This window comes from Cucumis melo, chromosome 7 (assembly GCF_025177605.1).
Source record: "Cucumis melo cultivar AY chromosome 7, USDA_Cmelo_AY_1.0, whole genome shotgun sequence".
Lineage (NCBI taxonomy): Eukaryota > Viridiplantae > Streptophyta > Magnoliopsida > Cucurbitales > Cucurbitaceae > Cucumis > Cucumis melo.
In genome coordinates, this window is record NC_066863.1 from 3,284,371 (window position 1) to 3,355,294 (window position 70,924).

Below are 70,924 nucleotides of genomic sequence, written 5' to 3' on the forward strand. Positions count from 1 at the left end.
TTTGATATTTGCATTAAGAAGTCTTTTTGGTGGACAATATTGTCCTTAATTCTACTAATTACTCATATCCCCCTTCGTTAGATTTGAAGCTGGGACGCCTACAATTGGAGAAGCAATTGGTTTGGGGAGCTGCTATTGATTATTTATCTAGGATCGAAATGCAAAAAATTCATAGTTACGAAGTGAGTTGATTGAAATTTGGTATATACCCTTTGTTTGAGAATTTTTGGGCGGTGAAAAATGCGTGAAGCAACTAAATCAGGGTATCAACTAAATAAATACCTTCATAGTAAGTTAGTAATAGAATTTTTTTCTTTAATCAAGGAATTTATGTATTATTTTTCTATCAACTAGGTTACCTGGAACACTGAAAATTCAGAATGATATGATAAATATGTTTACTAGTTTTAAGACTTTAGTCTAACGACGAGGAGGTGTTGTATGCTAACAAGAAGAATTGGCGAATTATCTATATGAAAACCTTCGTGCAGTCCCTAACATTCGAATATATGGCCCAACTCAATTTAGACTTTAGTGTATTTATAAATTATTTAATTAAGCAACGGTTTCATGGACTACATTTTTTCTACATAATTATCGATGTATACATTGTTGACACTTACCTGCCTTTGTTTTTTTTCAATACAAAGTCTCAAATTCCCTGGGATCAAAATTATAGTGACTCGTTGAACTAGTATATGAGATTTTAATTATTGCTTAATTAGCCATGTTATTTGGCAATTGCTAAGAGACATCCATAAACATAAGCAATATTTGATGGTTGAACAAATAGGTTAGATAGATGAAGTATTGATACATAAAATCATGTAGCTATAAATTTTATTGTTATTATTATTGGTTGGCCTAATAGTGTTAACATTAATGTGTTATTAAATATTTTGAAAAAAAAGTGAAAAAAAGAGACTAAACTAATAATCTACCCTATTATATATGGGTGTGTTCATAGTTTGTTGGAGCTTGTGCTTTCTAGAATAGAATCAGACCAAAATCGAAAATCAAATTGCATTATGTGGTTTGGTTTGGCTTCACAGTTTGCCTTTTATCAACATATGTTTTTTTTATATATATTTTTTAAATTTCTGAAAGTGATCGTGGCTATGAGAGAGTGAGAGTGGCATGGCATGGCGGTAGCGGTAAGAGTGAGAGATGTTGGAGTGGAGACAACCAGATTTAAGAGACTGAAAGTGGTGTGACCGTCGGAGGTGAGGTGAGGTGCGAGTGAGGGAGGGAGGTGATCATCGAAAAAGTTAGATGGAGAGAAAAAGAAAACATAAAGTTAAGTTGAATAAAATTGAATAGATAAAGGTAACAATATAGATTTATATTTTGTCATACCTAATAAAATCTTTAAAAATTGGTTGGTAATAAAAAAGGTTTGTCTTTGATTATTTGTGAAATTACCCTTCCCTATCCACGAAAACTCTCTCCATCTCTCTAATTTGCTACCCACTCCTCCGATTTGCCATTTGAGTTCGTCGAGTTCCTCTTCTTCATGTGAATTTGTAGCTATGGATGCTCTTCTTCCTTCTTTTCTTTTTTCGAACATCACCTTCTTCCATCATATATCCCAACCTTGGTTATGTTCGTTGGAAAATATTTATTTGACGAAACTAGCTGGTCATACATAGCTTGAAGAACAAAGAAAGGAAGTTGGTTCTGAAGCATTATTATTATTATTATGCATGTCCCTAATTATTTCTCGTTCTATAGATTCATAATAGCAAGAATAGACATTCTTTTGAATTATTGGAAAATGATCTGGGGAATTAAATAGTCATATACATAATCTGATATTGTAAAATCAATAAAACATCAGTTTGAGTACAAGAATCCTACCGTAAAAAAAAAACATAAAGTATCCCAATTCAATGAAATGTATAACTACCTCCCAGCTACTAGTTACTTTTTTACACTTGAAGTCACTTAGCCCTTGTGGAGCAAAGAGTTATTAAAGTCAATATTCGTCATACTACAATAAACAAAAAAGAAAGAAATAAAATTATAATATTTGTCATTAGTCATAAGTCTCGTAACATAGAGACATTATTGTAGTTGAACAAGTTTGGCCCTTGTCTTTGAATGAACAAAATACAGAGAAGGTAAGTGAGTAGACCCATAAATGATCCATTTTGAGTTTTTACAATCTATCTTTGTAGACAATATAGTAGATTGAAAATCTAGTTAATATGACAATTAGGTTTAAAATCCAAATGGAGTACATGTATCCAATGGTAAGTACAAAAGCAAGATTAGATTCGTAGATTGTTTTTTAAGGAAGTTCAAATAATGAATTGTGCATCAGTTTGAGATCTTTGCCTTATAAATATTCACTCATTAATGGAGATAGAGTGTTCTGTTCAGTTGGTGGTTGTGAAAAAAGAAGGGAAAAAGATTTGTGGTTTTCCTAATCCTAGATCATTCCTCAAGTCCTAATTAAGTCGTTCACGTGGTTTTCCAATCCAAGTACAATTTCATAAGGTGATGAACAAATTCTGCCCTTAATACTATTACTTTTAATTTTATTGTCTTTCTAGTTAAGGCCTCTCTTGCATTTTTCTTTTTTCTCACAAAGAGCAGATATAAAACTAGGAAACTTTTTTTACCCACCCATGTCCTGGAATTTCTACCGAATGCTAAAGATATATCCATAGCCCCAGCAAGCATGATAAGAAATCAAAAGCTTGATCGTACATTGAAGTTCTTAACAACTCTTAGTTAATGAAATATATACATCTAACAATCTGTCATTTTGATGCTCACTTTCTGACAACTATACCATGTTAAACTTTGGACCATTTGATTAGTTAATAGATAACATTATTTTTTTTTTTAACAAAAATCATTAATCTTACAATACAGCTTAAGAACTTTCTTGAAAAAGTTAGAGAAGAGGTTATATAAAAGAGAGTTACAGCTTTTATTTTTGGGTAAAAAGAGTAGGCAGGAGGTTGAAAAATGAGAAATGGGTAAAGAAGAGTTTATTGTGTTCTGTCAAAATTTGTTGGTCCAGAGGGTGGGGGTTAATTTGTTCCTTGGTTAAAGGAGATTACCAAATATTGAAAAGGAAAAACAAATAAATAAAATTTTGAAAATTTTATACATTAGATAATTAAGTGTGATTGAGAATCTACGTCAGCAAGCAGCAGCTATGGGTGGACCTTCTTTGTATTCCAACTTCGAGCCATTTCCACAATGCCTTGAACGCTCACATTTTTGCGACATAGATAGCTATTTAAAAAAGGGAGCTTAAGCGCTCTTTTACAATTTTTAAGCAATGCTTAGATATAGCCAATAAAGGTACTATAAATAATTTATGAATCTCTTGCTATCCTGGTATTAGAAATTTCTTCAAGATTCTATTGAATCTAATTTTAATTTTGCAACTATTTCCAAAGTAAACAATAATAACAATATTGTAACGTTTCAAAAGAATTTAGGTTTCTTTATTTATTTATTTTTTTTATATAGAAATGACCATGTACTTTTTTATATTTTCCCCATAAATATTAAACTAAAGTCATGAAATATGATAAGACTCAATTGTGATCAAATTATATGGTGGAAACTTATAACTAATTACGGAATACTTAAATAGGGAGAATTAAGAAATAAGAATGAGTTGTGATTTATTGTAAATTGTAGTTAAATAGATAAATGGTTGAATTTCGGGCACTAAAACGAAACATCGAATCGGCGCTCGATAGGACACATTTCCACACCTTTTGTTTTTTTCTCCACGTGGCTATAAAAATACAAAATAAATCATTTATGGAAAAAACATAGTTTGATGAAAAGTTCTGGAGAAATTATTTTAAATAACAGAATTTATTTTTTAAAATATTTATAAATAAAATATTTTAATGACATATAGTTATTTATGTTTAATAAGAAACCTCTCCGAGATAAATTTTTTTATACTTGATAGAAAAATATTTTATCTGTTTTATTATTTTTATTAATATAAAAATAGAGTTGTTTTAAAAATTAGAGTCGTTTTTAAATATATTAAATTTTTAGATTCTATTAAATAATGTCTATTAGTAAAATAGTATCACTATTTATAATAGTTTGTCTAAAAACTATTTTAAAAAAACAAGTGCATTAAGTATTCTTTTGCAAAAAATGTGTATGCACGTATACATTCTTTTAACTTTAATTATATATTATTTTTTTAATTCAAAATCTCTAATAACTTAGTTAAAAATTAAAAGGTTTCATTTCATTTCATTTCAAATTTCAAAAAACAACTTCCCTTCGCAGCTTCTCTCTCATTTCTAAATTTCTTCATCTTTCTTCTCAACGGCAACTATCTCCCTCCTCTTCCCCCTCTCTCCGCCTCCCCTTCTCTCTCGATCTCTTGTCTCCTTCGTCTTCCTCAGAATCTTCACTCTTCCTTTCTCTCAATTTCTATTCTCTAAAATGAAGCATCCACCCAAGAAACCCTATCTTGCTAAATACCCATCTCGCCGATCCACTGTCATTTTCTATTCCATGCGCTAACGGCGCCGGAATCAAGGGCGGAAGACCCCTCGGAAGCCTATGTCGTCTTCCAAAGAAAATGCTTCACCGTCAGATCCCAAATTCCCAACTCCATGGTTCCCGATTCCAAACCCTCGCCGACTAAGTTGAAGAGCCTGCTCCATCTTCTAACCCACTTAAGCGGAAGCTCAGTATGGAGACCGTTCCTGAGAATTCCATCCCTGGGTTGTCTGATTCTGTTGTTAAGGTAGTTTACGTGGTGTGATTATGGATGTTTTGGTATATTTTTTTCTTAATTTGTGTGGTGAAATGATATTTTCCTGTAATATGAAAAATTAATTTGGTCTTATGTTGAATCATCTCACAGATTAGAGAAGATGTAAAATCTGGTGTAGAAAATTTAACAGAGGAGTGTGTATCCACAATGGCAGCCGTTACTCGGCTTCTAATGAAGGTTTTTATCTTCCTCGTGCTAATATGCGCACCTGAGTGCACCCCTATCCCTGCAACCGTGTACTAAAAAAAAGTTGCAGTTGTCCAAAATGTCTATATATAATTTGTATGCCATCCTTTATATTTTTAATTTTGTAATTTCGTAGATTGGTTGAACTGACTTCAGTATGCGGTTGAAATCATAAACTCAAGATTAATCATCAAGTTTTGGACCTTGTTAAGTGAAATTAGTTCTATTACTAAAGCATGAAAAAAGATAAACTTTAATAAAGATTAGAAAATGTTCGACACTTTATAGTCTTGATTTGTGTCAAAGACTACTTAAAGCATGAAGTCTCTCATCATGATATTGTGAAAAATTGCATGCCTTTAGTAGTTCATGGTCTCCACTGTTCTTCCTTTTCATGGTTAACCTTTTAAAATGAATTGAATACAATTTTAAACACCATCTTTATAATCTCAGAATAATTATGCAGGGTTTATCAGAATAATATGTTTGTTTCTTCAGATATACTTAATATTTCATTGATTGCTCATTCATTTTGGTTTCCATTTTTAGTCGATTATGGTGGCTCACTTTGGAAACTTGTTACATAGCTACTGCCAAAAGCTTTAAATTGCCTTCCGGATGCACCTCAAAATCAGCTTCATTCTTTGTGTTTTCTAATTTCTAGCTCACTCAATTCAGCCATGGAAGTACGGAGGTAAGTAAAGTTCCCTTTTGGAATTCAAGTTCTTCTGTACTTCTTGTTGGAGTTTGAGAGGCATTTTTGTTGTTGTTCTTCTTCTTGCATAACTGTGGTTGTGGAATTTGGGTTTTAGGTAGTGAAAGAACTTGTATTATAGTTTTCTGTGGTAAAAGGAATTGGACCCACTTGCCATATGTTCACTCAATTTGATTTTTTACTGTAAGTTGAGTCAGTTGTGGTCATTTTGAAGGGGTTCAACTGCATCTGGGAAGTTGGGAAGGAGTCAAAAGGGATTTTTTAAGCCAAAACTGACTTCTCTCACTTTGCCAGAATTGACTTCTCTCACTTTCTTTCTCTGCACTTCTAACTTCCAAAGTTTTTGTGACTGTTGGTAGTTTCATCAAGTGTTTGTGTTTGCTACTTGGTTATGCTTCATAATTGCTTTAGATTCACAAAAATACTATAACCTGTAGCCCTGTAATTCTATCCATTTCAGGAGTTTGTGATCTTTTTGTGTGTAGGAACTAACACAAATTGAATATTTAAAAAGTGAAAAGAAGTTGGGTTTGTAGAAAATAAGTGCCATTTGGTTGAGTTATGACTACTTTTGAAGATGGTTTTATTTTAACTATGACTGCATTTGCTAGTTTGTTTTTTGGTACTTCATTCACCATCCATTTTCTCTCCATGGTTGAGTTTCTCCCCTCATTTATTTTTTATAACATTCATTAGATCACTCTTTAAATCATTCAATTACAAAGGAAAGGCTACTTCAATTCATCACCAGTAAACTATTTTTTTCCTTTAGTAACAATCACTCACATCATTGTCATTTCTCTATGTATTGTCTATAGACCAGGGCGATTTCTAGTTCTCTTCTAAGATTAAATAATTACCAGCTAATCATTTAGGAAGTATTGCAGTTAAATGGTTGTTGGGTTGTCAACTATACTATTTTTTATCTGTTTTCTGTGTGCGGTTGAAATTCTTCTGATGTCCCCCATCTCCTGTGATTCTTTTCTTCAAAATCAAATAGTAGAAGTATCTGTTGGTTCATTTGTTCCACTTGCTTTGTCCCCTGTCCAGGAGTAAACCTTTGTATATTGGAGAAACATGCTCACTGAGCACATTGAGATCAATTTCAACAAGCTTTACTACTAGTTTTGATAGGCTTACGAGTTTTGGAAACATAAGATTTGATCGAGAAGTTAGGAGTAAAGGTTTGGGATATCTTAAATGTTTGGGTGATAGAAACCCGGTATTTCTTCATTTGTGGAATGAAATACTTGTCATGTTGTGTGTGATTGCTACCTTGTTGGATCCTTTGTTCTGTTACACCTTGTTGGTTGATTAAGGCAAAAGATGTGTTGGATTTGACAACAAGATGAGAATAGTAGTTGTAATTGTTAGCTCAATCATAGACTTCCTCTACATAATTCTTATAGTCTGTCATTTTCATTTTAGATATTCCAAATTTTATAATGCAAAACCTGATGAAGCCGATGATGGTGTTTGCACAAGAGCTTGGAGATTCTTTTTATCTTACTTCACAATTGACGTTCTTTCAGTTCTTCCACTCCCCCAGGTATGAAACTTCAGCCTTTTGCTCGCTTAGATTCTATCAATCTTATTGTCAAATTTGTCCATTCCATTTGTAACCAAGGATTCATTTGTAGGACAAGAAAGATAATCATCATTTAGAATATATATGTGAGAGTGCACACACAAAAACAACTAATTATTCAAGCAGAAACATAAAAGCATAATTTACGGAGCATACTGTCCTAAGTTAAGTTTGTGCTATAACAAGATATCCACTCTTGATGTTAAAACACAAAGTCGTATTGTCTAATCCCTTTAGTAATCTACAAGAACTTCAAAGAAATAAGCTCTGGGTCATTATCAATTTTGTTTTCCATCCTAAAATATTCAATTATTCTCTTTGGGAAATTATTGGAGGATGACCATGATTGAGATCTCAAATCTTTACACCAACAGCTGTTTGAATGTCTTTTCTATCTTTTCTTTCTTCTTACCTGGGAGGGGTTAAAAATTTTCATTTCTTGTGGATTATTAGCCATGCAGGGTTTACAGAAAGATTTGAACTTTTCATTTGTGGTCGTGAGCTGGCCAATGCATTTTTCGAATTGATCGATCGTATTTATCAGGTAAGAGGTGATTATATCAATCATTAATGTTAGAAGGGTGCACAGATGATGAAACTTTTTAGCCAATTTCATGGCATTTGAAAGAGAGAAAGTACATTAGTATTGAACTCAAGTTAAACTGGATAGTCTATCACCTTTTGGAAGATAACTTTCCTGTACTTTGTTCCATCTTGTATAGACCCTTTCAGTCGAAAGGTTACCAAAGGAATCGTTTTTGTTATGTGTTATGTGCTTAACTCCATAACAATGTGCGTCGAAGCTCTACATGAGCATTCTATTCTTCTTGCTTGGTATACTTGTGCATTATTGGTTTATGTGCCATGTCAAGAAATAATAGTTTCTATTGGAACGTTTTAGTGTTCCGGTTCCATGATAATTGGAATGGTTGTAATGATCTTTTTCTTTTAAAACAAACAAAATTGACACAGAGGATGATTAGAAGACCAGATCAGGCAACACAATGAGAAGCATGGCTCAGCTGTTTCTTATGTATCTCGTTTCTTATGTAATGACTCTTTGGACTTCAATTGCCAAAAAGATGAGGATGATTCTTATGAAGTGACACTTGATGATGATTTTCTTACTGCTTTGGAATATGGAATGCCACCAGCTTTTGGACTGGTATGCTTGTCTTTTCTGTCTGTCCACTTTTATGCATCTCGTTTCGGATGGGATCCTTAATGCACCGCTAGTGAAACTCTAGATCGTTCCATTCTTTTGACATAATAAAATCACAGAAAAAGTAGATTAGAGAGTGGCCAATGAAAGTATCTTGAATAGATATTTCATAGCTGCTATGAAGTTTTTCCACATGCAAACATTTAAAAACCAGCTGCTGAAGTCTCCCATGTGAAAGCAACTAAGCAAGTAGTCTAAAATTTTGAAGTGCATACAAATTAACGAATTTGGGATGATATTTGATCTATAATTAAATTGTGGAACGTGTGATGGATGTTTCGTTGTACTTGGATGTTTAGTATCCCTTTTCCTCGCTGTAATAGATGGAAGAATTTAACTTTCAAGGAATTGGAATTGATAGATTATATGTAGACCCAAGATCGTAGCCTTTTTATTTATTTAGGGTGATGGTATTATTCTGATGCATGTGAAAAATACTCGTGTGTAGGCGGTGGTTTTAGTTCTCATTCCAAGCTTAAGAGGATATGGATTTAGATACCCATCAATTGATGATTTGTGGGGTATGTGGGAAAAGAACTAGGGGTTAAATAATTTGCAAAAGACCAATGTAAGCATCCAATTAGTGGATAGGTCCTATATGTTAGCCCCTTAGGCATAGTTGAGGATGTTCTTATTAAGGCAGGAGAACTTATTTTTCTCGCTGATTTTAACATCCTAGATATCCATAAATTTTTAGTTTAACCTCTTTAATAAAATTTGATAGAAAATCTTGTTTTCTTTTTGTAGGAATAAAGGAAAAAATGGAGTATAATCGAATTTGGAACCTTTGCAAGCAAGGGGAAGTTTTCTGTTCCCTATCTCTTTTTTCGATCCTTACAATCTTGCTTAAAATGCTTTGAAGACAAATTAAAGTTTTAAGTGGGGGGTAGGGTTGTAGCTTTGCATGTTCTATGTCCTTTGGGAAATTTTCATTTTGCCAAAAATGTTCAAATTTTAAACTTTTTCAATGTCTTTATTCTTAAAATAAATACCATGTCTAATTTGCTTTCTAGTTTACACAAGCATGTCTGCCTAACCCTTGAGCATGGAGCTCGGGTTTGTGATTGTGTTTGTCATTTGAATATCTTAAATATGTTGAAAATGCATTCTTTGATAGCTTAGAAATGCGTAGAAGACATGCTATTCATTTTCTAAATATTGTAAATACTGTACATACTTAATAATGTGTTGAAAACATGTGTTGTTGAAAACATGGCCTAACCAAAACCAGATCTGCCTAGCCCTTAGAGTCCAGCCGGTTAGGTCAAGTAGAATGCGTTGAGCTCCCTCAGTATCAGAGCTTGTGTGGGGAACTCTTCACTTTTGGCCTAACCAAAACCAGACCTTCCTAGCCTTTAAAACCCAACCGGTTAGGTGAAGTAGAATGCGTTGAGCTCCCTCAGTATCAGAGCTTGTGTGGGGAACTCTTCACTTTTCGCCTAACCAAAACCAGACCTGCCTAGCCCTTAGAGTCCAGCCAGTTAGGTCAAGTAGAATGCGTTGAGCTCCCTCAGTATCAGAGCTTGTGTGGGGAACTCTTCACTTTTGGCCTAACCAAAACCAGACCTGCCTAGCCCTTAGAGTCCAGCCGGTTAGGTCAAGTAGAATGCGTTGAGCTCCCTCAGTATCAGAGCTTGTGTGGGGAACTCTTCACTTTTGGCCTAACCAAAACCAGACCTTTCTAGCCTTTAAAACCCAACCAGTTAGGTGAAGTAGAATGCGTTGAGCTCCCTCAGTATCAGAGCTTGTGTGGGGAACTCTTCACTTTTCACCTAACCAAAACCAGACCTGCCTAGCCCTTAGAGTCCAGCCGGTTAGGTCAAGTAGAATGCGTTGAGCTCCCTCAGTATCAGAGCTTGTGTGGGGAACTCTTCACTTTTGGCCTAACCAAAACCAGACCTTCCTAGCCTTTAAAACCCAACCGGTTAGGTGAAGTAGAATGCGTTGAGCTCCCTCAGTATCAGAGCTTGTGTGGGGAACTCTTCACTTTTCGCCTAACCAAAACCAGACCTACCTAGCCCTTAAAGTCCAGCCGGTTAGGTCAAGTAGAATGCGTTGAGCTCCCTCAGTATCAGAGCTTGTGTGGGGAACTCTTCACTTTTGGCCTAACCAAAACCAGACCTTCCTAGCCTTTAAAACCCAACCGGTTAGGTGAAGTAGAATGCGTTGAGCTCCCTCAGTATCAGAGCTTGTGTGGGGAACTCTTCACTTTTCGCCTAACCAAAACCAGACCTACCTAGCCCTTAAAGTCCAGCCGGTTAGGTCAAGTAGAATGCGTTGAGCTCCCTCAGTATCAGAGCTTGTGTGGGGAACTCTTCACTTTTGGCCTAACCAAAACCAGACCTACCTAGCACATAAAGTCCAGCCGGTTAGGTCAAGTAGAATGCGTTGAGCTCCCTCAGTATCAGAGCTTGTGTGGGGAACTCTTCACTTTTGGCCTAACCAAAACCAGACCTTCCTAGCCTTTAAAACCCAACCAGTTAGGTGAAGTAGAATGCGTTGAGCTCCCTCAGTATCAGAGCTTGTGTGGGGAACTCTTCACTTTTCACCTAACCAAAACCAGACCTGCCTAGCCCTTAGAGTCCAGCCGGTTAGGTCAAGTAGAATGCGTTGAGCTCCCTCAGTATCAGAGCTTGTGTGGGGAACTCTTCACTTTTGGCCTAACCAAAACCAGACCTTCCTAGCCTTTAAAACCCAACCGGTTAGGTGAAGTAGAATGCGTTGAGCTCCCTCAGTATCAGAGCTTGTGTGGGGAACTCTTCACTTTTCGCCTAACCAAAACCAGACTTGCCTAGCCCTTAGAGTCCAGCCGGTTAGGTCAAGTAGAATGCGTTGAGCTCCCTCAGTATCAGAGCTTGTGTGGGGAACTCTTCACTTTTGGCCTAACCAAAACCAGACCTGCCTAGCCCTTAGATTCCAGCCAGTTAGGTCAAGTAGAATGCGTTGAGCTCCCTCAGTATCAGAGCTTGTGTGGGGAACTCTTCACTCTTGGCCTAACCAAAACCAGACCTACCCATCCCTTATCGTCCAACCGGTTAGGTCAAGTAGACACATACATATATGAGTCTAAATTCATACATATATCAAGTAAACTCAATGTGAATATGTGATTCTAAATTCATTTAATTTCGCTTTCAAATTTTTAAGAATGAAGTGACTTAATTGAATTCAATTTTGTTCGTTCCAATCGCATGATTAAGTTTGATTTCTAAAAGATGTAGGCTGGAAAAGGAGGTGAGCTAACATTGAATAGAAGAACCATAACAAGAGGGGCACTGGATTCATTGAGAAATGGGCGAGAGATTCCATGGCTCCCATTTCTTTAACTTTTGCAATCGATAGTAATGTCGATCTTGACAGGTAATGTTAATCTGTTTAAGTTGAGAGGTTTGGAATACTTCATGAAAATTTGTGAGTTGCTTTTAAAGGTCAAGTGATACGTAGGCTCGGTTGGAACACTTTTTAAGTTTGTTCGAGACTAAGTCTGTTGCACTTACATGCTTGGTCGGGTTGTGCCATTTTAGGTCCTCGGTGCTTTTTTCACTCTTTTTTGAACTTTTTAGTCGGTTATGAGTTACGAATTTACACTCAAGCAATGTTCAGAGGTTTTAAACTCTTTTTTATTTTGGTTTGGAACTAAGTTTGTTGAACTTGCACACTTGGCTGACATGTTGGGTGTTAGAGTGCTTTTATCGCACTTTTTGGAATTTTGGTCGGTTGTGATTTGCGAACTTATACTTAAGCATTGTTCGATCGTTTTGAAAGCTTACACACGTTTTGAACTCTTTTTAGGTTGGTCTGAAACAAAGTTTGTGGCACTAACACACTTGGTTGCCATTTTCGGTCTTGAAGTGCTTTTTTCACACTTTTTGAATTTTTTGGTAGGTTATGGTTTACGAAATTACACTTAAGTTTTGTTGGGTCATTTTGATAGTTCAAGTGATACTTAGACACGATTTGAACACCTTTTAGGTTTGTTTGAGACTCAGTTTGTTGCATCCACACACTTAATTGCCATTTTGGGTCTTGAAGTGCTTTTTTTACAATGTTTGAATTTTTTTGGTAGGTTATGAGTTACGAAATTATACTTGAGCATTGTTAGGCCATTTTTTAAGTTCGAATGGTACTTAGACATGTTTTGAACAGGTGTTAGGTTGTTTCGAACTAAGTTTGTTGCACATACAGACATGATTGCCATCGAAGGGCTTTTTCCACACTTTTTTGAACTTTTTGGCAAGTTACGAGTTACAAGCTTTTACACTTAAGCGTCATTGGGTCGTTTGAAAGCTAAGACGTGTTTCGAATGCCTTTTTGGTTGGTTTGAATCTAAGTTTGTTGCACTTACACACTTGGCATTCTAGGTCTTGAAGTGCTTTCTTTCAATCTTTTTTGAACTTTTTGGTACGTTGTGAGTTACGGACTTACAGTTAAGATTTGTTAGATCGTTTTGAAAGTTCAAGTGATACTTGGACATGTTTTGAATGCGTTTTAGGTTGGTTTGACACTAAGTTTGTTGCACTCACACACACGGTTGCCACTTTGGGTCTTAAAGTGCTTTTTTCACACTTTTTGAACTTTCCGCTAGGTTGTGAGCTATGAACTTACACTTAAGATGTCTTAGGTCGTTTTTTAAGGTCCAAGCGATACGTAGACATGTTTTCAACACCTTTTAGGTTTGTTTTAAACTTAGTTTGTTGAACTTACGCACTTTGTTGCCATTTTGGGTCTTGAAAGGCTCTTTTCTCACTTTTTTAACTTTTTGCTAGGTTATGAGTAACCAACTTACACTTAAGCTTTGTTAGATCGTTTCTAAAATTCAAGTGATAATTAGACTCGTTTTGAACACTTTTAAGGTTGGTTTGAGGGTAAGTTTGTTGTACTTACACATTTGGTTGCCATTTCTTTTGTGGTCTTTGAAGTGCTTTTTTCACGGTTCTTGACTTTTTGGTACGTTGGGAGTTGTAAACTTACACTTAAACTTTGTGAGGTTGCTTTTAAAGGTCAAGTGATACGTAGGCTCGGTTGGAACACTTTTTAAGTTTGTTCGAGACTAAGTCTGTTGCACTTACATGCTTGGTCGGGTTGTGCCATTTTAGGTCCTCGGTGCTTTTTTCACTCTTTTTTGAACTTTTTAGTCGGTTATGAGTTACGAATTTACACTCAAGCAATGTTCAGAGGTTTTAAACTCTTTTTTATTTTGGTTTGGAACTAAGTTTGTTGAACTTGCACACTTGGCTGACATGTTGGGTGTTAGAGTGCTTTTATCGCACTTTTTGGAATTTTGGTCGGTTGTGATTTGCGAACTTATACTTAAGCATTGTTCGATCGTTTTGAAAGCTTACACACGTTTTGAACTCTTTTTAGGTTGGTCTGAAACAAAGTTTGTGGCACTAACACACTTGGTTGCCATTTTCGGTCTTGAAGTGCTTTTTTCACACTTTTTGAATTTTTTGGTAGGTTATGGTTTACGAAATTACACTTAAGTTTTGTTGGGTCATTTTGATAGTTCAAGTGATACTTAGACACGATTTGAACACCTTTTAGGTTTGTTTGAGACTCAGTTTGTTGCATCCACACACTTAATTGCCATTTTGGGTCTTGAAGTGCTTTTTTTACAATGTTTGAATTTTTTTGGTAGGTTATGAGTTACGAAATTATACTTGAGCATTGTTAGGCCATTTTTTAAGTTCGAATGGTACTTAGACATGTTTTGAACAGGTGTTAGGTTGTTTCGAACTAAGTTTGTTGCACATACAGACATGATTGCCATCGAAGGGCTTTTTCCACACTTTTTTGAACTTTTTGGCAAGTTACGAGTTACAAGCTTTTACACTTAAGCGTCATTGGGTCGTTTGAAAGCTAAGACGTGTTTCGAATGCCTTTTTGGTTGGTTTGAATCTAAGTTTGTTGCACTTACACACTTGGCATTCTAGGTCTTGAAGTGCTTTCTTTCAATCTTTTTTGAACTTTTTGGTACGTTGTGAGTTACGGACTTACAGTTAAGATTTGTTAGATCGTTTTGAAAGTTCAAGTGATACTTGGACATGTTTTGAATGCGTTTTAGGTTGGTTTGACACTAAGTTTGTTGCACTCACACACACGGTTGCCACTTTGGGTCTTAAAGTGCTTTTTTCACACTTTTTGAACTTTCCGCTAGGTTGTGAGCTATGAACTTACACTTAAGATGTCTTAGGTCGTTTTTTAAGGTCCAAGCGATACGTAGACATGTTTTCAACACCTTTTAGGTTTGTTTTAAACTTAGTTTGTTGAACTTACGCACTTTGTTGCCATTTTGGGTCTTGAAAGGCTCTTTTCTCACCTTTTTAACTTTTTGCTAGGTTATGAGTAACCAACTTACACTTAAGCTTTGTTAGATCGTTTCTAAAATTCAAGTGATAATTAGACTCGTTTTGAACACTTTTAAGGTTGGTTTGAGGGTAAGTTTGTTGTACTTACACATTTGGTTGCCATTTCTTTTGTGGTCTTTGAAGTGCTTTTTTCACGGTTCTTGACTTTTTGGTACGTTGGGAGTTGTAAACTTACACTTAAACTTTGTGAGGTTGCTTTTAAAGGTCAAGTGATACGTAGGCTCGGTTGGAACACTTTTTAAGTTTGTTCGAGACTAAGTCTGTTGCACTTACATGCTTGGTCGGGTTGTGCCATTTTAGGTCCTCGGTGCTTTTTTCACTCTTTTTTGAACTTTTTAGTCGGTTATGAGTTACGAATTTACACTCAAGCAATGTTCAGAGGTTTTAAACTCTTTTTTATTTTGGTTTGGAACTAAGTTTGTTGAACTTGCACACTTGGCTGACATGTTGGGTGTTAGAGTGCTTTTATCGCACTTTTTGGAATTTTGGTCGGTTGTGATTTGCGAACTTATACTTAAGCATTGTTCGATCGTTTTGAAAGCTTACACACGTTTTGAACTCTTTTTAGGTTGGTCTGAAACAAAGTTTGTGGCACTAACACACTTGGTTGCCATTTTCGGTCTTGAAGTGCTTTTTTCACACTTTTTGAATTTTTTGGTAGGTTATGGTTTACGAAATTACACTTAAGTTTTGTTGGGTCATTTTGATAGTTCAAGTGATACTTAGACACGATTTGAACACCTTTTAGGTTTGTTTGAGACTCAGTTTGTTGCATCCACACACTTAATTGCCATTTTGGGTCTTGAAGTGCTTTTTTTACAATGTTTGAATTTTTTTGGTAGGTTATGAGTTACGAAATTATACTTGAGCATTGTTAGGCCATTTTTTAAGTTCGAATGGTACTTAGACATGTTTTGAACAGGTGTTAGGTTGTTTCGAACTAAGTTTGTTGCACATACAGACATGATTGCCATCGAAGGGCTTTTTCCACACTTTTTTGAACTTTTTGGCAAGTTACGAGTTACAAGCTTTTACACTTAAGCGTCATTGGGTCGTTTGAAAGCTAAGACGTGTTTCGAATGCCTTTTTGGTTGGTTTGAATCTAAGTTTGTTGCACTTACACACTTGGCATTCTAGGTCTTGAAGTGCTTTCTTTCAATCTTTTTTGAACTTTTTGGTACGTTGTGAGTTACGGACTTACAGTTAAGATTTGTTAGATCGTTTTGAAAGTTCAAGTGATACTTGGACATGTTTTGAATGCGTTTTAGGTTGGTTTGACACTAAGTTTGTTGCACTCACACACACGGTTGCCACTTTGGGTCTTAAAGTGCTTTTTTCACACTTTTTGAACTTTCCGCTAGGTTGTGAGCTACGAACTTACACTTAAGATGTCTTAGGTCGTTTTTTAAGGTCCAAGCGATACGTAGACATGTTTTCAACACCTTTTAGGTTTGTTTTAAACTTAGTTTGTTGAACTTACGCACTTTGTTGCCATTTTGGGTCTTGAAAGGCTCTTTTCTCACTTTTTTAACTTTTTGCTAGGTTATGAGTAACCAACTTACACTTAAGCTTTGTTAGATCGTTTCTAAAATTCAAGTGATAATTAGACTCGTTTTGAACACTTTTAAGGTTGGTTTGAGGGTAAGTTTGTTGTACTTACACATTTGGTTGCCATTTCTTTTGTGGTCTTTGAAGTGCTTTTTTCACGGTTCTTGACTTTTTGGTACGTTGGGAGTTGTAAACTTACACTTAAACTTTGTGAGGTTGCTTTTAAAGGTCAAGTGATACGTAGGCTCGGTTGGAACACTTTTTAAGTTTGTTCGAGACTAAGTCTGTTGCACTTACATGCTTGGTCGGGTTGTGCCATTTTAGGTCCTCGGTGCTTTTTTCACTCTTTTTTGAACTTTTTAGTCGGTTATGAGTTACGAATTTACACTCAAGCAATGTTCAGAGGTTTTAAACTCTTTTTTATTTTGGTTTGGAACTAAGTTTGTTGAACTTGCACACTTGGCTGACATGTTGGGTGTTAGAGTGCTTTTATCGCACTTTTTGGAATTTTGGTCGGTTGTGATTTGCGAACTTATACTTAAGCATTGTTCGATCGTTTTGAAAGCTTACACACGTTTTGAACTCTTTTTAGGTTGGTCTGAAACAAAGTTTGTGGCACTAACACACTTGGTTGCCATTTTCGGTCTTGAAGTGCTTTTTTCACACTTTTTGAATTTTTTGGTAGGTTATGGTTTACGAAATTACACTTAAGTTTTGTTGGGTCATTTTGATAGTTCAAGTGATACTTAGTCACGATTTGAACACCTTTTAGGTTTGTTTGAGACTCAGTTTGTTGCATCCACACACTTAATTGCCATTTTGGGTCTTGAAGTGCTTTTTTTACAATGTTTGAATTTTTTTGGTAGGTTATGAGTTACGAAATTATACTTGAGCATTGTTAGGCCATTTTTTAAGTTCGAATGGTACTTAGACATGTTTTGAACAGGTGTTAGGTTGTTTCGAACTAAGTTTGTTGCACATACAGACATGATTGCCATCGAAGGGCTTTTTCCACACTTTTTTGAACTTTTTGGCAAGTTACGAGTTACAAGCTTTTACACTTAAGCGTCATTGGGTCGTTTGAAAGCTAAGACGTGTTTCGAATGCCTTTTTGGTTGGTTTGAATCTAAGTTTGTTGCACTTACACACTTGGCATTCTAGGTCTTGAAGTGCTTTCTTTCAATCTTTTTTGAACTTTTTGGTACGTTGTGAGTTACGGACTTACAGTTAAGATTTGTTAGATCGTTTTGAAAGTTCAAGTGATACTTGGACATGTTTTGAATGCGTTTTAGGTTGGTTTGACACTAAGTTTGTTGCACTCACACACACGGTTGCCACTTTGGGTCTTAAAGTGCTTTTTTCACACTTTTTGAACTTTCCGCTAGGTTGTGAGCTACGAACTTACACTTAAGATGTCTTAGGTCGTTTTTTAAGGTCCAAGCGATACGTAGACATGTTTTCAACACCTTTTAGGTTTGTTTTAAACTTAGTTTGTTGAACTTACGCACTTTGTTGCCATTTTGGGTCTTGAAAGGCTCTTTTCTCACTTTTTTAACTTTTTGCTAGGTTATGAGTAACCAACTTACACTTAAGCTTTGTTAGATCGTTTCTAAAATTCAAGTGATAATTAGACTCGTTTTGAACACTTTTAAGGTTGGTTTGAGGGTAAGTTTGTTGTACTTACACATTTGGTTGCCATTTCTTTTGTGGTCTTTGAAGTGCTTTTTTCACGGTTCTTGACTTTTTGGTACGTTGGGAGTTGTAAACTTACACTTAAACTTTGTGAGGTTGCTTTTAAAGGTCAAGTGATACGTAGGCTCGGTTGGAACACTTTTTAAGTTTGTTCGAGACTAAGTCTGTTGCACTTACATGCTTGGTCGGGTTGTGCCATTTTAGGTCCTCGGTGCTTTTTTCACTCTTTTTTGAACTTTTTAGTCGGTTATGAGTTACGAATTTACACTCAAGCAATGTTCAGAGGTTTTAAACTCTTTTTTATTTTGGTTTGGAACTAAGTTTGTTGAACTTGCACACTTGGCTGACATGTTGGGTGTTAGAGTGCTTTTATCGCACTTTTTGGAATTTTGGTCGGTTGTGATTTGCGAACTTATACTTAAGCATTGTTCGATCGTTTTGAAAGCTTACACACGTTTTGAACTCTTTTTAGGTTGGTCTGAAACAAAGTTTGTGGCACTAACACACTTGGTTGCCATTTTCGGTCTTGAAGTGCTTTTTTCACACTTTTTGAATTTTTTGGTAGGTTATGGTTTACGAAATTACACTTAAGTTTTGTTGGGTCATTTTGATAGTTCAAGTGATACTTAGACACGATTTGAACACCTTTTAGGTTTGTTTGAGACTCAGTTTGTTGCATCCACACACTTAATTGCCATTTTGGGTCTTGAAGTGCTTTTTTTACAATGTTTGAATTTTTTTGGTAGGTTATGAGTTACGAAATTATACTTGAGCATTGTTAGGCCATTTTTTAAGTTCGAATGGTACTTAGACATGTTTTGAACAGGTGTTAGGTTGTTTCGAACTAAGTTTGTTGCACATACAGACATGATTGCCATCGAAGGGCTTTTTCCACACTTTTTTGAACTTTTTGGCAAGTTACGAGTTACAAGCTTTTACACTTAAGCGTCATTGGGTCGTTTGAAAGCTAAGACGTGTTTCGAATGCCTTTTTGGTTGGTTTGAATCTAAGTTTGTTGCACTTACACACTTGGCATTCTAGGTCTTGAAGTGCTTTCTTTCAATCTTTTTTGAACTTTTTGGTACGTTGTGAGTTACGGACTTACAGTTAAGATTTGTTAGATCGTTTTGAAAGTTCAAGTGATACTTGGACATGTTTTGAATGCGTTTTAGGTTGGTTTGACACTAAGTTTGTTGCACTCACACACACGGTTGCCACTTTGGGTCTTAAAGTGCTTTTTTCACACTTTTTGAACTTTCCGCTAGGTTGTGAGCTACGAACTTACACTTAAGATGTCTTAGGTCGTTTTTTAAGGTCCAAGCGATACGTAGACATGTTTTCAACACCTTTTAGGTTTGTTTTAAACTTAGTTTGTTGAACTTACGCACTTTGTTGCCATTTTGGGTCTTGAAAGGCTCTTTTCTCACCTTTTTAACTTTTTGCTAGGTTATGAGTAACCAACTTACACTTAAGCTTTGTTAGATCGTTTCTAAAATTCAAGTGATAATTAGACTCGTTTTGAACACTTTTAAGGTTGGTTTGAGGGTAAGTTTGTTGTACTTACACATTTGGTTGCCATTTCTTTTGTGGTCTTTGAAGTGCTTTTTTCACGGTTCTTGACTTTTTGGTACGTTGGGAGTTGTAAACTTACACTTAAACTTTGTGAGGTTGCTTTTAAAGGTCAAGTGATACGTAGGCTCGGTTGGAACACTTTTTAAGTTTGTTCGAGACTAAGTCTGTTGCACTTACATGCTTGGTCGGGTTGTGCCATTTTAGGTCCTCGGTGCTTTTTTCACTCTTTTTTGAACTTTTTAGTCGGTTATGAGTTACGAATTTACACTCAAGCAATGTTCAGAGGTTTTAAACTCTTTTTTATTTTGGTTTGGAACTAAGTTTGTTGAACTTGCACACTTGGCTGACATGTTGGGTGTTAGAGTGCTTTTATCGCACTTTTTGGAATTTTGGTCGGTTGTGATTTGCGAACTTATACTTAAGCATTGTTCGATCGTTTTGAAAGCTTACACACGTTTTGAACTCTTTTTAGGTTGGTCTGAAACAAAGTTTGTGGCACTAACACACTTGGTTGCCATTTTCGGTCTTGAAGTGCTTTTTTCACACTTTTTGAATTTTTTGGTAGGTTATGGTTTACGAAATTACACTTAAGTTTTGTTGGGTCATTTTGATAGTTCAAGTGATACTTAGACACGATTTGAACACCTTTTAGGTTTGTTTGAGACTCAGTTTGTTGCATCCACACACTTAATTGCCATTTTGGGTCTTGAAGTGCTTTTTTTACAATGTTTGAATTTTTTTGGTAGGTTATGAGTTACGAAATTATACTTGAGCATTGTTAGGCCATTTTTTAAGTTCGAATGGTACTTAGACATGTTTTGAACAGGTGTTAGGTTGTTTCGAACTAAGTTTGTTGCACATACAGACATGATTGCCATCGAAGGGCTTTTTCCACACTTTTTTGAACTTTTTGGCAAGTTACGAGTTACAAGCTTTTACACTTAAGCGTCATTGGGTCGTTTGAAAGCTAAGACGTGTTTCGAATGCCTTTTTGGTTGGTTTGAATCTAAGTTTGTTGCACTTACACACTTGGCATTCTAGGTCTTGAAGTGCTTTCTTTCAATCTTTTTTGAACTTTTTGGTACGTTGTGAGTTACGAACTTACAGTTAAGATTTGTTAGATCGTTTTGAAAGTTCAAGTGATACTTGGACATGTTTTGAATGCGTTTTAGGTTGGTTTGACACTAAGTTTGTTGCACTCACACACACGGTTGCCACTTTGGGTCTTAAAGTGCTTTTTTCACACTTTTTGAACTTTCCGCTAGGTTGTGAGCTACGAACTTACACTTAAGATGTCTTAGGTCGTTTTTTAAGGTCCAAGCGATACGTAGACATGTTTTCAACACCTTTTAGGTTTGTTTTAAACTTAGTTTGTTGAACTTACGCACTTTGTTGCCATTTTGGGTCTTGAAAGGCTCTTTTCTCACCTTTTTAACTTTTTGCTAGGTTATGAGTAACCAACTTACACTTAAGCTTTGTTAGATCGTTTCTAAAATTCAAGTGATAATTAGACTCGTTTTGAACACTTTTAAGGTTGGTTTGAGGGTAAGTTTGTTGTACTTACACATTTGGTTGCCATTTCTTTTGTGGTCTTTGAAGTGCTTTTTTCACGGTTCTTGACTTTTTGGTACGTTGGGAGTTGTAAACTTACACTTAAACTTTGTGAGGTTGCTTTTAAAGGTCAAGTGATACGTAGGCTCGGTTGGAACACTTTTTAAGTTTGTTCGAGACTAAGTCTGTTGCACTTACATGCTTGGTCGGGTTGTGCCATTTTAGGTCCTCGGTGCTTTTTTCACTCTTTTTTGAACTTTTTAGTCGGTTATGAGTTACGAATTTACACTCAAGCAATGTTCAGAGGTTTTAAACTCTTTTTTATTTTGGTTTGGAACTAAGTTTGTTGAACTTGCACACTTGGCTGACATGTTGGGTGTTAGAGTGCTTTTATCGCACTTTTTGGAATTTTGGTCGGTTGTGATTTGCGAACTTATACTTAAGCATTGTTCGATCGTTTTGAAAGCTTACACACGTTTTGAACTCTTTTTAGGTTGGTCTGAAACAAAGTTTGTGGCACTAACACACTTGGTTGCCATTTTCGGTCTTGAAGTGCTTTTTTCACACTTTTTGAATTTTTTGGTAGGTTATGGTTTACGAAATTACACTTAAGTTTTGTTGGGTCATTTTGATAGTTCAAGTGATACTTAGACACGATTTGAACACCTTTTAGGTTTGTTTGAGACTCAGTTTGTTGCATCCACACACTTAATTGCCATTTTGGGTCTTGAAGTGCTTTTTTTACAATGTTTGAATTTTTTTGGTAGGTTATGAGTTACGAAATTATACTTGAGCATTGTTAGGCCATTTTTTAAGTTCGAATGGTACTTAGACATGTTTTGAACAGGTGTTAGGTTGTTTCGAACTAAGTTTGTTGCACATACAGACATGATTGCCATCGAAGGGCTTTTTCCACACTTTTTTGAACTTTTTGGCAAGTTACGAGTTACAAGCTTTTACACTTAAGCGTCATTGGGTCGTTTGAAAGCTAAGACGTGTTTCGAATGCCTTTTTGGTTGGTTTGAATCTAAGTTTGTTGCACTTACACACTTGGCATTCTAGGTCTTGAAGTGCTTTCTTTCAATCTTTTTTGAACTTTTTGGTACGTTGTGAGTTACGAACTTACAGTTAAGATTTGTTAGATCGTTTTGAAAGTTCAAGTGATACTTGGACATGTTTTGAATGCGTTTTAGGTTGGTTTGACACTAAGTTTGTTGCACTCACACACACGGTTGCCACTTTGGGTCTTAAAGTGCTTTTTTCACACTTTTTGAACTTTCCGCTAGGTTGTGAGCTACGAACTTACACTTAAGATGTCTTAGGTCGTTTTTTAAGGTCCAAGCGATACGTAGACATGTTTTCAACACCTTTTAGGTTTGTTTTAAACTTAGTTTGTTGAACTTACGCACTTTGTTGCCATTTTGGGTCTTGAAAGGCTCTTTTCTCACTTTTTTAACTTTTTGCTAGGTTATGAGTAACCAACTTACACTTAAGCTTTGTTAGATCGTTTCTAAAATTCAAGTGATAATTAGACTCGTTTTGAACACTTTTAAGGTTGGTTTGAGGGTAAGTTTGTTGTACTTACACATTTGGTTGCCATTTCTTTTGTGGTCTTTGAAGTGCTTTTTTCACGGTTCTTGACTTTTTGGTACGTTGGGAGTTGTAAACTTACACTTAAACTTTGTGAGGTTGCTTTTAAAGGTCAAGTGATACGTAGGCTCGGTTGGAACACTTTTTAAGTTTGTTCGAGACTAAGTCTGTTGCACTTACATGCTTGGTCGGGTTGTGCCATTTTAGGTCCTCGGTGCTTTTTTCACTCTTTTTTGAACTTTTTAGTCGGTTATGAGTTACGAATTTACACTCAAGCAATGTTCAGAGGTTTTAAACTCTTTTTTATTTTGGTTTGGAACTAAGTTTGTTGAACTTGCACACTTGGCTGACATGTTGGGTGTTAGAGTGCTTTTATCGCACTTTTTGGAATTTTGGTCGGTTGTGATTTGCGAACTTATACTTAAGCATTGTTCGATCGTTTTGAAAGCTTACACACGTTTTGAACTCTTTTTAGGTTGGTCTGAAACAAAGTTTGTGGCACTAACACACTTGGTTGCCATTTTCGGTCTTGAAGTGCTTTTTTCACACTTTTTGAATTTTTTGGTAGGTTATGGTTTACGAAATTACACTTAAGTTTTGTTGGGTCATTTTGATAGTTCAAGTGATACTTAGACACGATTTGAACACCTTTTAGGTTTGTTTGAGACTCAGTTTGTTGCATCCACACACTTAATTGCCATTTTGGGTCTTGAAGTGCTTTTTTTACAATGTTTGAATTTTTTTGGTAGGTTATGAGTTACGAAATTATACTTGAGCATTGTTAGGCCATTTTTTAAGTTCGAATGGTACTTAGACATGTTTTGAACAGGTGTTAGGTTGTTTCGAACTAAGTTTGTTGCACATACAGACATGATTGCCATCGAAGGGCTTTTTCCACACTTTTTTGAACTTTTTGGCAAGTTACGAGTTACAAGCTTTTACACTTAAGCGTCATTGGGTCGTTTGAAAGCTAAGACGTGTTTTGAATGCCTTTTTGGTTGGTTTGAATCTAAGTTTGTTGCACGTACACACTTGGCATTCTAGGTCTTGAAGTGCTTTCTTTCAATCTTTTTTGAACTTTTTGGTACGTTGTGAGTTACGAACTTACAGTTAAGATTTGTTAGATCGTTTTGAAAGTTCAAGTGATACTTGGACATGTTTTGAATGCGTTTTAGGTTGGTTTGACACTAAGTTTGTTGCACTCACACACACGGTTGCCACTTTGGGTCTTAAAGTGCTTTTTTCACACTTTTTGAACTTTCCGCTAGGTTGTGAGCTATGAACTTACACTTAAGATGTCTTAGGTCGTTTTTTAAGGTCCAAGCGATACGTAGACATGTTTTCAACACCTTTTAGGTTTTTTTTAAACTTAGTTTGTTGAACTTACGCACTTTGTTGCCATTTTGGGTCTTGAAAGGCTCTTTTCTCACTTTTTTAACTTTTTGCTAGGTTATGAGTAACCAACTTACACTTAAGCTTTGTTAGATCGTTTCTAAAATTCAAGTGATAATTAGACTCGTTTTGAACACTTTTAAGGTTGGTTTGAGGGTAAGTTTGTTGTACTTACACATTTGGTTGCCATTTCTTTTGTGGTCTTTGAAGTGCTTTTTTCACGGTTCTTGACTTTTTGGTACGTTGGGAGTTGTAAACTTACACTTAAACTTTGTGAGGTTGCTTTTAAAGTTCAAGTGATACGTAGACTCGGTTGGAACACTTTTTAAGTTTGTTTGGTTGGTTTGAATCTAAGTTTGTTTGGTTGGTTTGAATTTAAGTTTGTTGCACTTACACACTTGGCATTCTAGGTCTTGAAGTGCTTTTTTAGGGAAATATTTCTGATTTCCCAAATTCTTGATTTCAAATTCATCACCCATTCTCAGTTTTAATTGATTGATTTCTGTTTGATCGTCTCCGGTCAAAACAATGTCATGTACATAAACTATTAGAATAGCAATCTTTCCTGTCTTGGAAACCTTTGTAAATAGAGTATGATTAGAGTGCCCTTGACTATACCCTTGGGACTTGACAAAGATAGTGAATCTGTCAAACCATGCTCTCTGAGACTTTTTCAGACCATATATGGATTTTTGGAGTTTACACACCTACTGACCAAATTGGGCTTCAAATCTTGGCGGGGGGCTCATGTAGACTTCCTCCACAAGGTCTCGATTCAAAGAAGCATTCTTAACATCTAGCTGGTATAGAGGCCAATCTTTGTTCACAACAACAAATAGCAAGACTCTAACAGTATTCAACTTAGCAACTGGAGAAAAGGTTTCTGAATAGTCAATATCATAGGTCTGAGTAAATCTTTTTGCAACTAACCTTGCCTTGTGTCTATCAAGTGTACCATCTGCTTTGTATTTGAGAGAAAACACCCATTTGCATCCTACAGTTTTATGTCCTTGGGTAGAGCACAGATCTCCCAAGTTCTATTCTTTTCAAGAACCTTCATCTCTTCCATAACAACATTTTTCCATTCAGGACACTCTAGAGCAGTGTAGGTATTTTTCGGTATTATGGTAGAGTCAAGGCTTGCTGTAAACGCTCTAAACTATGAAGAGAGATTATCATAGAAAACATAGTTGCAAATGGGATGTTTAGTGCAGGATCTGGTACCTTTTCTCAAAGCAATGGGAATGTCAAGAGAGGGATCATACTCATCAAGTTTCCTTGTATGACCCTGTTCTGCTTCATCATTACTGATTTCTATTCTAACCTCAATGTCATCACCATGGTTCTTTTCTTCCATATTTTCAAGAACAGCAACATCAGACTTGTCATTCTCACTCATCGTATTATTAGTACAAGGTTCTGTAGGGTTTTCCATACCTTGGTCTCGAGGAGGTTCGAAGTCTTGGACTGGAGCCGGCGGTTGACTAGTAGGGGACCCAACTTCCTTTATGAGATTCCTCCTGTAATATGTTTTCCAAGGAACTTGGTTTGCAGGTAAGATTATGGGATGAGGATCAACGTCAGATACAGTACTAGGAGTAGGTTCAGTAAATTCGAAAGTGTTGTTAGACTTTTCACTCACACTCTCCCCCTGAAGATGGCTAACGGGAAAGTAGGGTCGGTTCTCACAGAAAGTAACATCCATAGTGACAAAGTATTTTCTGAACGGCGGGTGAAAACATTTATACCCGCTTTGGTGAATGGGATATCCAACAAACACACAGGCCTGAGCCCGAGGGGTAAATTTAGTCTGATTAGGGCCAAAATTATGGACATAAGTGGTACACCCAATGTAACGGCCCAACTCCTTATACTGAGTCGAAGTCATTACTAAATATAGGACAAGTGGTTTAGGACAAAATTTAGTAAAAACGTATAAGGTTTTAGAAATTTATTTATGAAAATCCAACAAGGTAACATGCAAAAAAAAAAAAATGATGTTTCGTTCTAAAGTCCTACTCGGGCCCTATCTAAAACGAAATGGTAAATAGTGAAGAATACTCAAACTCAGGTACTAAAGTCAAAAACAAGAATAGGCGGAAGCAGAAATCCCTATGGCTTGCCACGGTCACTTCTGGTCGCTTGCCAGCTTGCCTTTGCCCTTACCTCGTCCTCTACCTGAAAACATGACATGAAAAGAGTGAGTACAAAATACTCAGTAAGGGACCCACTACTAGTCCCACTAGGTGCTTGTTAGCTTCCTGTCAGAGTCCTGTAACTGGTACCCAATCGCTGGCACGTTCCCGAACACGTGCAACATGCGCTCCCGTAGGAACGTAACTCTGGTCTTCGGTGCCCCGGGGGACACCTAGGACAATCGGGATGCGAGGACCCCGTCGAGTCATATCTATATCCATGTTAGACTGGTGTCCCGTCGGACCGCACAGTCCTAAATATGTGGTGATCCCGAAGGACACCCATGCAGGTACGACTCTAACAGGTTAAGCTAACAGGTACCCTAATCGCAGTATACATGCACATGGCGTCATCATATGACATAACAGATAAATCATCATTACACTCTCCATCTCGACACCCGTCGTACAGCCATAACAGTTCTCGTCATCACAACATCATGCTATAATATAACCATATCATCAATCGCATCATACTATCATTAATTTCATGCATCGTACAGTCTAGTCCTCGACATGCACAATTGAAGGTATACGTGACCTCATAATTCTAAACATGGAGCTAGTAGTAGAAATCTCTTACCTGGAGATTTACTTGGCGAGTTCTAACCGCGAGGCAAGTGTGCTTTCCAAGCAACGAGGTCCTAACTGTTTAATACGCCAAAATTCGTAATTAAGTCACCAACGACTAACGGTTCAAAATTCAGTTGAAATGACTTACCCTAGAAAGAGGTTGCAATGCTGAGCCCCTACTGAAGAAATCCCACGCTGCAGCAGTTACTTGGTCCAAGACGTCCCTTAAGGAAAATAATTTAATTTAATTCCAAATTAAATTATTTAGTGTCCAAAGTCATTGAGTCTTACTGGGTAATGCCAAAATAATTAGTTTAATTACCGAAAATTGGATGGCATGAGCCAAATTAGGCTTGGCGGCTCGGCTCGAAAGAGAACAGGGACCGGCTCGGCTTGGAGGTTGAAGATCGGCTCGGCTCGCGGCGCAGACTGGCGTGGCTCGTGGTGCAGACAGGCGTCGGCTTGGTACAGCGGCTACGCACGTGCGGCTCGCACGCGGGCGCTGCTCGGCTCGCGGGTGCACGCGGCTCGGGTTCCGGGTCGGAGGCACGCGGCGCGGGCCGGGCTTCGGGTCACGGAGCGGGGCTTCGGCCGGGTCGAGTCCTCACGCGACGAGGCGCTGGCTTCCGGATCCGGGTGGTCTGGCTACACCACGGCTTCGCTCGACGACGGCTGCAGACGGACGTTTCGGTTGCGCTGCGTCGGATCGAAGCGGCGCGACGTGTCACAATCGTAACTTCTCGACACGATTATGCGGCACTTGCTTAGCTCAATCAGCAAGTCAGCCGTTCGAAAATCGGAATCCGCGGTCAAACTCGCGGTATGACGTAGCCTCCCTTCCCGTTCTTGGAAAAATGTTTTTATAAAACGGGAGAGAGAAAGTAAATAGTTGAAAACGTCATAAAGAAAGCATTGAAGACTGTCAATTGCAAGGAAAATAACTCAACATGCAAAGAGTGCGACAAGGCTTGGGCGGGGGTCGGACTTAGTCATGTACCCCCTATAGTACATATTGAGAATTTTGGCCTTGGCAGGCTTGCATATGAAAAAGCCGAAATGTCACACTATGACTCGGCGACACCTAAACGAAAGAATTAACCTAAACTACTTTCAAGACATAAAGATAAAGTGATTTGGGGGTATTCGGGCATACGACCATCGGTAAATAATACCATGGACAATTATGCCCTTGACATTCTCCCCCACCTAAATGGTTGACGTCCCCGTCAACTGGCGAAGCTTGAAATCTTCTATCTTCTGCTTCCACGCTTCAAGATCTTCGACACGTTCCCAGCTGGTCTCCTCCACAGGAAGGTTCTTCCACTTTACCAGATACTCGTGGATCCTTCGTGCGGGTCTTCTGCCCCTCCTTACTCGCTCGGCCAGAATTTCTTCAACATCTTTGTCTTCCTTCTGACTAAGGTCGATAATTGGGCGAGTTACGATATTCCGCTGCAGGTCTTCTGTGTCTTGGTGGTACGGCTTCAGGTTGCTAACATGAATTACTGGGTAGATTTTCATCCATGTGGGCAACGCTACTCTGTAAGAAGTATTCCCTACCTTTTTCAGCACTTCAACTGGTCCTTCGTACTTCCTGACGAGACGTTGGTCTTTGCGTCCTCGAAACCTGACTTGCTCTGGTCGTAGTTTGATGAGTACCTGGTCTCCCGCTCTAAACTTAAGGGGCCGTCGCTTCTTATCTGTCCACTTCTTCATCCGCCTCGATGCTTTTTCTAAGTACGCTCGGGCGATGTCGTTTGTCTGTCTCCACTCCTTCGTGAAATTGAGGGCTTGAGGGTTCTTCCCTGCAAAAGGATGATCAACAAGGTGTGGCAGTACTGGTTGCCTCCCAGAAACAATCTCAAATGGGCTTCTCCCTGTAGATGAACTTGTCTGAGCGTTGAAACATAATTGGGCTACGTCCAACAGCTGGACCCAATTCTTTTGCCTTGCGTTTACAAAATGGCGCAAGTATTCCTCGAGCATGCTGTTGAATCGCTCAGTCTGGCCGTCAGTTTGGGGATGGTAGCTTGATGATATGTTCAGACTCGTCCCCAAGAAGGAAAATAACTCCGTCCAGAAGGAGCCAATGAATCTACCATCTCTGTCGCTCACTATACTTGTCGGGACTCCCCACAATTTAACAACATGCTTAAAGAACAATTGAGCTGTTGTTTCTGCTGAACACTGCTTGGTGGCGGGGATGAAGGTGGCGTACTTTGAAAAACGATCAATGATGACTAAAATGGCTTCAAAGTCGCCTACCTTAGGGAGATGGGTGATGAAGTCCATAGAGACACTCTCCCAAGGTCTTGTTGGAACCGGTAGAGGGTCAAGAAGTCCAGCAACCTTCACTTTCTCTACCTTATCTTGTTGGCAGATGAGACACGTCTTAGTGTACTGCATGACATCATCTCTCATATTCGGCCAAAAGTAACCCTTCTTCAACAGGGCGTACATCCGCTGCCATCCGGGATGGCCAGCCCATAGAGTGTCGTGACATTCGTACAACAATTTCTTCCTTAAGCCCCCTGCTCTTGGAACATATAGTCGATTGCCCTTTGTGACTAACAAGTCTTCCTCGACCCAAAACTGTCGTGTTTTGCCCGCCTTCGCTAAATTCATGACATTCTGAGCGGCATGATCTTTCTGTAGGAACTCTCTCAAGGTGTCTCTGATCGACCCACCAATCTCGCTCCCCTGGAGGTGAGCTAACAGGCATATGGCTGCATGTTCTTGTTTTCGACTTAGGGCATCCGCAGCCTGGTTGCTCGACCCCTTCTTGTGCTCAAATTCGAAGTCGAACTCGGCCAGAAATTCCTGCCATCTTGCTTGTTTCGAAGTCAACTTTGGCTGGGTAAAGAAGTGGCAAGTTGCACTGTTGTCCATCTTCACTACAAACGACGACCCTAGTAGGTATTGTCTCCAGGCCCTCAAACAATGTACTACTGCGAGCATTTCTTTTTCGGACACAGTATACCTCCTTTCGGCTGCATTCAATTTTCGACTTTCGTATGCGATCGGGTGCCCATTCTGTAGGAGCACACCCCCTAACGCATAATCAGACGCATCTGTCTCGACTTCGAAAGGTTTGGTCACATCCGCAATCCCTAGAAGTGGCCCCTCCATCAAGGCTTGCTTTAGGCCGTCGAAGGCGGCTTGGCACTCGGGGTCCCAATTCCAGTGAACGTCTTTTTTCAGTAGCTCAGTCAGCGGGCTTGCTCGTTTCGAGAATCCCTCGACAAATCGACGATAGTAATTTGCCAACCCGAGGAAGGAGCGTAACTCTGAGACTGATTTCGGCATTGCCCAGTCGCGTATCGCAGCAATCTTCCCTTCTTCCATTCCAATTCGGCCCACTCTATCACATGGCCCAAGAAGTTTATCCGCTCTTGTGCAAAAGAGCATTTTTCTCTTTTGACGTACAGTTGATTCTCCTTCAATTTCTGAAAAACCTTTTGTAGGTGGTCCCTATGTTCCTCCATGGTCGTACTATAGACCACTATATCGTCCAGGTAGACTACTACGAATTTATCGAGATATTCGTGGAAGACCTGGTTCATCAACGTGCAGAAGGTGGCAGGGGCATTGGTGAGACCAAATGGCATTACGAGGAATTCGAACGCACCATATCGGGTGACACAGGTTGTCTTCGGTTCATCTCCCTCTGCAATTCTCACTTGGTAGTATCCCGACCGCAAGTCTAACTTTGAAAAATACTTTGCCCCATGTAAGCGGTCGAACAAGTCAGTAATTATGGGAAGTGGATACTTGTTACGGACTGTGAGCTTATTTAGGGCGCGATAATCAATGCACAGTCGTAAACTCCCATCTTTCTTCCTTTGGAAAAGAACTGGGGCCCCATACGGAGCTTTTGCAGGCCTGATAAACCCTGCATTCAGTAGTTCATCTAACTGTTTCCGAAGTTCAGCTAACTCCGGAGGCACCATACGATAAGCATTCTTCGCAGGCGGTTTTGCCCCTGGCACTAACTTGATCTCATGATCAATCATTCTTCGAGGTGGCAAAGACTTGGGCAAACTATCGGGCATCACATCACGGTATTTCTCTAGCACGCGCATGATCTCCTTAGGGACTGTCTCCCCTGAGTTCTCTGACGATTTGAGTGGGATGGCCATAAATGTTGGTTCGTCTCGAGAGAGACCCTTCTTTAATTGCATGGCCGAGATCATTTTCAATCCATCTGGTTGACGTAGGTCAGTCTGTACAACCGAGGGTGTAGGTCCAGTGATCACCAAGCATTTGGCCAAAGGCATTGGGATTACCTGATGTTCAAGTAGGAACTCCATTCCCAGTACCACATCAAAGTCGTCCATTTTTACTACTACAAAGTCTACGAGGCCACTCCATCCTCCCAATCTTATCATCGTTCGTTTCACCAGTCCGATGATAGGTAGGGCAGCAGAATTCACGGCTTTCATTCTTCCAGCATCCTTCTCCCAGCGGAGATTCAAACGTTTAGCTTCTACTTCTGTTATGAAATTGTGGGTGGCACCGGAGTTAACCATAGTGCTTTTGGTTGCCTTTTGGTTGATCCAGGTGTCAACGTACATTAAGCCCCTTTCCACTGACGTGTTCGTCTCCCCCACCTTTTTCTGGAGAGATGACAGAAATTTCAAGGCCCCCATTCGAGGGTTATCAACTTCTTCTGTCTGATCTACTTCTCTCTCGGTCTGACTTTGTTGATTGTCTGAATCTGAGGTTAAAGATGCCTGGAATGCATTGAAAGCAGTTTTTTTCGGGCATTCCCTGGCCATGTGTGGTCCCTTACGTATGAAGCAACTAAGAGGACGATTGGACAGATTCTGGTTACTTGATCCTCGCCAGAAGTTTCCAGTATTCGATTGATGGGATCTACGATCTCCATTAAAGCGTCTGTCCCCTCCTGTAGTTTTAGGAGAACTTGGGCAGTTGTTCCTACTTCCTCCAGATGAGGAACTTGGATGACGTCTCGTATCTTAAGAGTCGTTAGACAGCTCAAACAGCCGTTCGGCTGCAGCGTACGCGGACGTGAGGTCTTGAACTCTTTGTTCATATAGCTTCGTCTTCGCCCACGGCTTCAATCCTTCGACAAAACAGAAAACTTTGTCTTTCTCGGACATATCGCGTATATCCAACATCAGTCCTGCGAACTGCTTCACATACTCCCGAATACTACCGGTGTGTTTCAGCTCGCGTAACTTCCGTCGAGCCAAGATCTCGACATTTTCAGGGAAGAATTGTGAGCGAAGCTCTCTCTTCAAAGCGTCCCAAGTATCTATTGTGCAACGTCCCTCATGGATGTCAACAAATCGGGACCTCCACCATAACTTGGCATCCTCAGACAGATGCATCATCGCCAACGTGACTTTGGCTTCCTCTGTAATCGTGTTTGTGGCCCTGAAGTACTGCTCCAGGTCAAAGATATAGTTTTCTAGGGCCTTCGCGTCTCTTGCCCCACAGAAGGGCTTTGGTTTCGGTATCTTCACTCTACTAACCGGAATGGCTCCCCCAGCGGGAGCTTGATTTGCCATTGCTCGCATTGCGAGGCTCAGTCTCGCATTCACATCTGCGATTTCATTTCTGACGACATCGAGGGTAGCTCGGAAGTCCTCTGACATGCCGTTTATCATCTCTAACAGCGTCTTTTGAGAGCTATCCAGCTCTTGAACACGCTCTTCAATATGGGCAACAGAGCCCGTCGAACTATCTCCACGCTCGTAGTTGACAGTTCTTCCGATGTTTATAGTTGTTTCCAGGGCGTCGACCCTTGTCATCAACTCTTGTATCGGAAACCCTTCGACACGGCCAGCTACCGCATCGATCGTATTAGTTTTCTCGGAAATTTCTTCGAGACGAGACTCCAAGTAGCGGATGGAGTCGGGAACTTCGACTAGGTAGAGCATCTGTTCTTCTAGCTCTACTAGTCGGTCTTTCTGGGCCTTGCCCGATGGATTCGACAACGACATGTTTCGGTCTTATCGTCAATTAGCCAATTTGGCTCTGATACCACTTGTCACAATCGTAACTTCTCGACACGATTGTGCGGCACTTGCTTAGCTCAATCAGCAAGTCAGCCGTTCGAAAATCGGAATCCGCGGTCAAACTCGCGGTATGACGTAGCCTCCCTTCCCGTTCTTGGAAAAATGTTTTTATAAAACGGGAGAGAGAAAGTAAATAGTTGAAAACGTCATAAAGAAAGCATTGAAGACTGTCAATTGCAAGGAAAATAACTCAACATGCAAAGAGTGCGACAAGGCTTGGGCGGGGGTCGGACTTAGTCATGTACCCCCTATAGTACATATTGAGAATTTTGGCCTTGGCAGGCTTGCATATGAAAAAGCCGAAATGTCACACTATGACTCGGCGACACCTAAACGAAAGAATTAACCTAAACTACTTTCAAGACATAAAGATAAAGTGATTTGGGGGTATTCGGGCATACGACCATCGGTAAATAATACCATGGAAAATTATGCCCTTGACACGACGCGGCTGGCTGACGGATCGGCTGCGGATCGCGAAGGGTGACGCGGGCTCGGCTTCGGGCGACGGCTGCTCCGGCGGACGCTCGGCGTGCGCAGATCGGCTTGGACGATTCTTCCGACGCGGCTGGAAGCTCGGCGACGGCTCGGGTGGACTGCAGACTCGGCTGCGCTGCTGAACAGAGAGGGGAAGGCTTGGCGGCTCGGGTTCGCGGCGGCGGCGGCTAGGGTTTTATTAATAAATCTTTTTTTTTCTCCCTTTTTCTCTTTTCTTTTCCCCCCTTTCTTTCTTTGATTTTTCTCTTCTTATTTACGCACGAGACCCAAGGCTTTTTATAAGACAATATCTCTTTTCTTTTCCTTTAAATAACTCAAACCAACCATCTTCTCTCTCTCTCCAAATCTCACCAAACTCAACCAACCCTCCTTTCAATTAGCAATAACTCACTAAATAATTTCTAAATACTAAAATAGGTAACATAATAGAAAAATACTTAATAATAAAAAAAGTGGAAAACCCAACTTTAATAAACCGGAAAATTCAAAATGATAAGGTTCTCCCAATAAATTTGTCTTTTCCAAGATCATACATAAATATTAATAGTAAGATGAACAAAAACGAGTTTGTTGGGACGTTACACCCAAACACACGAAGAGGAACCTCAGACACAAGGCGAGTAGAGGGGTAAGACTCCTTAAGACAATCTAAGGGAGTCTGAAGGTGGAGGATACGAGAAGGCATTCTATTGATTAAGTGAGTGGCTGTAAGAATAACATCTCCCCACAGGTATGATGGAAGGGAAGTGGAAAGCATAAGGGAGCGAGCTACTTCCACAAGGTGACGGTTTTTTTGTTCGACCACTCCATTTTGTTGAGGAGTGTAGGCACATGAGGTTTGGTGAGCAATCCCTTTGGAGGTTAGAAATTCACTAAGGTTATGGTTTTGGAATTCCCGACCATTATCACTTCGAAGAATTGCAATTTTTTATGAAATTATGTTTCAATAGTATGATAGAAGTTTTGGAAAATGGATGAAACCTCGGATTTATCTGTTATAAGGTAGACCCAGGTAAGACGGGTATGGTCATCGATGAAAGTTACAAACCACCGCTTTCCCGATGAGGTGGTGACCTTGGAAGGACCCCAAACGTCACTATGGATGAGGGTAGACGGTTGTGTAGGTTTATATGGTTGTGAGGGAAAAGAGACCCGATATTGTTTAGCCCGGATACACATATCGCAAGATAGAGAAGAGACATCAAGTTTAGAAAAAAGGTGGGGAAATAAATATTGCATATATGTAAAGTTTGGGTGGCCCAGTCGAAAATGCCACAACATACAGTCTTTGTTCAAAAGTGCTAAAGTAAGATGACAGTAAACTAACCCTAGACAAACTACTATAGGAGGTATCATCATCGAGGATGTAAAGTCCCCTTCTATGTCAAGCAGTGCCAATCGTCCTCCTCGAGCTCATGTCCTGAAAATAAACCGATACAAATAAGAAGATAGCTTTACAATGCAATTCACGAGTGATCTTGCTTATAGATAACAAATTGTAAGACAGTTTAGGGACATGCAAAACACTCTGGAGAGTAAAACCGTCAGAGGGAACTATTTGTCCTTTGCCAACGATTAGAGCTAGAGAGCCATCAGCTATTCGAATTTTTTCATTACCGGCACACGGGGCATAAGAAATAAAGTGTTTCGAAGAACCTTTCAAAAGATCTATAGCCCTTGAGTCTAAGATCCAAGGATTCTTCCCATCAACGCTAATAAGCCCAAGGGACTGAGGCATACCTGACTGAGCAATGGCACCCAGAGTCGGAGTCTTGGTCTGGCTCGCAGTAGGATCAGTTGATTGAGAGGTGCTGGCAGGGGTAGTCTCACTAATGTATGCACGTCCTGAGTTCTGTTTCTCGTTGGAGGACCGTTTGTTACCTCTTGGGGGACGACTGTGGAGTTTCCAACACTGATCCTTGGTGTGCCATTGTTTCTTGCAGTGCTTACACACAGGAATTGACTTCCCATTATTCTTGTCACTGTCATGATTTGAGGACCGAGCGCTAAAGGCAGCGGAGTCAATGGTAGGGGTAGTAGTACACCCATGGCATTAGTGCGATCCTCTTCCAGGCGGACTTCAAAACAAACTTCCATTAGGGAGGGAAGAGGTCTTTGTCCGAGTATACGACCACAAACATTATCAAATTTGGGATTAAGTCTTGCAAGGAAGTCATAAACACGGTCAACCTCTTCAAGTTTAGCATATTGAGTATCGTCATTTGGTGTGTCCCAAACTGTCTCTCTGCACAAATCCATCTCTTTCCAGAGGAGAGAGAGCTTGTTAAAATAGGTAGTCACGTTCAGAGTCCCTTGTTTGCAATTATGGACCTGTTTTCGCAGTGTATACAACCGAGAGGCATCCTGTCGTTTCGAGTAAAGGGTTTGAGTTGTATCCCACAAATCTTTTGCTGTGGTAGCAGATAGTAGAGGCTTGTCGATCTGTGGTTCCATACTATTAATCAACATGGACCGAATAAGTGAGTCCTCCCCTTTCCAAAGTCGTTCCAAGGCGTCTCCTGGTAGAGGACGTACAGTCCCTCCAGTTAAGAAGTCGAACTGGTGGCGACCTTCGAGGAACATCTTTATTGATTGAGACCAAGAAAAATAATTTTGCCCATTTAATTTTTCACCTGAAAAATTCTCTGTAGACGAACCCAAAGAGCCAGTTATATAATTTGACAGTAAATTAGGGAACGAAGTTATCGGGTTCTTGGAATACATCGGTAACTCGGTTGGTTTGAAATGCATCAAAGACTCACCCGCTTCAATGTTCGATCTGTTCTGAGGTTGATTAATTCCGTTACCAGAAAACAACGATTGCTGTAAAGAGTCAACGTACAGCGGATGCTTACTGTACAGATTTGAAAGATTTACGGTTGAGGGTTGCTGTCCGGAGCTCATAGGCGGCGCGTGAGGATGCGAATGGCCGGAAGGGCTTGACGGTTGGACATCCGACGGCGCGTAAAAGGGAATGGGTTGGGCGGTGAGATGAAACGGCCCATGCGCTGGAGAGAAGCGGCGCGCGAAGCATCTTCTGGTCAGACGGTGGCTCGTACGACTGCGAAACCACTCCCGTTGGGTAGATCGGCGGTTTCTGTAGGTTCTGAAGCAGTTTCTCCATGGCGGCAACGACGACAGTGACGGGTTCAATTTCGATCTGGGTTTCTCCTAGGGTTTTGTTATTGCTTTGCTCTGATACCATATTGAAAGCAATTAAGAACAACCCGAGACTTACGTGGAAACCAGAGAACCGGGAGAAAAACCACGATACTTTAGTTTTTATTATTTTTCTTATGAATACAATTGGTACAAATAGAGAAAATAAATATAGTACAATAGGAGTAAGAAAGGAAAAGATCTAGGAAATATTTAGGAAATAAAATCTTATATATTATTCTCTCCAAAAATACTCTAAGGACAAAGCCCTACTAATTCTAACAGTAGGCTTTAAGGTTTTATTTGTGAAGATTATGATTTCATATTTAAGTTAATGAAAGTGTTTTACATTCCTACATCATGAAGTTGCATCCTTTATCTTTTTAAACATGTGTAGCCATATACTGCTTTAACTTTAAGTTTAAACTGTAACAATCTATTCTTTCAGTGCAGATCATACTTACGGTTGCTGAACATCATAGTGCCATTGTTCCTTGGCAACTTATAGCTGAAAGGACCGGTGTTGTTATGAAGTTTGTAAGTTTAGGTGAACATAATGTCCCAAACTTACTAGAGTTAAAGGAAATGTTTTCAACAAAAACAAAGCTTGTGGTTACCTATCATGTCTCAAAATGTACTGGGTACACCATTCTATTTGATATTTAGCATTTTTTTTAATCTATTTCCTTTTTATACCATTCAATTTATAAACATTACTCAAATAAAACAAGTAGTAGGTGAATATTTCAAACTGAAGTGTTATCATATTACTTCAGTTATCACACTTCTAGTGGAAAGGTTTGCAGCTGAATAAAAATAATAAAGTCAAATGAATGAAGAATGAAAAGAACTGTCAGACATTTTTCCTTCTCTTGATCTGTGTCCAGTTACTCTTGATATCTTTCTAATAATAACTCTACGCAAATAGTGGAATTCAGTATGATTTGATTTTTTTCTCTGCAACTTATGTTCTTCCAATTGAAGAAATAGTTGGCTTAGCACATCATTTTGGGGCAAAAGTGCTTGTAGATGCGTGCTAGAGTGTTCTACATATGGTTGTCGACATCTAGGCACTTGATGCTGACTTTCTTGTTGCTTCTTCTCACAAGGTTAGGTTGTTTTCTTATTAATTAAATGGCAAGCCTTACATTTGGGCATATGAAGATAAGGAATAAACATGCTTCAGATGTGTGGGCCTACAGGCATTGGATTCTTGTAGATTGATCTATTGTTTGCAATGCCTCCATTCTTAGGTATGTCCTTTGAGAAGATAAGTTATGAAATTAAAATTGCATCAGTTCGTTTTTAGGAAGTCAGTATCTAATTTTCATATTTGGTCCTACATGGCTCTAGATGGTGGAGATTTCTTGACCATTCCACATTTGCACAACCTCGTTCCAGGTTAGTGGACTCCATGGTTGCAATTTTGTCCTTTTCTTTTTACTTTAAAATGAAAATTTTCTCAATGTATTTATTTTATATGATGTGGAAAAATTAAAACGTTCAATATATAGGGCTCAAGAATTGCAAGAGACCTAAATAACTGTCGTTTATTTAGCATTATTTGTTTGCTCATTTGTTCTCATAATAACTGACACTTGATAAATCATCTTTTTGAAGTCATTATGAGATTTAAATAGATGACTTCTTGAATGGTGCTAACATTTTGTGATGTCTATTTTATTCGAACTATTCATTAATTGATGCCTTTTTACATATCCTTTCATCTCTTCTATGTATTCTCTTCCTACCCAAATGCCTTTTGATATTTGCATTAAGAAGTCTTTTTGGTGGACAATATTGTCCTTAATTCTACTAATTACTCATATCCCCCTTCGTTAGATTTGAAGCTGGGACGCCTACAATTGGAGAAGCAATTGGTTTGGGGAGCTGCTATTGATTATTTATCTAGGATCGAAATGCAAAAAATTCATAGTTACGAAGTGAGTTGATTGAAATTTGGTATATACCCTTTGTTTGAGAATTTTTGGGCGGTGAAAAATGCGTGAAGCAACTAAATCAGGGTATCAACTAAATAAATACCTTCATAGTAAGTTAGTAATAGAATTTTTTTCTTTAATCAAGGAATTTATGTATTATTTTTCTATCAACTAGGTTACCTGGAACACTGAAAATTCAGAATGATATGATAAATATGTTTACTAGTTTTAAGACTTTAGTCTAACGACGAGGAGGTGTTGTATGCTAACAAGAAGAATTGGCGAATTATCTATATGAAAACCTTCGTGCAGTCCCTAACATTCGAATATATGACCCAACTCAATTTAGACTTTAGTGTATTTATAAATTATTTAATTAAGCAACGGTTTCATGGACTACATTTTTTCTACATAATTATCGATGTATACATTGTTGACACTTACCTGCCTTTGTTTTTTTTCAATACAAAGTCTCAAATTCCCTGGGATCAAAATTATAGTGACTCGTTGAACTAGTATATGAGATTTTAATTATTGCTTAATTAGCCATGTTATTTGGCAATTGCTAAGAGACATCCATAAACATAAGCAATATTTGATGGTTGAACAAATAGGTTAGATAGATGAAGTATTGATACATAAAATCATGTAGCTATAAATTTTATTGTTATTATTATTGGTTGGCCTAATAGTGTTAACATTAATGTGTTATTAAATATTTTGAAAAAAAAGTGAAAAAAAGAGACTAAACTAATAATCTACCCTATTATATATGGGTGTGTTCATAGTTTGTTGGAGCTTGTGCTTTCTAGAATAGAATCAGACCAAAATCGAAAATCAAATTGCATTATGTGGTTTGGTTTGGCTTCACAGTTTGCCTTTTATCAACATATGTTTTTTTTATATATATTTTTTAAATTTCTGAAAGTGATCGTGGCTATGAGAGAGTGAGAGTGGCATGGCATGGCGGTAGCGGTAAGAGTGAGAGATGTTGGAGTGGAGACAACCAGATTTAAGAGACTGAAAGTGGTGTGACCGTCGGAGGTGAGGTGAGGTGCGAGTGAGGGAGGGAGGTGATCATCGAAAAAGTTAGATGGAGAGAAAAAGAAAACATAAAGTTAAGTTGAATAAAATTGAATAGATAAAGGTAACAATATAGATTTATATTTTGTCATACCTAATAAAATCTTTAAAAATTGGTTGGTAATAAAAAAGGTTTGTCTTTGATTATTTGTGAAATTACCCTTCCCTATCCACGAAAACTCTCTCCATCTCTCTAATTTGCTACCCACTCCTCCGATTTGCCATTTGAGTTCGTCGAGTTCCTCTTCTTCATGTGAATTTGTAGCTATGGATGCTCTTCTTCCTTCTTTTCTTTTTTCGAACATCACCTTCTTCCATCATATATCCCAACCTTGGTTATGTTCGTTGGAAAATATTTATTTGACGAAACTAGCTGGTCATACATAGCTTGAAGAACAAAGAAAGGAAGTTGGTTCTGAAGCATTATTATTATTATTATGCATGTCCCTAATTATTTCTCGTTCTATAGATTCATAATAGCAAGAATAGACATTCTTTTGAATTATTGGAAAATGATCTGGGGAATTAAATAGTCATATACATAATCTGATATTGTAAAATCAATAAAACATCAGTTTGAGTACAAGAATCCTACCGTAAAAAAAAAACATAAAGTATCCCAATTCAATGAAATGTATAACTACCTCCCAGCTACTAGTTACTTTTTTACACTTGAAGTCACTTAGCCCTTGTGGAGCAAAGAGTTATTAAAGTCAATATTCGTCATACTACAATAAACAAAAAAGAAAGAAATAAAATTATAATATTTGTCATTAGTCATAAGTCTCGTAACATAGAGACATTATTGTAGTTGAACAAGTTTGGCCCTTGTCTTTGAATGAACAAAATACAGAGAAGGTAAGTGAGTAGACCCATAAATGATCCATTTTGAGTTTTTACAATCTATCCTTGTAGACAATATAGTAGATTGAAAATCTAGTTAATATGACAATTAGGTTTAAAATCCAAATGGAGTACATGTATCCAATGGTAAGTACAAAAGCAAGATTAGATTCGTAGATTGTTTTTTAAGGAAGTTCAAATAATGAATTGTGCATCAGTTTGAGATCTTTGCCTTATAAATATTCACTCATTAATGGAGATAGAGTGTTCTGTTCAGTTGGTGGTTGTGAAAAAAAAAGGGAAAAAGATTTGTGGTTTTCCTAATCCTAGATCATTTCTCAAGTCCTAATTAAGTTGTTCACGTGGTTTTCCAATCCAAGTACAATTTCATAAGGTGATGAACAAATTCTGCCCTTAATACTATTACTTTTAATTTTATTGTCTTTCTAGTTAAGGCCTCTCTTGCATTTTTCTTTTTTCTCACAAAGAGCAGATATAAAACTAGGAAACTTTTTTTACCCACCCATGTCCTGGAATTTCTACCGAATGCTAAAGATATATCCATAGCCCCAGCAAGCATGATAAGAAATCAAAAGCTTGATCGTACATTGAAGTTCTTAACAACTCTTAGTTAATGAAATATATACATCTAACAATCTGTCATTTTGATGCTCACTTTCTGACAACTATACCATGTTAAACTTTGGACCATTTGATTAGTTAATAGATAACATTATTTTTTTTTAACAAAAATCATTAATCTTACAATACAGCTTAAGAACTTTCTTGAAAAAGTTAGAGAAGAGGTTATATAAAAGAGAGTTACAGCTTTTATTTTTGGGTAAAAAGAGTAGGCAGGAGGTTGAAAAATTAGAAATGGGTAAAGAAGAGTTTATTGTGTTCTGTCAAAATTTGTTGGTCCAGAGGGTGGGGGTTAATTTGTTCCTTGGTTAAAGGAGATTACCAAATATTGAAAAGGAAAAACAAATAAATAAAATTTTGAAAATTTTATACATTAGATAATTAAGTGTGATTGAGAATCTACGTCAGCAAGCAGCAGCTATGGGTGGACCTTCTTTGTATTCCAACTTCGAGCCATTTCCACAATGCCTTGAACGCTCACATTTTTGCGACATAGATAGCTATTTAAAAAAGGGAGCTTAAGCGCTCTTTTACAATTTTTAAGCAATGCTTAGATATAGCCAATAAAGGTACTATAAATAATTTATGAATCTCTTGCTATCCTAGTATTAGAAATTTCTTCAAGATTCTATTGAATCTAATTTTAATTTTGCAACTATTTCCAAAGTAAACAATAATAACAATATTGTAACGTTTCAAAAGAATTTAGGTTTCTTTATTTATTTATTTTTTTTTTATAGAAATGACCATGTACTTTTTTATATTTTCCCCATAAATATTAAACTAAAGTCATGAAATATGATAAGACTCAATTGTGATCAAATTATATGGTGGAAACTTATAACTAATTACGGAATACTTAAATAGGGAGAATTAAGAAATAAGAATGAGTTGTGATTTATTGTAAATTGTAGTTAAATAGATAAATGGTTGAATTTCGGGCACTAAAACGAAACATCGAATCGGCGCTCGATAGGACACATTTCCACACCTTTTGTTTTTTTCTCCACGTGGCTATAAAAATACAAAATAAATCATTTATGGAAAAAACATAGTTTGATGAAAAGTTCTGAAGAAATTATTTTAAATAACAGAATTTATTTTTTAAAATATTTATAAATAAAATATTTTAATGACATATAGTTATTTATGTTTAATAAGAAACCTCTCCGAGATAAATTTTTTTATACTTGATAGAAAAATATTTTATCTGTTTTATTATTTTTATTAATATAAAAATAGAGTTGTTTTAAAAATTAGAGTCGTTTTTAAATATATTAAATTTTTAGATTCTATTAAATAATGTCTATTAGTAAAATAGTATCACTATTTATAATAGTTTGTCTAAAAACTATTTTAAAAAAACAAGTGCATTAAGTATTCTTTTGCAAAAAATGTGTATGCACGTATACATTCTTTTAACTTTAATTATATATTATTTTTTTAATTCAAAATCTCTAATAACTTAGTTAAAAATTAAAAGGTTTCATTTCATTTCATTTCAAATTTCAAAAAACAACTTCCCTTCGCAGCTTCTCTCTCATTTCTAAATTTCTTCATCTTTCTTCTCAACGGCAACTATCTCCCTCCTCTTCCCCCTCTCTCCGCCTCCCCTTCTCTCTCGATCTCTTGTCTCCTTCGTCTTCCTCAGAATCTTCACTCTTCCTTTCTCTCAATTTCTATTCTCTAAAATGAAGCATCCACCCAAGAAACCCTATCTTGCTAAATACCCATCTCGCCGATCCACTGTCATTTTCTATTCCATGCGCTAACGGCGCCGGAATCAAGGGCGGAAGACCCCTCGGAAGCCTATGTCGTCTTCCAAAGAAAATGCTTCACCGTCAGATCCCAAATTCCCAACTCCATGGTTCCCGATTCCAAACCCTCGCCGACTAAGTTGAAGAGCCTGCTCCATCTTCTAACCCACTTAAGCGGAAGCTCAGTATGGAGACCGTTCCTGAGAATTCCATCCCTGGGTTGTCTGATTCTGTTGTTAAGGTAGTTTACGTGGTGTGATTATGGATGTTTTGGTATATTTTTTTCTTAATTTGTGTGGTGAAATGATATTTTCCTGTAATATGAAAAATTAATTTGGTCTTATGTTGAATCATCTCACAGATTAGAGAAGATGTAAAATCTGGTGTAGAAAATTTAACAGAGGAGTGTGTATCCACAATGGCAGCCGTTACTCGGCTTCTAATGAAGGTTTTTATCTTCCTCGTGCTAATATGCGCACCTGAGTGCACCCCTATCCCTGCAACCGTGTACTAAAAAAAAGTTGCAGTTGTCCAAAATGTCTATATATAATTTGTATGCCATCCTTTATATTTTTAATTTTGTAATTTCGTAGATTGGTTGAACTGACTTCAGTATGCGGTTGAAATCATAAACTCAAGATTAATCATCAAGTTTTGGACCTTGTTAAGTGAAATTAGTTCTATTACTAAAGCATGAAAAAAGATAAACTTTAATAAAGATTAGAAAATGTTCGACACTTTATAGTCTTGATTTGTGTCAAAGACTACTTAAAGCATGAAGTCTCTCATCATGATATTGTGAAAAATTGCATGCCTTTAGTAGTTCATGGTCTCCACTGTTCTTCCTTTTCATGGTTAACCTTTTAAAATGAATTGAATACAATTTTAAACACCATCTTTATAATCTCAGAATAATTATGCAGGGTTTATCAGAATAATATGTTTGTTTCTTCAGATATACTTAATATTTCATTGATTGCTCATTCATTTTGGTTTCCATTTTTAGTCGATTATGGTGGCTCACTTTGGAAACTTGTTACATAGCTACTGCCAAAAGCTTTAAATTGCCTTCCGGATGCACCTCAAAATCAGCTTCATTCTTTGTGTTTTCTAATTTCTAGCTCACTCAATTCAGCCATGGAAGTACGGAGGTAAGTAAAGTTCCCTTTTGGAATTCAAGTTCTTCTGTACTTCTTGTTGGAGTTTGAGAGGCATTTTTGTTGTTGTTCTTCTTCTTGCATAACTGTGGTTGTGGAATTTGGGTTTTAGGTAGTGAAAGAACTTGTATTATAGTTTTCTGTGGTAAAAGGAATTGGACCCACTTGCCATATGTTCACTCAATTTGATTTTTTACTGTAAGTTGAGTCAGTTGTGGTCATTTTGAAGGGGTTCAACTGCATCTGGGAAGTTGGGAAGGAGTCAAAAGGGATTTTTTAAGCCAAAACTGACTTCTCTCACTTTGCCAGAATTGACTTCTCTCACTTTCTTTCTCTGCACTTCTAACTTCCAAAGTTTTTGTGACTGTTAGTAGTTTCATCAAGTGTTTGTGTTTGCTACTTGGTTATGCTTCATAATTGCTTTAGATTCACAAAAATACTATAACCTGTAGCCCTGTAATTCTATCCATTTCAGGAGTTTGTGATCTTTTTGTGTGTAGGAACTAACACAAATTGAATATTTAAAAAGTGAAAAGAAGTTGGGTTTGTAGAAAATAAGTGCCATTTGGTTGAGTTATGACTACTTTTGAAGATGGTTTTATTTTAACTATGACTGCATTTGCTAGTTTGTTTTTTGGTACTTCATTCACCATCCATTTTCTCTCCATGGTTGAGTTTCTCCCCTCATTTATTTTTTATAACATTCATTAGATCACTCTTTAAATCATTCAATTACAAAGGAAAGGCTACTTCAATTCATCACCAGTAAACTATTTTTTTCCTTTAGTAACAATCACTCACATCATTGTCATTTCTCTATGTATTGTCTATAGACCAGGGCGATTTCTAGTTCTCTTCTAAGATTAAATAATTACCAGCTAATCATTTAGGAAGTATTGCAGTTAAATGGTTGTTGGGTTGTCAACTATACTATTTTTTATCTGTTTTCTGTGTGCGGTTGAAATTCTTCTGATGTCCCCCATCTCCTGTGATTCTTTTCTTCAAAATCAAATAGTAGAAGTATCTGTTGGTTCATTTGTTCCACTTGCTTTGTCCCCTGTCCAGGAGTAAACCTTTGTATATTGGAGAAACATGCTCACTGAGCACATTGAGATCAATTTCAACAAGCTTTACTACTAGTTTTGATAGGCTTACGAGTTTTGGAAACATAAGATTTGATCGAGAAGTTAGGAGTAAAGGTTTGGGATATCTTAAATGTTTGGGTGATAGAAACCCGGTATTTCTTCATTTGTGGAATGAAATACTTGTCATGTTGTGTGTGATTGCTACCTTGTTGGATCCTTTGTTCTGTTACACCTTGTTGGTTGATTAAGGCAAAAGATGTGTTGGATTTGACAACAAGATGAGAATAGTAGTTGTAATTGTTAGCTCAATCATAGACTTCCTCTACATAATTCTTATAGTCTGTCATTTTCATTTTAGATATTCCAAATTTTATAATGCAAAACCTGATGAAGCCGATGATGGTGTTTGCACAAGAGCTTGGAGATTCTTTTTATCTTACTTCACAATTGACGTTCTTTCAGTTCTTCCACTCCCCCAGGTATGAAACTTCAGCCTTTTGCTCGCTTAGATTCTATCAATCTTATTGTCAAATTTGTCCATTCCATTTGTAACCAAGGATTCATTTGTAGGACAAGAAAGATAATCATCATTTAGAATATATATGTGAGAGTGCACACACAAAAACAACTAATTATTCAAGCAGAAACATAAAAGCATAATTTACGGAGCATACTGTCCTAAGTTAAGTTTGTGCTATAACAAGATATCCACTCTTGATGTTAAAACACAAAGTCGTATTGTCTAATCCCTTTAGTAATCTACAAGAACTTCAAAGAAATAAGCTCTGGGTCATTATCAATTTTGTTTTCCATCCTAAAATATTCAATTATTCTCTTTGGGAAATTATTGGAGGATGACCATGATTGAGATCTCAAATCTTTACACCAACAGCTGTTTGAATGTCTTTTCTATCTTTTCTTTCTTCTTACCTGGGAGGGGTTAAAAATTTTCATTTCTTGTGGATTATTAGCCATGCAGGGTTTACAGAAAGATTTGAACTTTTCATTTGTGGTCGTGAGCTGGCCAATGCATTTTTCGAATTGATCGATCGTATTTATCAGGTAAGAGGTGATTATATCAATCATTAATGTTAGAAGGGTGCACAGATGATGAAACTTTTTAGCCAATTTCATGGCATTTGAAAGAGAGAAAGTACATTAGTATTGAACTCAAGTTAAACTGGATAGTCTATCACCTTTTGGAAGATAACTTTCCTGTACTTTGTTCCATCTTGTATAGACCCTTTCAGTCGAAAGGTTACCAAAGGAATCGTTTTTGTTATGTGTTATGTGCTTAACTCCATAACAATGTGCGTCGAAGCTCTACATGAGCATTCTATTCTTCTTGCTTGGTATACTTGTGCATTATTGGTTTATGTGCCATGTCAAGAAATAATAGTTTCTATTGGAACGTTTTAGTGTTCCGGTTCCATGATAATTGGAATGGTTGTAATGATCTTTTTCTTTTAAAACAAACAAAATTGACACAGAGGATGATTAGAAGACCAGATCAGGCAACACAATGAGAAGCATGGCTCAGCTGTTTCTTATGTATCTCGTTTCTTATGTAATGACTCTTTGGACTTCAATTGCCAAAAAGATGAGGATGATTCTTATGAAGTGACACTTGATGATGATTTTCTTACTGCTTTGGAATATGGAATGCCACCAGCTTTTGGACTGGTATGCTTGTCTTTTCTGTCTGTCCACTTTTATGCATCTCGTTTCGGATGGGATCCTTAATGCACCGCTAGTGAAACTCTAGATCGTTCCATTCTTTTGACATAATAAAATCACAGAAAAAGTAGATTAGAGAGTGGCCAATGAAAGTATCTTGAATAGATATTTCATAGCTGCTATGAAGTTTTTCCACATGCAAACATTTAAAAACCAGCTGCTGAAGTCTCCCATGTGAAAGCAACTAAGCAAGTAGTCTAAAATTTTGAAGTGCATACAAATTAACGAATTTGGGATGATATTTGATCTATAATTAAATTGTGGAACGTGTGATGGATGTTTCGTTGTACTTGGATGTTTAGTATCCCTTTTCCTCGCTGTAATAGATGGAAGAATTTAACTTTCAAGGAATTGGAATTGATAGATTATATGTAGACCCAAGATCGTAGCCTTTTTATTTATTTAGGGTGATGGTATTATTCTGATGCATGTGAAAAATACTCGTGTGTAGGCGGTGGTTTTAGTTCTCATTCCAAGCTTAAGAGGATATGGATTTAGATACCCATCAATTGATGATTTGTGGGGTATGTGGGAAAAGAACTAGGGGTTAAATAATTTGCAAAAGACCAATGTAAGCATCCAATTAGTGGATAGGTCCTATATGTTAGCCCCTTAGGCATAGTTGAGGATGTTCTTATTAAGGCAGGAGAACTTATTTTTCTCGCTGATTTTAACATCCTAGATATCCATAAATTTTTAGTTTAACCTCTTTAATAAAATTTGATAGAAAATCTTGTTTTCTTTTTGTAGGAATAAAGGAAAAAATGGAGTATAATCGAATTTGGAACCTTTGCAAGCAAGGGGAAGTTTTCTGTTCCCTATCTCTTTTTTCGATCCTTACAATCTTGCTTAAAATGCTTTGAAGACAAATTAAAGTTTTAAGTGGGGGGTAGGGTTGTAGCTTTGCATGTTCTATGTCCTTTGGGAAATTTTCATTTTGCCAAAAATGTTCAAATTTTAAACTTTTTCAATGTCTTTATTCTTAAAATAAATACCATGTCTAATTTGCTTTCTAGTTTACACAAGCATGTCTGCCTAACCCTTGAGCATGGAGCTCGGGTTTGTGATTGTGTTTGTCATTTGAATATCTTAAATATGTTGAAAATGCATTCTTTGATAGCTTAGAAATGCGTAGAAGACATGCTATTCATTTTCTAAATATTGTAAATACTGTACATACTTAATAATGTGTTGAAAACATGTGTTGTTGAAAACATGGCCTAACCAAAACCAGATCTGCCTAGCCCTTAGAGTCCAGCCGGTTAGGTCAAGTAGAATGCGTTGAGCTCCCTCAGTATCAGAGCTTGTGTGGGGAACTCTTCACTTTTGGCCTAACCAAAACCAGACCTTCCTAGCCTTTAAAACCCAACCGGTTAGGTGAAGTAGAATGCGTTGAGCTCCCTCAGTATCAGAGCTTGTGTGGGGAACTCTTCACTTTTCGCCTAACCAAAACCAGACCTGCCTAGCCCTTAGAGTCCAGCCAGTTAGGTCAAGTAGAATGCGTTGAGCTCCCTCAGTATCAGAGCTTGTGTGGGGAACTCTTCACTTTTGGCCTAACCAAAACCAGACCTGCCTAGCCCTTAGAGTCCAGCCGGTTAGGTCAAGTAGAATGCGTTGAGCTCCCTCAGTATCAGAGCTTGTGTGGGGAACTCTTCACTTTTGGCCTAACCAAAACCAGACCTTTCTAGCCTTTAAAACCCAACCAGTTAGGTGAAGTAGAATGCGTTGAGCTCCCTCAGTATCAGAGCTTGTGTGGGGAACTCTTCACTTTTCACCTAACCAAAACCAGACCTGCCTAGCCCTTAGAGTCCAGCCGGTTAGGTCAAGTAGAATGCGTTGAGCTCCCTCAGTATCAGAGCTTGTGTGGGGAACTCTTCACTTTTGGCCTAACCAAAACCAGACCTTCCTAGCCTTTAAAACCCAACCGGTTAGGTGAAGTAGAATGCGTTGAGCTCCCTCAGTATCAGAGCTTGTGTGGGGAACTCTTCACTTTTCGCCTAACCAAAACCAGACCTACCTAGCCCTTAAAGTCCAGCCGGTTAGGTCAAGTAGAATGCGTTGAGCTCCCTCAGTATCAGAGCTTGTGTGGGGAACTCTTCACTTTTGGCCTAACCAAAACCAGACCTTCCTAGCCTTTAAAACCCAACCGGTTAGGTGAAGTAGAATGCGTTGAGCTCCCTCAGTATCAGAGCTTGTGTGGGGAACTCTTCACTTTTCGCCTAACCAAAACCAGACCTACCTAGCCCTTAAAGTCCAGCCGGTTAGGTCAAGTAGAATGCGTTGAGCTCCCTCAGTATCAGAGCTTGTGTGGGGAACTCTTCACTTTTGGCCTAACCAAAACCAGACCTACCTAGCACATAAAGTCCAGCCGGTTAGGTCAAGTAGAATGCGTTGAGCTCCCTCAGTATCAGAGCTTGTGTGGGGAACTCTTCACTTTTGGCCTAACCAAAACCAGACCTTCCTAGCCTTTAAAACCCAACCAGTTAGGTGAAGTAGAATGCGTTGAGCTCCCTCAGTATCAGAGCTTGTGTGGGGAACTCTTCACTTTTCACCTAACCAAAACCAGACCTGCCTAGCCCTTAGAGTCCAGCCGGTTAGGTCAAGTAGAATGCGTTGAGCTCCCTCAGTATCAGAGCTTGTGTGGGGAACTCTTCACTTTTGGCCTAACCAAAACCAGACCTTCCTAGCCTTTAAAACCCATCCGGTTAGGTGAAGTAGAATGCGTTGAGCTCCCTCAGTATCAGAGCTTGTGTGGGGAACTCTTCACTTTTCGCCTAACCAAAACCAGACTTGCCTAGCCCTTAGAGTCCAGCCGGTTAGGTCAAGTAGAATGCGTTGAGCTCCCTCAGTATCAGAGCTTGTGTGGGGAACTCTTCACTTTTGGCCTAACCAAAACCAGACCTGCCTAGCCCTTAGATTCCAGCCAGTTAGGTCAAGTAGAATGCGTTGAGCTCCCTCAGTATCAGAGCTTGTGTGGGGAACTCTTCACTCTTGGCCTAACCAAAACCAGACCTACCCATCCCTTATCGTCCAACCGGTTAGGTCAAGTAGACACATACATATATGAGTCTAAATTCATACATATATCAAGTAAACTCAATGTGAATATGTGATTCTAAATTCATTTAATTTCGCTTTCAAAATTTTAAGAATGAAGTGACTTAATTGAATTCAATTTTGTTCGTTCCAATCGCATGATTAAGTTTGATTTCTAAAAGATGTAGGCTGGAAAAGGAGGTGAGCTAACATTGAATAGAAGAACCATAACAAGAGGGGCACTGGATTCATTGAGAAATGGGCGAGAGATTCCATGGCTCCCATTTCTTTAACTTTTGCAATCGATAGTAATGTCGATCTTGACAGGTAATGTTAATCTGTTTAAGTTGAGAGGTTTGGAATACTTCATGAAAATTAAGGTTGATATAGTCCTTAATTTAATGTTGGTTTTGTAAAAAAAATTAAAGTCGGCTGAATTTGAGATTGGATATTGAAACAACTATCTTTTTTACTTGAAAATCTGAATGAAATTGCATTTCTCTTTTGTTTGAGTCAGATTCTTCTTTTGAATCTTGGAAACTTTTTTGATTCATGTTTTTGTAATGTTGAATGGGTATGAAACAAAGTTAGGGGTTGAAATCTTGCAGGAATGTTGGAATGAAGATTTAGGAATTAATTCCTCTTTCTTAGAAGAATCTAAATCTATACAAAGGTCTTCTTTTTTGTTTCCAATCATCTGAGGTAATCTTGTAGGTTCTTTAATTCTGGGTGGAAATTCTAGACTACCTGAGGTAATTTTTGCTTTCTTAATAGTTTTTGTTGCATGTTTTCATGCCATTCTTGAAAATCTTGAGCTTGTTCTTGATTGTTCCCATGTTTGGTTTAGGTTTGTTTTGAACACCTTTTAGGTTTGTTTGAGACTCAGTTTGTTGCATCTACACACTTAATTGCTATTTTGGGACTTGAAGTGCTTTTTTTACAATGTTTGAATTTTTTTGGTAAGTTATGACTTACGAAATTATACTTGAGCATTGTTAGGCTATATTTTAAGTTCGAATGGTACTTAGACATGTCGGTAGGTTATGAGTTATGAGTTACGAAATTATACTTGCACACTTGGTTGACATGTTGGGTGTTAGAGTGCTTTTATCGCACTTTTTGGAATTTTGGTCGGTTGTGATTTACGAACTTATACTTAAGCATTGTTCGATCGTTTTGAAAGCTTACACACGTTTTGAACTCTTTTTAGGTTGGTCTGAAACAAAGTTTGTGGCACTAACACACTTGGTTGCCATTTTCGGTCTTGAAATGCTTTTTTCACACTTTTTGAATTTTTTGGTAGGTTATGGTTTACGAAATTACACTTAAGTTTTGTTGGGTCATTTTGATAGTTCAAGTGATACTTAGACACGATTTGAACACCTTTTAGGTTTGTTTGAGACTCAGTTTGTTGCATCCACACACTTAATTGCCATTTTGGGTCTTGAAGTGCTTTTTTTACAATGTTTGAATTTTTTTGGTAGGTTATGAGTTACGAAATTATACTTGAGCATTGTTAGGCCATTTTTTAAGTTCGAATGGTACTTAGACATGTTTTGAACAGGTGTTAGGTTGTTTCGAACTAAGTTTGTTGCACATACAGACATGATTGCCATCGAAGGGCTTTTTCCACACTTTTTTGAACTTTTTGGCAAGTTACGAGTTACAAGCTTTTACACTTAAGCGTCATTGGGTCGTTTGAAAGCTAAGACGTGTTTCGAATGCCTTTTTGGTTGGTTTGAATCTAAGTTTGTTGCACTTACACACTTGGCATTCTAGGTCTTGAAGTGCTTTCTTTCAATCTTTTTTGAACTTTTTGGTACGTTGTGAGTTACGAACTTACAGTTAAGATTTGTTAGATCGTTTTGAAAGTTCAAGTGATACTTGGACATGTTTTGAATGCGTTTTAGGTTGGTTTGACACTAAGTTTGTTGCACTCACACACACGGTTGCCACTTTGGGTCTTAAAGTGCTTTTTTCACACTTTTTGAACTTTCCGCTAGGTTGTGAGCTATGAACTTACACTTAAGATGTCTTAGGTCGTTTTTTAAGGTCCAAGCGATACGTAGACATGTTTTCAACACCTTTTAGGTTTGTTTTAAACTTAGTTTGTCGAACTTACGCACTTTGTTGCCATTTTGGGTCTTGAAAGGCTCTTTTCTCACTTTTTTAACTTTTTGCTAGGTTATGAGTAACCAACTTACACTTAAGCTTTGTTAGATCGTTTCTAAAATTCAAGTGATAATTAGACTCGTTTTGAACACTTTTAAGGTTGGTTTGAGGGTAAGTTTGTTGTACTTACACATTTGGTTGCCATTTCTTTTGTGGTCTTTGAAGTGCTTTTTTCACGGTTCTTGACTTTTTGGTACGTTGGGAGTTGTAAACTTACACTTAAACTTTGTGAGGTTGCTTTTAAAGGTCAAGTGATACGTAGGCTCGGTTGGAACACTTTTTAAGTTTGTTTGAGACTAAGTCTGTTGCACTTACATGCTTGGTCGGGTTGTGCCATTTTAGGTCCTCGGTGCTTTTTTCACTCTTTTTTGAACTTTTTAGTCGGTTATGAGTTACGAATTTACACTCAAGCAATGTTCAGAGGTTTTAAACTCTTTTTTATTTTGGTTTGGAACTAAGTTTGTTGAACTTGCACACTTGGCTGACATGTTGGGTGTTAGAGTGCTTTTATCGCACTTTTTGGAATTTTGGTCGGTTGTGATTTGCGAACTTATACTTAAGCATTGTTCGATCGTTTTGAAAGCTTACACACGTTTTGAACTCTTTTTAGGTTGGTCTGAAACAAAGTTTGTGGCACTAACACACTTGGTTGCCATTTTCGGTCTTGAAGTGCTTTTTTCACACTTTTTGAATTTTTTGGTAGGTTATGGTTTACGAAATTACACTTAAGTTTTGTTGGGTCATTTTGATAGTTCAAGTGATACTTAGACACGATTTGAACACCTTTTAGGTTTGTTTGAGACTCAGTTTGTTGCATCCACACACTTAATTGCCATTTTGGGTCTTGAAGTGCTTTTTTTACAATGTTTGAATTTTTTTGGTAGGTTATGAGTTACGAAATTATACTTGAGCATTGTTAGGCCATTTTTTAAGTTCGAATGGTACTTAGACATGTTTTGAACAGGTGTTAGGTTGTTTCGAACTAAGTTTGTTGCACATACAGACATGATTGCCATCGAAGGGCTTTTTCCACACTTTTTTGAACTTTTTGGCAAGTTACGAGTTACAAGCTTTTACACTTAAGCGTCATTGGGTCGTTTGAAAGCTAAGACGTGTTTCGAATGCCTTTTTGGTTGGTTTGAATCTAAGTTTGTTGCACTTACACACTTGGCATTCTAGGTCTTGAAGTGCTTTCTTTCAATCTTTTTTGAACTTTTTGGTACGTTGTGAGTTACGAACTTACAGTTAAGATTTGTTAGATCGTTTTGAAAGTTCAAGTGATACTTGGACATGTTTTGAATGCGTTTTAGGTTGGTTTGACACTAAGTTTGTTGCACTCACACACACGGTTGCCACTTTGGGTCTTAAAGTGCTTTTTTCACACTTTTTGAACTTTCCGCTAGGTTGTGAGCTATGAACTTACACTTAAGATGTCTTAGGTCGTTTTTTAAGGTCCAAGCGATACGTAGACATGTTTTCAACACCTTTTAGGTTTGTTTTAGACTTAGTTTGTCGAACTTACGCACTTTGTTGCCATTTTGGGTCTTGAAAGGCTCTTTTCTCACTTTTTTAACTTTTTGCTAGGTTATGAGTAACCAACTTACACTTAAGCTTTGTTAGATCGTTTCTAAAATTCAAGTGATAATTAGACTCGTTTTGAACACTTTTAAGGTTGGTTTGAGGGTAAGTTTGTTGTACTTACACATTTGGTTGTCATTTCTTTTGTGGTCTTTGAAGTGCTTTTTTCACGGTTCTTGACTTTTTGGTACGTTGGGAGTTGTAAACTTACACTTAAACTTTGTGAGGTTGCTTTTAAAGGTCAAGTGATACGTAGGCTCGGTTGGAACACTTTTTAAGTTTGTTTGAGACTAAGTCTGTTGCACTTACATGCTTGGTCGGGTTGTGCCATTTTAGGTCCTCGGTGCTTTTTTCACTCTTTTTTGAACTTTTTAGTCGGTTATGAGTTACGAATTTACACTCAAGCAATGTTCAGAGGTTTTAAACTCTTTTTTATTTTGGTTTGGAACTAAGTTTGTTGAACTTGCACACTTGGCTGACATGTTGGGTGTTAGAGTGCTTTTATCGCACTTTTTGGAATTTTGGTCGGTTGTGATTTGCGAACTTATACTTAAGCATTGTTCGATCGTTTTGAAAGCTTACACACGTTTTGAACTCTTTTTAGGTTGGTCTGAAACAAAGTTTGTGGCACTAACACACTTGGTTGCCATTTTCGGTCTTGAAGTGCTTTTTTCACACTTTTTGAATTTTTTGGTAGGTTATGGTTTACGAAATTACACTTAAGTTTTGTTGGGTCATTTTGATAGTTCAAGTGATACTTAGACACGATTTGAACACCTTTTAGGTTTGTTTGAGACTCAGTTTGTTGCATCCACACACTTAATTGCCATTTTGGGTCTTGAAGTGCTTTTTTTACAATGTTTGAATTTTTTTGGTAGGTTATGAGTTACGAAATTATACTTGAGCATTGTTAGGCCATTTTTTAAGTTCGAATGGTACTTAGACATGTTTTGAACAGGTGTTAGGTTGTTTCGAACTAAGTTTGTTGCACATACAGACATGATTGCCATCGAAGGGCTTTTTCCACACTTTTTTGAACTTTTTGGCAAGTTACGAGTTACAAGCTTTTACACTTAAGCGTCATTGGGTCGTTTGAAAGCTAAGACGTGTTTCGAATGCCTTTTTGGTTGGTTTGAATCTAAGTTTGTTGCACTTACACACTTGGCATTCTAGGTCTTGAAGTGCTTTCTTTCAATCTTTTTTGAACTTTTTGGTACGTTGTGAGTTACGAACTTACAGTTAAGATTTGTTAGATCGTTTTGAAAGTTCAAGTGATACTTGGACATGTTTTGAATGCGTTTTAGGTTGGTTTGACACTAAGTTTGTTGCACTCACACACACGGTTGCCACTTTGGGTCTTAAAGTGCTTTTTTCACACTTTTTGAACTTTCCGCTAGGTTGTGAGCTATGAACTTACACTTAAGATGTCTTAGGTCGTTTTTTAAGGTCCAAGCGATACGTAGACATGTTTTCAACACCTTTTAGGTTTGTTTTAGACTTAGTTTGTCGAACTTACGCACTTTGTTGCCATTTTGGGTCTTGAAAGGCTCTTTTCTCACTTTTTTAACTTTTTGCTAGGTTATGAGTAACCAACTTACACTTAAGCTTTGTTAGATCGTTTCTAAAATTCAAGTGATAATTAGACTCGTTTTGAACACTTTTAAGGTTGGTTTGAGGGTAAGTTTGTTGTACTTACACATTTGGTTGCCATTTCTTTTGTGGTCTTTGAAGTGCTTTTTTCACGGTTCTTGACTTTTTGGTACGTTGGGAGTTGTAAACTTACACTTAAACTTTGTGAGGTTGCTTTTAAAGGTCAAGTGATACGTAGGCTCGGTTGGAACACTTTTTAAGTTTGTTTGAGACTAAGTCTGTTGCACTTACATGCTTGGTCGGGTTGTGCCATTTTAGGTCCTCGGTGCTTTTTTCACTCTTTTTTGAACTTTTTAGTCGGTTATGAGTTACGAATTTACACTCAAGCAATGTTCAGAGGTTTTAAACTCTTTTTTATTTTGGTTTGGAACTAAGTTTGTTGAACTTGCACACTTGGCTGACATGTTGGGTGTTAGAGTGCTTTTATCGCACTTTTTGGAATTTTGGTCGGTTGTGATTTGCGAACTTATACTTAAGCATTGTTCGATCGTTTTGAAAGCTTACACACGTTTTGAACTCTTTTTAGGTTGGTCTGAAACAAAGTTTGTGGCACTAACACACTTGGTTGCCATTTTCGGTCTTGAAGTGCTTTTTTCACACTTTTTGAATTTTTTGGTAGGTTATGGTTTACGAAATTACACTTAAGTTTTGTTGGGTCATTTTGATAGTTCAAGTGATACTTAGACACGATTTGAACACCTTTTAGGTTTGTTTGAGACTCAGTTTGTTGCATCCACACACTTAATTGCCATTTTGGGTCTTGAAGTGCTTTTTTTACAATGTTTGAATTTTTTTGGTAGGTTATGAGTTACGAAATTATACTTGAGCATTGTTAGGCCATTTTTTAAGTTCGAATGGTACTTAGACATGTTTTGAACAGGTGTTAGGTTGTTTCGAACTAAGTTTGTTGCACATACAGACATGATTGCCATCGAAGGGCTTTTTCCACACTTTTTTGAACTTTTTGGCAAGTTACGAGTTACAAGCTTTTACACTTAAGCGTCATTGGGTCGTTTGAAAGCTAAGACGTGTTTCGAATGCCTTTTTGGTTGGTTTGAATCTAAGTTTGTTGCACTTACACACTTGGCATTCTAGGTCTTGAAGTGCTTTCTTTCAATTTTTTTTGAACTTTTTGGTACGTTGTGAGTTACGGACTTACAGTTAAGATTTGTTAGATCGTTTTGAAAGTTCAAGTGATACTTGGACATGTTTTGAATGCGTTTTAGGTTGGTTTGACACTAAGTTTGTTGCACTCACACACACGGTTGCCACTTTGGGTCTTAAAGTGCTTTTTTCACACTTTTTGAACTTTCCGCTAGGTTGTGAGCTATGAACTTACACTTAAGATGTCTTAGGTCGTTTTTTAAGGTCCAAGCGATACGTAGACATGTTTTCAACACCTTTTAGGTTTGTTTTAGACTTAGTTTGTCGAACTTACGCACTTTGTTGCCATTTTGGGTCTTGAAAGGCTCTTTTCTCACTTTTTTAACTTTTTGCTAGGTTATGAGTAACCAACTTACACTTAAGCTTTGTTAGATCGTTTCTAAAATTCAAGTGATAATTAGACTCGTTTTGAACACTTTTAAGGTTGGTTTGAGGGTAAGTTTGTTGTACTTACACATTTGGTTGCCATTTCTTTTGTGGTCTTTGAAGTGCTTTTTTCACGGTTCTTGACTTTTTGGTACGTTGGGAGTTGTAAACTTACACTTAAACTTTGTGAGGTTGCTTTTAAAGGTCAAGTGATACGTAGGCTCGGTTGGAACACTTTTTAAGTTTGTTTGTGACTAAGTCTGTTGCACTTACATGCTTGGTCGGGTTGTGCCATTTTAGGTCCTCGGTGCTTTTTTCACTCTTTTTTGAACTTTTTAGTCGGTTATGAGTTACGAATTTACACTCAAGCAATGTTCAGAGGTTTTAAACTCTTTTTTATTTTGGTTTGGAACTAAGTTTGTTGAACTTGCACACTTGGCTGACATGTTGGGTGTTAGAGTGCTTTTATCGCACTTTTTGGAATTTTGGTCGGTTGTGATTTGCGAACTTATACTTAAGCATTGTTCGATCGTTTTGAAAGCTTACACACGTTTTGAACTCTTTTTAGGTTGGTCTGAAACAAAGTTTGTGGCACTAACACACTTGGTTGCCATTTTCGGTCTTGAAGTGCTTTTTTCACACTTTTTGAATTTTTTGGTAGGTTATGGTTTACGAAATTACACTTAAGTTTTGTTGGGTCATTTTGATAGTTCAAGTGATACTTAGACACGATTTGAACACCTTTTAGGTTTGTTTGAGACTCAGTTTGTTGCATCCACACACTTAATTGCCATTTTGGGTCTTGAAGTGCTTTTTTTACAATGTTTGAATTTTTTTGGTAGGTTATGAGTTACGAAATTATACTTGAGCATTGTTAGGCCATTTTTTAAGTTCGAATGGTACTTAGACATGTTTTGAACAGGTGTTAGGTTGTTTCGAACTAAGTTTGTTGCACATACAGACATGATTGCCATCGAAGGGCTTTTTCCACACTTTTTTGAACTTTTTGGCAAGTTACGAGTTACAAGCTTTTACACTTAAGCGTCATTGGGTCGTTTGAAAGCTAAGACGTGTTTCGAATGCCTTTTTGGTTGGTTTGAATCTAAGTTTGTTGCACTTACACACTTGGCATTCTAGGTCTTGAAGTGCTTTCTTTCAATCTTTTTTGAACTTTTTGGTACGTTGTGAGTTACGAACTTACAGTTAAGATTTGTTAGATCGTTTTGAAAGTTCAAGTGATACTTGGACATGTTTTGAATGCGTTTTAGGTTGGTTTGACACTAAGTTTGTTGCACTCACACACACGGTTGCCACTTTGGGTCTTAAAGTGCTTTTTTCACACTTTTTGAACTTTCCGCTAGGTTGTGAGCTATGAACTTACACTTAAGATGTCTTAGGTCGTTTTTTAAGGTCCAAGCGATACGTAGACATGTTTTCAACACCTTTTAGGTTTGTTTTAGACTTAGTTTGTCGAACTTACGCACTTTGTTGCCATTTTGGGTCTTGAAAGGCTCTTTTCTCACTTTTTTAACTTTTTGCTAGGTTATGAGTAACCAACTTACACTTAAGCTTTGTTAGATCGTTTCTAAAATTCAAGTGATAATTAGACTCGTTTTGAACACTTTTAAGGTTGGTTTGAGGGTAAGTTTGTTGTACTTACACATTTGGTTGCCATTTCTTTTGTGGTCTTTGAAGTGCTTTTTTCACGGTTCTTGACTTTTTGGTACGTTGGGAGTTGTAAACTTACACTTAAACTTTGTGAGGTTGCTTTTAAAGGTCAAGTGATACGTAGGCTCGGTTGGAACACTTTTTAAGTTTGTTTGAGACTAAGTCTGTTGCACTTACATGCTTGGTCGGGTTGTGCCATTTTAGGTCCTCGGTGCTTTTTTCACTCTTTTTTGAACTTTTTAGTCGGTTATGAGTTACGAATTTACACTCAAGCAATGTTCAGAGGTTTTAAACTCTTTTTTATTTTGGTTTGGAACTAAGTTTGTTGAACTTGCACACTTGGCTGACATGTTGGGTGTTAGAGTGCTTTTATCGCACTTTTTGGAATTTTGGTCGGTTGTGATTTGCGAACTTATACTTAAGCATTGTTCGATCGTTTTGAAAGCTTACACACGTTTTGAACTCTTTTTAGGTTGGTCTGAAACAAAGTTTGTGGCACTAACACACTTGGTTGCCATTTTCGGTCTTGAAGTGCTTTTTTCACACTTTTTGAATTTTTTGGTAGGTTATGGTTTACGAAATTACACTTAAGTTTTGTTGGGTCATTTTGATAGTTCAAGTGATACTTAGACACGATTTGAACACCTTTTAGGTTTGTTTGAGACTCAGTTTGTTGCATCCACACACTTAATTGCCATTTTGGGTCTTGAAGTGCTTTTTTTACAATGTTTGAATTTTTTTGGTAGGTTATGAGTTACGAAATTATACTTGAGCATTGTTAGGCCATTTTTTAAGTTCGAATGGTACTTAGACATGTTTTGAATAGGTGTTAGGTTGTTTCGAACTAAGTTTGTTGCACATACAGACATGATTGCCATCGAAGGGCTTTTTCCACACTTTTTTGAACTTTTTGGCAAGTTACGAGTTACAAGCTTTTACACTTAAGCGTCATTGGGTCGTTTGAAAGCTAAGACGTGTTTCGAATGCCTTTTTGGTTGGTTTGAATCTAAGTTTGTTGCACTTACACACTTGGCATTCTAGGTCTTGAAGTGCTTTCTTTCAATCTTTTTTGAACTTTTTGGTACGTTGTGAGTTACGAACTTACAGTTAAGATTTGTTAGATCGTTTTGAAAGTTCAAGTGATACTTGGACATGTTTTGAATGCGTTTTAGGTTGGTTTGACACTAAGTTTGTTGCACTCACACACACGGTTGCCACTTTGGGTCTTAAAGTGCTTTTTTCACACTTTTTGAACTTTCCGCTAGGTTGTGAGCTATGAACTTACACTTAAGATGTCTTAGGTCGTTTTTTAAGGTCCAAGCGATACGTAGACATGTTTTCAACACCTTTTAGGTTTGTTTTAGACTTAGTTTGTCGAACTTACGCACTTTGTTGCCATTTTGGGTCTTGAAAGGCTCTTTTCTCACTTTTTTAACTTTTTGCTAGGTTATGAGTAACCAACTTACACTGCTTTGTTAGATCGTTTCTAAAATTCAAGTGATAATTAGACTCGTTTTGAACACTTTTAAGGTTGGTTTGAGGGTAAGTTTGTTGTACTTACACATTTGGTTGCCATTTCTTTTGTGGTCTTTGAAGTGCTTTTTTTCACGGTTCTTGACTTTTTGGTACGTTGGGAGTTGTAAACTTACACTTAAACTTTGTGAGGTTGCTTTTAAAGGTCAAGTGATACGTAGGCTCGGTTGGAACACTTTTTAAGTTTGTTTGAGACTAAGTCTGTTGCACTTACATGCTTGGTCGGGTTGTGCCATTTTAGGTCCTCGGTGCTTTTTTCACTCTTTTTTGAACTTTTTAGTCGGTTATGAGTTACGAATTTACACTCAAGCAATGTTCAGAGGTTTTAAACTCTTTTTTATTTTGGTTTGGAACTAAGTTTGTTGAACTTGCACACTTGGCTGACATGTTGGGTGTTAGAGTGCTTTTATCGCACTTTTTGGAATTTTGGTCGGTTGTGATTTGCGAACTTATACTTAAGCATTGTTCGATCGTTTTGAAAGCTTACACACGTTTTGAACTCTTTTTAGGTTGGTCTGAAACAAAGTTTGTGGCACTAACACACTTGGTTGCCATTTTCGGTCTTGAAGTGCTTTTTTCACACTTTTTGAATTTTTTGGTAGGTTATGGTTTACGAAATTACACTTAAGTTTTGTTGGGTCATTTTGATAGTTCAAGTGATACTTAGACACGATTTGAACACCTTTTAGGTTTGTTTGAGACTCAGTTTGTTGCATCCACACACTTAATTGCCATTTTGGGTCTTGAAGTGCTTTTTTTACAATGTTTGAATTTTTTTGGTAGGTTATGAGTTACGAAATTATACTTGAGCATTGTTAGGCCATTTTTTAAGTTCGAATGGTACTTAGACATGTTTTGAACAGGTGTTAGGTTGTTTCGAACTAAGTTTGTTGCACATACAGACATGATTGCCATCGAAGGGCTTTTTCCACACTTTTTTGAACTTTTTGGCAAGTTACGAGTTACAAGCTTTTACACTTAAGCGTCATTGGGTCGTTTGAAAGCTAAGACGTGTTTCGAATGCCTTTTTGGTTGGTTTGAATCTAAGTTTGTTGCACTTACACACTTGGCATTCTAGGTCTTGAAGTGCTTTCTTTCAATCTTTTTTGAACTTTTTGGTACGTTGTGAGTTACGAACTTACAGTTAAGATTTGTTAGATCGTTTTGAAAGTTCAAGTGATACTTGGACATGTTTTGAATGCGTTTTTAGGTTGGTTTGACACTAAGTTTGTTGCACTCACACACACGGTTGCCACTTTGGGTCTTAAAGTGCTTTTTTCACACTTTTTGAACTTTCCGCTAGGTTGTGAGCTATGAACTTACACTTAAGATGTCTTAGGTCGTTTTTTAAGGTCCAAGCGATACGTAGACATGTTTTCAACACCTTTTAGGTTTGTTTTAGACTTAGTTTGTCGAACTTACGCACTTTGTTGCCATTTTGGGTCTTGAAAGGCTCTTTTCTCACTTTTTTAACTTTTTGCTAGGTTATGAGTAACCAACTTACACTTAAGCTTTGTTAGATCGTTTCTAAAATTCAAGTGATAATTAGACTCGTTTTGAACACTTTTAAGGTTGGTTTGAGGGTAAGTTTGTTGTACTTACACATTTGGTTGCCATTTCTTTTGTGGTCTTTGAAGTGCTTTTTTCACGGTTCTTGACTTTTTGGTACGTTGGGAGTTGTAAACTTACACTTAAACTTTGTGAGGTTGCTTTTAAAGGTCAAGTGATACGTAGGCTCGGTTGGAACACTTTTTAAGTTTGTTTGAGACTAAGTCTGTTGCACTTACATGCTTGGTCGGGTTGTGCCATTTTAGGTCCTCGGTGCTTTTTTCACTCTTTTTTGAACTTTTTAGTCGGTTATGAGTTACGAATTTACACTCAAGCAATGTTCAGAGGTTTTTAAACTCTTTTTTATTTTGGTTTGGAACTAAGTTTGTTGAACTTGCACACTTGGCTGACATGTTGGGTGTTAGAGTGCTTTTATCGCACTTTTTGGAATTTTGGTCGGTTGTGATTTGCGAACTTATACTTAAGCATTGTTCGATCGTTTTGAACTTACACACGTTTTGAACTCTTTTTAGGTTGGTCTGAAACAAAGTTTGTGGCACTAACACACTTGGTTGCCATTTTCGGTCTTGAAGTGCTTTTTTCACACTTTTTGAATTTTTTGGTAGGTTATGGTTTACGAAATTACACTTAAGTTTTGTTGGGTCATTTTGATAGTTCAAGTGATACTTAGACACGATTTGAACACCTTTTAGGTTTGTTTGAGACTCAGTTTGTTGCATCCACACACTTAATTGCCATTTTGGGTCTTGAAGTGCTTTTTTTACAATGTTTGAATTTTTTTTGGTAGGTTATGAGTTACGAAATTATACTTGAGCATTGTTAGGCCATTTTTTAAGTTCGAATGGTACTTAGACATGTTTTGAACAGGTGTTAGGTTGTTTCGAACTAAGTTTGTTGCACATACAGACATGATTGCCATCGAAGGGCTTTTTCCACACTTTTTTGAACTTTTTGGCAAGTTACGAGTTACAAGCTTTTACACTTAAGCGTCATTGGGTCGTTTGAAAGCTAAGACGTGTTTCGAATGCCTTTTTGGTTGGTTTGAATCTAAGTTTGTTGCACTTACACACTTGGCATTCTAGGTCTTGAAGTGCTTTCTTTCAATCTTTTTTGAACTTTTTGGTACGTTGTGAGTTACGAACTTACAGTTAAGATTTGTTAGATCGTTTTGAAAGTTCAAGTGATACTTGGACATGTTTTGAATGCGTTTTAGGTTGGTTTGACACTAAGTTTGTTGCACTCACACACACGGTTGCCACTTTGGGTCTTAAAGTGCTTTTTTCACACTTTTTGAACTTTCCGCTAGGTTGTGAGCTATGAACTTACACTTAAGATGTCTTAGGTCGTTTTTTAAGGTCCAAGCGATACGTAGACATGTTTTCAACACCTTTTAGGTTTGTTTTAGACTTAGTTTGTCGAACTTACGCACTTTGTTGCCATTTTGGGTCTTGAAAGGCTCTTTTCTCACTTTTTTAACTTTTTGCTAGGTTATGAGTAACCAACTTACACTTAAGCTTTGTTAGATCGTTTCTAAAATTCAAGTGATAATTAGACTCGTTTTGAACACTTTTTAAGGTTGGTTTGAGGGTAAGTTTGTTGTACTTACACATTTGGTTGCCATTTCTTTTGTGGTCTTTGAAGTGCTTTTTTCACGGTTCTTGACTTTTTGGTACGTTGGGAGTTGTAAACTTACACTTAAACTTTGTGAGGTTGCTTTTAAAGGTCAAGTGATACGTAGGCTCGGTTGGAACACTTTTTAAGTTTGTTTGAGACTAAGTCTGTTGCACTTACATGCTTGGTCGGGTTGTGCCATTTTAGGTCCTCGGTGCTTTTTTCACTCTTTTTTGAACTTTTTAGTCGGTTATGAGTTACGAATTTACACTCAAGCAATGTTCAGAGGTTTTAAACTCTTTTTTATTTTGGTTTGGAACTAAGTTTGTTGAACTTGCACACTTGGCTGACATGTTGGGTGTTAGAGTGCTTTTATCGCACTTTTTGGAATTTTGGTCGGTTGTGATTTGCGAACTTATACTTAAGCATTGTTCGATCGTTTTGAAAGCTTACACACGTTTTGAACTCTTTTTAGGTTGGTCTGAAACAAAGTTTGTGGCACTAACACACTTGGTTGCCATTTTCGGTCTTGAAGTGCTTTTTTCACACTTTTTGAATTTTTTGGTAGGTTATGGTTTACGAAATTACACTTAAGTTTTGTTGGGTCATTTTGATAGTTCAAGTGATACTTAGACACGATTTGAACACCTTTTAGGTTTGTTTGAGACTCAGTTTGTTGCATCCACACACTTAATTGCCATTTTGGGTCTTGAAGTGCTTTTTTTACAATGTTTGAATTTTTTTGGTAGGTTATGAGTTACGAAATTATACTTGAGCATTGTTAGGCCATTTTTTAAGTTCGAATGGTACTTAGACATGTTTTGAACAGGTGTTAGGTTGTTTCGAACTAAGTTTGTTGCACATACAGACATGATTGCCATCGAAGGGCTTTTTCCACACTTTTTTGAACTTTTTGGCAAGTTACGAGTTACAAGCTTTTACACTTAAGCGTCATTGGGTCGTTTGAAAGCTAAGACGTGTTTCGAATGCCTTTTTGGTTGGTTTGAATCTAAGTTTGTTGCACTTACACACTTGGCATTCTAGGTCTTGAAGTGCTTTCTTTCAATCTTTTTTGAACTTTTTGGTACGTTGTGAGTTACGAACTTACAGTTAAGATTTGTTAGATCGTTTTGAAAGTTCAAGTGATACTTGGACATGTTTTGAATGCGTTTTAGGTTGGTTTGACACTAAGTTTGTTGCACTCACACACACGGTTGCCACTTTGGGTCTTAAAGTGCTTTTTTCACACTTTTTGAACTTTCCGCTAGGTTGTGAGCTATGAACTTACACTTAAGATGTCTTAGGTCGTTTTTTAAGGTCCAAGCGATACGTAGACATGTTTTCAACACCTTTTAGGTTTGTTTTAGACTTAGTTTGTCGAACTTACGCACTTTGTTGCCATTTTGGGTCTTGAAAGGCTCTTTTCTCACTTTTTTAACTTTTTGCTAGGTTATGAGTAACCAACTTACACTTAAGCTTTGTTAGATCGTTTCTAAAATTCAAGTGATAATTAGACTCGTTTTGAACACTTTTAAGGTTGGTTTGAGGGTAAGTTTGTTGTACTTACACATTTGGTTGCCATTTCTTTTGTGGTCTTTGAAGTGCTTTTTTCACGGTTCTTGACTTTTTGGTACGTTGGGAGTTGTAAACTTACACTTAAACTTTGTGAGGTTGCTTTTAAAGGTCAAGTGATACGTAGGCTCGGTTGGAACACTTTTTAAGTTTGTTTGAGACTAAGTCTGTTGCACTTACATGCTTGGTCGGGTTGTGCCATTTTAGGTCCTCGGTGCTTTTTTCACTCTTTTTTGAACTTTTTAGTCGGTTATGAGTTACGAATTTACACTCAAGCAATGTTCAGAGGTTTTAAACTCTTTTTTATTTTGGTTTGGAACTAAGTTTGTTGAACTTGCACACTTGGCTGACATGTTGGGTGTTAGAGTGCTTTTATCGCACTTTTTGGAATTTTGGTCGGTTGTGATTTGCGAACTTATACTTAAGCATTGTTCGATCGTTTTGAAAGCTTACACACGTTTTGAACTCTTTTTAGGTTGGTCTGAAACAAAGTTTGTGGCACTAACACACTTGGTTGCCATTTTCGGTCTTGAAGTGCTTTTTTCACACTTTTTGAATTTTTTGGTAGGTTATGGTTTACGAAATTACACTTAAGTTTTGTTGGGTCATTTTGATAGTTCAAGTGATACTTAGACACGATTTGAACACCTTTTAGGTTTGTTTGAGACTCAGTTTGTTGCATCCACACACTTAATTGCCATTTTGGGTCTTGAAGTGCTTTTTTTACAATGTTTGAATTTTTTTGGTAGGTTATGAGTTACGAAATTATACTTGAGCATTGTTAGGCCATTTTTTAAGTTCGAATGGTACTTAGACATGTTTTGAACAGGTGTTAGGTTGTTTCGAACTAAGTTTGTTGCACATACAGACATGATTGCCATCGAAGGGCTTTTTCCACACTTTTTTGAACTTTTTGGCAAGTTACGAGTTACAAGCTTTTACACTTAAGCGTCATTGGGTCGTTTGAAAGCTAAGACGTGTTTCGAATGCCTTTTTGGTTGGTTTGAATCTAAGTTTGTTGCACTTACACACTTGGCATTCTAGGTCTTGAAGTGCTTTCTTTCAATCTTTTTTGAACTTTTTGGTACGTTGTGAGTTACGAACTTACAGTTAAGATTTGTTAGATCGTTTTGAAAGTTCAAGTGATACTTGGACATGTTTTGAATGCGTTTTAGGTTGGTTTGACACTAAGTTTGTTGCACTCACACACACGGTTGCCACTTTGGGTCTTAAAGTGCTTTTTTCACACTTTTTGAACTTTCCGCTAGGTTGTGAGCTATGAACTTACACTTAAGATGTCTTAGGTCGTTTTTTAAGGTCCAAGCGATACGTAGACATGTTTTCAACACCTTTTAGGTTTGTTTTAGACTTAGTTTGTCGAACTTACGCACTTTGTTGCCATTTTGGGTCTTGAAAGGCTCTTTTCTCACTTTTTTAACTTTTTGCTAGGTTATGAGTAACCAACTTACACTTAAGCTTTGTTAGATCGTTTCTAAAATTCAAGTGATAATTAGACTCGTTTTGAACACTTTTAAGGTTGGTTTGAGGGTAAGTTTGTTGTACTTACACATTTGGTTGCCATTTCTTTTGTGGTCTTTGAAGTGCTTTTTTCACGGTTCTTGACTTTTTGGTACGTTGGGAGTTGTAAACTTACACTTAAACTTTGTGAGGTTGCTTTTAAAGGTCAAGTGATACGTAGGCTCGGTTGGAACACTTTTTAAGTTTGTTTGAGACTAAGTCTGTTGCACTTACATGCTTGGTCGGGTTGTGCCATTTTAGGTCCTCGGTGCTTTTTTCACTCTTTTTTGAACTTTTTAGTCGGTTATGAGTTACGAATTTACACTCAAGCAATGTTCAGAGGTTTTAAACTCTTTTTTATTTTGGTTTGGAACTAAGTTTGTTGAACTTGCACACTTGGCTGACATGTTGGGTGTTAGAGTGCTTTTATCGCACTTTTTGGAATTTTGGTCGGTTGTGATTTGCGAACTTATACTTAAGCATTGTTCGATCGTTTTGAAAGCTTACACACGTTTTGAACTCTTTTTAGGTTGGTCTGAAACAAAGTTTGTGGCACTAACACACTTGGTTGCCATTTTCGGTCTTGAAGTGCTTTTTTCACACTTTTTGAATTTTTTGGTAGGTTATGGTTTACGAAATTACACTTAAGTTTTGTTGGGTCATTTTGATAGTTCAAGTGATACTTAGACACGATTTGAACACCTTTTAGGTTTGTTTGAGACTCAGTTTGTTGCATCCACACACTTAATTGCCATTTTGGGTCTTGAAGTGCTTTTTTTACAATGTTTGAATTTTTTTGGTAGGTTATGAGTTACGAAATTATACTTGAGCATTGTTAGGCCATTTTTTAAGTTCGAATGGTACTTAGACATGTTTTGAACAGGTGTTAGGTTGTTTCGAACTAAGTTTGTTGCACATACAGACATGATTGCCATCGAAGGGCTTTTTCCACACTTTTTTGAACTTTTTGGCAAGTTACGAGTTACAAGCTTTTACACTTAAGCGTCATTGGGTCGTTTGAAAGCTAAGACGTGTTTCGAATGCCTTTTTGGTTGGTTTGAATCTAAGTTTGTTGCACTTACACACTTGGCATTCTAGGTCTTGAAGTGCTTTCTTTCAATCTTTTTTGAACTTTTTGGTACGTTGTGAGTTACGAACTTACAGTTAAGATTTGTTAGATCGTTTTGAAAGTTCAAGTGATACTTGGACATGTTTTGAATGCGTTTTAGGTTGGTTTGACACTAAGTTTGTTGCACTCACACACACGGTTGCCACTTTGGGTCTTAAAGTGCTTTTTTCACACTTTTTGAACTTTCCGCTAGGTTGTGAGCTATGAACTTACACTTAAGATGTCTTAGGTCGTTTTTTAAGGTCCAAGCGATACGTAGACATGTTTTCAACACCTTTTAGGTTTGTTTTAGACTTAGTTTGTCGAACTTACGCACTTTGTTGCCATTTTGGGTCTTGAAAGGCTCTTTTCTCACTTTTTTAACTTTTTGCTAGGTTATGAGTAACCAACTTACACTTAAGCTTTGTTAGATCGTTTCTAAAATTCAAGTGATAATTAGACTCGTTTTGAACACTTTTAAGGTTGGTTTGAGGGTAAGTTTGTTGTACTTACACATTTGGTTGCCATTTCTTTTGTGGTCTTTGAAGTGCTTTTTTCACGGTTCTTGACTTTTTGGTACGTTGGGAGTTGTAAACTTACACTTAAACTTTGTGAGGTTGCTTTTAAAGGTCAAGTGATACGTAGGCTCGGTTGGAACACTTTTTAAGTTTGTTTGAGACTAAGTCTGTTGCACTTACATGCTTGGTCGGGTTGTGCCATTTTAGGTCCTCGGTGCTTTTTTCACTCTTTTTTGAACTTTTTAGTCGGTTATGAGTTACGAATTTACACTCAAGCAATGTTCAGAGGTTTTAAACTCTTTTTTATTTTGGTTTGGAACTAAGTTTGTTGAACTTGCACACTTGGCTGACATGTTGGGTGTTAGAGTGCTTTTATCGCACTTTTTGGAATTTTGGTCGGTTGTGATTTGCGAACTTATACTTAAGCATTGTTCGATCGTTTTGAAAGCTTACACACGTTTTGAACTCTTTTTAGGTTGGTCTGAAACAAAGTTTGTGGCACTAACACACTTGGTTGCCATTTTCGGTCTTGAAGTGCTTTTTTCACACTTTTTGAATTTTTTGGTAGGTTATGGTTTACGAAATTACACTTAAGTTTTGTTGGGTCATTTTGATAGTTCAAGTGATACTTAGACACGATTTGAACACCTTTTAGGTTTGTTTGAGACTCAGTTTGTTGCATCCACACACTTAATTGCCATTTTGGGTCTTGAAGTGCTTTTTTTACAATGTTTGAATTTTTTTGGTAGGTTATGAGTTACGAAATTATACTTGAGCATTGTTAGGCCATTTTTTAAGTTCGAATGGTACTTAGACATGTTTTGAACAGGTGTTAGGTTGTTTCGAACTAAGTTTGTTGCACATACAGACATGATTGCCATCGAAGGGCTTTTTCCACACTTTTTTGAACTTTTTGGCAAGTTACGAGTTACAAGCTTTTACACTTAAGCGTCATTGGGTCGTTTGAAAGCTAAGACGTGTTTCGAATGCCTTTTTGGTTGGTTTGAATCTAAGTTTGTTGCACTTACACACTTGGCATTCTAGGTCTTGAAGTGCTTTCTTTCAATCTTTTTTGAACTTTTTGGTACGTTGTGAGTTACGGACTTACAGTTAAGATTTGTTAGATCGTTTTGAAAGTTCAAGTGATACTTGGACATGTTTTGAATGCGTTTTAGGTTGGTTTGACACTAAGTTTGTTGCACTCACACACACGGTTGCCACTTTGGGTCTTAAAGTGCTTTTTTCACACTTTTTGAACTTTCCGCTAGGTTGTGAGCTATGAACTTACACTTAAGATGTCTTAGGTCGTTTTTTAAGGTCCAAGCGATACGTAGACATGTTTTCAACACCTTTTAGGTTTGTTTTAAACTTAGTTTGTCGAACTTACGCACTTTGTTGCCATTTTGGGTCTTGAAAGGCTCTTTTCTCACTTTTTTAACTTTTTGCTAGGTTATGAGTAACCAACTTACACTTAAGCTTTGTTAGATCGTTTCTAAAATTCAAGTGATAATTAGACTCGTTTTGAACACTTTTAAGGTTGGTTTGAGGGTAAGTTTGTTGTACTTACACATTTGGTTGCCATTTCTTTTGTGGTCTTTGAAGTGCTTTTTTCACGGTTCTTGACTTTTTGGTACGTTGGGAGTTGTAAACTTACACTTAAACTTTGTGAGGTTGCTTTTAAAGGTCAAGTGATACGTAGGCTCGGTTGGAACACTTTTTAAGTTTGTTTGAGACTAAGTCTGTTGCACTTACATGCTTGGTCGGGTTGTGCCATTTTAGGTCCTCGGTGCTTTTTTCACTCTTTTTTGAACTTTTTAGTCGGTTATGAGTTACGAATTTACACTCAAGCAATGTTCAGAGGTTTTAAACTCTTTTTTATTTTGGTTTGGAACTAAGTTTGTTGAACTTGCACACTTGGCTGACATGTTGGGTGTTAGAGTGCTTTTATCGCACTTTTTGGAATTTTGGTCGGTTGTGATTTGCGAACTTATACTTAAGCATTGTTCGATCGTTTTGAAAGCTTACACACGTTTTGAACTCTTTTTAGGTTGGTCTGAAACAAAGTTTGTGGCACTAACACACTTGGTTGCCATTTTCGGTCTTGAAGTGCTTTTTTCACACTTTTTGAATTTTTTGGTAGGTTATGGTTTACGAAATTACACTTAAGTTTTGTTGGGTCATTTTGATAGTTCAAGTGATACTTAGACACGATTTGAACACCTTTTAGGTTTGTTTGAGACTCAGTTTGTTGCATCCACACACTTAATTGCCATTTTGGGTCTTGAAGTGCTTTTTTTACAATGTTTGAATTTTTTTGGTAGGTTATGAGTTACGAAATTATACTTGAGCATTGTTAGGCCATTTTTTAAGTTCGAATGGTACTTAGACATGTTTTGAACAGGTGTTAGGTTGTTTCGAACTAAGTTTGTTGCACATACAGACATGATTGCCATCGAAGGGCTTTTTCCACACTTTTTTGAACTTTTTGGCAAGTTACGAGTTACAAGCTTTTACACTTAAGCGTCATTGGGTCGTTTGAAAGCTAAGACGTGTTTCGAATGCCTTTTTGGTTGGTTTGAATCTAAGTTTGTTGCACTTACACACTTGGCATTCTAGGTCTTGAAGTGCTTTCTTTCAATCTTTTTTGAACTTTTTGGTACGTTGTGAGTTACGGACTTACAGTTAAGATTTGTTAGATCGTTTTGAAAGTTCAAGTGATACTTGGACATGTTTTGAATGCGTTTTAGGTTGGTTTGACACTAAGTTTGTTGCACTCACACACACGGTTGCCACTTTGGGTCTTAAAGTGCTTTTTTCACACTTTTTGAACTTTCCGCTAGGTTGTGAGCTATGAACTTACACTTAAGATGTCTTAGGTCGTTTTTTAAGGTCCAAGCGATACGTAGACATGTTTTCAACACCTTTTAGGTTTGTTTTAAACTTAGTT

The 70,924-nt window shown here is 37.4% G+C and overlaps 1 protein-coding gene and 1 long non-coding RNA gene across 10 annotated transcripts in view; both read left to right on the forward strand.

The window, feature by feature from the left end:
• LOC127150272 (uncharacterized) overlaps positions 1-336 on the forward strand; it is a 988-nt gene extending 652 nt beyond the window's left edge. Inside the window, exon 3 of the long non-coding RNA XR_007822498.1 lies at positions 82-336. This is a non-coding gene — a long non-coding RNA (uncharacterized LOC127150272). The remainder of the gene's footprint in view (positions 1-81) is intronic.
• Positions 337-4,240: 3,904 nt separating this feature from the next.
• LOC127150263 (uncharacterized) lies at positions 4,241-50,663 on the forward strand. Of its 9 annotated transcripts, none has more exons than XM_051087662.1 (6): positions 4,241-4,747; positions 4,868-4,954; positions 5,551-5,657; positions 7,107-7,227; positions 7,728-7,810; positions 8,239-8,406. In XM_051087662.1, exons 1-5 carry the CDS (start codon positions 4,694-4,696, stop codon positions 7,791-7,793), a joined length of 435 nt encoding a protein of 144 aa, XP_050943619.1. In that variant the 5' UTR covers positions 4,241-4,693; the 3' UTR covers positions 7,794-7,810; positions 8,239-8,406. The 9 variants fall into 9 exon arrangements, 3 of the variants coding, with proteins under 3 accessions (XP_050943619.1, XP_050943618.1, XP_050943620.1); XR_007822472.1 differs by having other exon boundaries at positions 4,242-4,747; positions 7,720-7,810; XM_051087661.1 differs by lacking the exon at positions 8,239-8,406 and having other exon boundaries at positions 7,728-8,030.
• The last annotated feature ends 20,261 nt before the right edge of the window (positions 50,664-70,924 follow it).

Excerpts from the sequence above, each read along its gene's own strand:
- LOC127150263 (XM_051087662.1), top strand. The coding sequence starts at position 4,694 with ATGGAGACCGTTCCTGAGAATTCCATCCCTGGGTTGTCTGATTCTGTT. Across the intron at positions 4,955-5,550 it reads TTACTCGGCTTCTAATGAAG|CTACTGCCAAAAGCTTTAAA; the intron begins GTTTTTATCTTC and ends CTTGTTACATAG. Across the intron at positions 7,228-7,727 it reads CAGTTCTTCCACTCCCCCAG|GGTTTACAGAAAGATTTGAA; the intron begins GTATGAAACTTC and ends TTAGCCATGCAG.